Below are 72,089 nucleotides of genomic sequence, written 5' to 3' on the forward strand. Positions count from 1 at the left end.
CCTGCAGCTTTTTCGGTCTTCATTTTAAAATGCCATTACTCAGCTTTTCCTTTCCTGTCTACTAAATGGAAATATGTCCCTTCCATATGACAGTGCTTTTATTAACCATCTTGATTCTGCAAAACACTATTGAAAACTTAACGTGTGTGCATATTTTATGTACACTTAATATGGATGTAGAGGTTGTAAATTTTATAGTTTACTGAAACGCAAAAAAAAGGAGCTTATCTGAGACACGGGTATAGCTTAAGCAACGGATTTAATGAATTGCAAATTTCATTGCCTACAAAATAATTAAAGCATAAGTTTAACTTGCAAAGGAGCACACACAGGAAAAAAACACTTTGAAAGACTTGGCAATAAGAAGTGTACTAAATTAGTATTCTTTTACTACATAGTAAACGATTCAGATTTAACTTTAGAGAGAGTTCTATTCCATGGATAGCAGTTTTGGAAAACAAAAGGACCTTTTTTTTAAAATTGGACTTGAAGATTTATTGACAAGTGGATTTATGCCACCGTATGTGACTATTTCTATCATTGTATTGCCCAATTTTGTCAGATTTTAATATCTGATCACTCACACCAAAGGTTAATTATCCAGTTTGGAGAACAGGAAAGATGAGCCAAAATCTCATCTGCGGTTTCTGAAGTCTTTGCTTCTTTGTGCTTTAGTCAGGAGAAAATGTACCCACAATTTTTTTTTAATATTTAGACTAAGGAGCCCAAGCTCAAGAACAAAGTCTGTAGTCTGGGCAACGCAAAGCATGGAAATATTGGTCAGTTTTAAAATTGGTGATTGAGTACACAAGTTTTTAAAAGCTTCGGTTCAATCAAGGGAAACTTAAACTAAATGTGATGAAGAAGTCACCCGTTCTAAGGTGTTAAGATAAACATCATTTGGCAAAGTGATAATGTTTTGAAACATTCGTATTCTTTAAGTTCATTCATGCCAAGTCTGACTTTTTGGCTCAGATGTCTTAGTAACTACAATCTGTCCAGATTTACCACTCACCAACACACAAACCTTACATTTATCTTTATTAAACAGCAGCAATAATCAAAGCCTTTCTGATCCTTTAAAACTGGCCACATCTTCTATGACATAGTGGAGTCACATCAATCAACTGATGTAAAAATTATGTCTGGCTAAACCGTTCATAGTTAAAAATAAATTCAATCAAATGACACTGACAGATCCATTGTTCCCTCTCCCTTAGCATTTAGAAAGCAATTACTCCCTTCACAACACCCTGGCCTATTTGCCCATCTCCATGGAACTTTCCCATGCGAGCACAAGCACACAATATCTGTCTTTTGTTTACTTGATTTAGTCTTCTGGGTTTGGTGCTCAGAATTCAGTCTTCTCTGCATTGGAGAAACCACACACAGATCTGGTGACCACTCAGTGGTGTATTTGCATTCAGACTTCTGAGCTTCCAGTTAGTTGCTTGTCACGTTAATTCTCCGTCCCACTCCCATTCTGATCTGTCTGTGGTCTCCAGCACTGACTTAACATGGCCCAACATCAGCTTGACAAACAATAACTCATGTATACCTGGGCATGATGTAGCCGTCGAACCTGAATATCAAAGTCAGCAATTTCAGGTAACTAGCTTTTTAGTTTGTGGCAGAACTGCAATATTGTCTCAATATCTCTCTCTCCACTAGAAAAAAATCTGATCTGTGAGGCATTTCTTACAGCATTCTACCCCACACCTTTTACATGTAGCTTTGCATGTGATTTCCTTTTTCTCTAACAGACTCATTAACCTATTAATCACACACAATAAAACAAACTGCTGGTAGAAATTCCTCCAGGGTTTGTTGATTTTTGTTTGTTTTTCACTCCAGATGCCAACGCGTGCATCTACTAGAATGCATCGTCAACAGTTTATCACCATGATGACTTCAACCTCACCCTAAGAGATATTCTGCTGTTTCAAGCTCTCAGTTCTGATAAAATTTCTATAGCCAAAAATCTTAACTCTAAAACTTTCCTGGTTAGTCAAGAAGCTGAGGAGCCAGTTACAGATGACATCAACCCTTATGAATTTTTAGTGATGCACCGTAGAAAATAATCAGACATAAATGCGAGGCGATTCAGCATATCAGACAGCATCGATGCAGGGGAATAAACAGTCAGCTATTTAGTCTGAGACACTTACGCACTCATGAGCCCTGATGAAGGGTTGCAGCCCAAAATGTCGATGACGTATTCCCCCGCATAGATAATGCATGACTTGCTGAGGTCCTCTGGCATTTTCAAAGTGTTGCTCAAGATTTCCAGTACCTGCTGAATTGCTTCTGTTTATGTTCTGGATGCATGACAGTTTGCTACAGCAACTGTTCTGTACGTGACAACAAGAAACGACAGAGAGTTGTAGACACAGGTCAGCACATCCTGGAAACCAGCCTCCCCTCTGTGGATTATGTCTATACTTCCTGCTCCCTCTTAGTAAAACTGCCAGCATAATCAAAGACCCCCTGACCCAGTACGTTCTCTCTTCTCCCCTTTTCCATCAGGTGAAAAATGCACAAACTTAAAGACACATATCACCAGGCTCAAGGACAGCTTCTACCCCACTGTTATAAGACTATTCAATGGTTCTCGAATATAAAAAGGTGGATTCCTGACTTCACAATCTAACTTACTTAGAGCTTATACCTTATTATTTACCTGTGCTGCACTTTCTTTGTAGCTGTTAGCTTGCATCGTAGACTGGGATGCTCTCTTCAGTTACCAGATGAGCTAACGATAGCCTTTGGGAACTAAGGCTCCTGAACCTCATTCTTGAAGGCAGCTGTGAGAACATAATATGACCTGGATGTTGGGATCTTATGCTTTCTTGTGGCAGTGCTCTTTGTAGATGTGCCCAGTGATGGAGAGGGCATTTCCTATGATGAAGTGGCCTGCATCCATCACTTCTTGTAGGTTTTCCATTCTTGGGCACTGATGTTTCCATACCAGGTCATGATACAACCAGGATATTTTCCACTGTGCATCTAGAGAAGTTTGTTACAGATTTAGATGACATACTGAATCCATGTAAGCTTCTAAGAAAGTAGTTTCTATGATTTTGTTCTGTTATTTCCATAGTTTGCATAAGTTCGACTTCCTAACCGGAAGACCACGGTCCGTGTGGATTGGTGATAACATATCCTGTTCGCTGACAATCAACACTGGCGCACCTCAGGGATGTGTGCTTAGCCCACTGCTCTACTCTCTCTATACACATGACTGTGTGGCTCGGCATAGCTCAAATACCACCTACAAATTTGCTGACGATGCAACCATTGTTGGTAGAATCTCAGGTGGTGACGAGAGGGTGTACAGGAGTGAGATATGTCAACTAGTGGAGTGGTGCCGCAGCAACAACCTGGCACTCAATGTCAATAAGACGAAAGAGCTGATTGTGGACTTCAGGAAGGGTAAGACAAAGGAACACATACCAGTCCACATAGAGGGGTCAGAAAGGGAGAGAGTGAGCAGTTTCAAGTTCCTGGGTGTCAATATCTCTGAGGAACTAATCTGGTCCCAACATATTGATGTAGTCATAAAGAAGGCAACACAGCAGTTATACTTTATTAGGAGTTTGAAGAGAGTTGGCATGTCAACAAATACACTCTAAAACTTCTATAGATGTACCGTGGAGAGCATTCTGACAGGCTGCATCACTGTCTGGTATGGAGGGGCTGCTGCACAGGACTGAAAGAAGCTGTAGAAGGTTGTAAATCTAGTCAGCTCTATTTTGGGCACTAGCCTACAAAGTACCTAGGATATCTTTAGGGAGCGGTGTCTCAGAAAGGCAGCGTCCATTATTAAAGACCTCCAGCACCTAGGGCATGTCCTTTTCTCACTGTTACCATCAAGTAGGAGGTACAGGAGCCTGAAGGCACATGCTCAGCGATTCAGGAACAGCTTCTTCCCCTCTGCCATCCAATTCCTAAATGGACATTGAAGCTTTGGACACTACCTCACTTTTTTTAATAAACAGTATTTCAGTTTTTGCACATTTTTAATAATCTAATCAATATATGTAATTGATTTACTTGTTTATTTATTATTATGTTTTATTTTTTTCCCTTTCTCTGCTAGATTATGTATTGCATTGAACTGCTGCTGCTAAGTGAACAAATGTCATGTCACATGCCGGTGATGATAAACCTGATTCTGATTCTGATTCTGATTCTGATTCTGATAATCAATTACTAATGTGAAAATCATGCAGGTGAAGCCCGCATTCAGTACTTTCAGTGTCAATGTTAAATTAATCTGCTTGAAATTACTCTCTATTGTGGAATAAGTCAAGAGTTGTCTATTGAATGTTAAGTAAGTTACCAGTAGATACGAGGGTTTATTATCTATGTTGGTATCAAATTTACATATTGGAAAAGATTTCTATGTGCTCAATGAAAATAGCAATTGTGAGTTTGTAGTCTATACATACATTTACTATTTTATTCGAGGAAATGTTTCCACCCTATCGCAGATGTCATACAACACTCTCCAGAGCATTATGTTATTTTTGGAAATTTTCTCTTTTCAGTTTGATTCACAGCATTTTCTGGAGCTGGACCTTGTCCCCTGACACTATAATCCTGAAGCTAAATATTTATTGAACATCTGGCCTTTGCAGACAGCCAATTATCTTGCATGCAGTAATCTCCTTGCCCGATTATATCTTTTCTACAATTTCACTCTCTTTGGATTGGCAGAATTGAAGAAACAGCAGAAAATCTACTGGCTAAAGCAAGTTAAAATATTTATTTTTAATTATATTTAAAGAAGTTATTACATGCAAAATAATGCACCTGACAAATAGTACATAAAGAATGTAATATAAATGCTTTAGTAGATTAATTAAGTTTTTGAAAAGGTCCTTGGAAAACAACAGAGTGACCTTGGTCTTTAATTTCACTTTTGATTCTGTTGATTCTGCTTTGTTGGGATTTTCACAATGCAAGTCCTATGTTCAATCAAATCTCAAAACTCAAGTGAATTGCTAGATTGAAATACCTTGCAATTCAAAGTACACGTATTTCACCATAACCTGCTGAGGGTCAGATCAGAGGCATTCAAGTCTGGCGGCCAAGAATGTTACAACAGATCCAGGAATAATCATCGAGAAAGCCATCTCACGGACGAAGTGATAATTCCAGACTAAACTTGAATCAATGAAGGATGCTTGACAATTGTGACAGGATTTGAAAGCTATCACCTCTTATAAAGTAAAATCAAGTGACATAGGTGAAAAAAGGGCTCTGCTTCCAAATGAGCTCAATGCATTCTATGCGCGCCTTGACCTTCTAAACATAGAGGAGCCATCAGGAACTCTCACAGCCCCTGATAATCCTGTGATTTCAGTCTCTGAGGCTGACATTCAAGCATCCTTCAGGATGGTGAACCCACGAAAAGCATCTGGTCCAGATGGGGTACATGGCCAAGTACTAAAGCTGATCAACAGGCTGGATCTTTAAACTCTCCCTTCAGCAGCTGAGGTACCCGCCTGCCTCAAGAAGGCTTCAATTATACTGGTAACCTGCCTCAGCGACTTGTGTCCTGTTACACTCACCGTGAGGAAGTGTTTTGAGAGGTTGGTGCTGAAACTCTTGCCTGAAAAGCGACTTGGATCTGCTCAAATTTGCCTACTGGCACGAGAAGTCAAGAGCAGATGCCATCTTATTGGCTCTTCACTCAACCCTGGAACATCTGGACAGGAAAGATGCGTATATCAGGAGACTCTTTATCGACTATAGCTCAGCATTCTATGCCATCAACCCCTCAAAAACTAATCAGTAAGCTTTAAGAAATTGGCCTCAGTTCCTCCTTTGTGCAATTGGATCCTTGATTTCCTCGCCTGCAGGCCCCGTCAGTGTGGATTTGGAACAACGTCTCCTTCACAATCTCCATCAGCACAGGTGCTTCACAAGGTTGTGAGCTTAGCCCACTGCGGCACTTGCTTTACACTTATGATCGTGTGGCTAAACACAGCTCCAATGCCATAGTCACCTTTGCTGATGACACCACTTTGATTGGCTGAATCATCGGAGGGAGATTGAAAATCTGACTGAGTGGTACCATAACAACAACCTCTCACTCAATGTCAGCAAGATGAAGGAGCTGATTATAGAATTCAGGAGGAGGAAATCAGAGTTCCACGAGCCAATCCTCATCAGAGGATCAGCAACTTTACGTTCCTCGGTGTAATCATTTCAGGACATCTGTGCAGAGCCCAGCATGTAAGTACAATTATGAAGGAAGCACTGCAGCCCCTCTACTTCCTTAGGAGCTTGTGACGATTTGGCATGACATCTAAAACTTTGACAAACCTCCACAGATGTCTGGTGGAGAGTATATTGACTGATTGCATCACAACCTGGTATGGAAACACCAATGCCGTTGAATGGAAAATCCTACCAAAAGTAGTGGATACAGTCTGGTCCATCACAGCTAAAGCCATCCCCACCATTGGACACATTTACATGGAGTATTGTCGCAGGAAAGCATCATCCATCATCCGGGCAGCTCACCACCAGGTGATGCTCTTTTCTTACAGCTGCCATCAGGAAGAAGGTACAGGAGCTTCAGGACTCACACCACCAAGTTCAGGAGGAGTTCCTCATCCATCAGGCTCTTGAACCAAAGGGTAAACTTCACTGAACTTCACTTGCCCTGTCACTGAAATGTTCCTTACAACCATTAGACTCACTTTGAAGCTCTCTTCATCTCACATTATTGATTTTATTTATTTATTTGTTTGTTTGTTTGTTTATTTATTTATTTATTTATTATTTCTTTCCTTTTGTATTTGTACAGTTTGTTGCCGTTTGCACGTGGGTTGAACACTCAGTTGATGCAGTCTTTCATTGATTCTATTATGGTTATTATTCTATTGTGGATTTATTGAGCAGGCCTGCTGGAAAATGAATTTCAGGGTTCTGCGTGGTGATATACATGTACTTTGGTAATAGTATGACGTTCTGGGTGGGGACGTGTTCGACAGCCTGCCCCTGCATTTCTAATGACCAGTACTATTTATTGCTCTTGTGTTAAAATGCTTTTGTGGGATCATGGTGGGAAGTTCCAGTTTGTTAATTGTTGCATTTTAGCTTGGGTTATACGGTTATTTGCTTGTATATTTGTAGGTCACCCTAACTGTAACCGGGCTGTGTGATGGTCACCTCCCCCGTCAGTGTGAGACTGGTTGGGTTCACTCTCCGGGTGATGGTGCCTGATCTGTTTGTGTCTATCACAATAAAACTGTTGTTGAGTTAAAGAGCTTCCTCGTCTATCATTATGGACCAAATGCTCACCACAATAGATTAACTTTGAACTTTGAATTCTAATCTATTGAGATCAAAGACCACTCTGTCCAGGAAATCTCTAACATTTTCCTTCTTGTGCAAAAGCAAATAACGATTCATTAACAAACAGAATTTCTTTTGGATCAGTGAATTCACTCTAACTTCCTGCTGGCTTTCAAATAAACAACTCGAAAAGCAATAAATTCTCCAAAGAAAGTAAGATAATCTTATTCCTATCACTGGTATTTTGTGGGTCAGCAAAACATTTGAATATAACCTGCAAAATACTCTGTGTCCATGGTTAGGTATCTATTGTATTTTAAGTTACAATGCGATGCATAATTTTTATTTACGTATTTTCCAGAATCATCCTATCTTTTTCAGGTCCTCTTCGATCTTTCGAACGTGCAAGTTCAAATTCCGCAAATAACTGGTCATTGGATTGGAATTTATAGTTAAATGCGACACCTAAACTGTTTTTGCTTTCAGAAATATTCATGTGTAAATTTCAGGGAATGAAAATAATTGTTAATCAGAATTTGTAGGGAAAACTTCACAATTTATAGATACAAACAATTGCCTGAATTATGGATATAACTGTAATGGCCAGAAACTGGCAAGGTGGTGTGCCCATTCTCTTCTGCCCAATCCTTGCCAACTTGAAGTGAAAAATCTCTTCCACTGTTACAGTCAGAACAGCAAGGAAGATAAATATCAACAATAAGATTGTACTTTTGTTATTCTAGATTTCTCCGGTTGGATCCAGCAACATCTTGAAATTCAAAAGAGGAGGAACTAGCTATGTAAAGAAAAGGTGGATAGTTTGCTCAAACAACAGGAATTCTGCAGATGCTGGAAATTCAAGCAACACACATAAAAATTGCTGGTGAACGCAGCAGGCCAGGCAGCATCTCCAGGAAGAGGTGCAGTCGATGTTTCAGGCCGAGACCCTTCGTCAGGACACCTGACGAAGTCCTGATGAAGGGTCTCGGCCTGAAACGTCGACTGCACCTCTTCCTAGAGATGCTGCCTGGCCTGCTGCGTTCTCCACCAATTTTTATGTGCGTTGCTTGGATAGTTTGCTCACCTGGTCTTTGATTCATTTGGATTTGCTTTGCTTGTTGGCTCTTGCTCCTTCCCCTTCCTTTTTTTGTAGTACTTCCTATCTCCCCTCTATTTTCAGCTCAGGTGGCAGGTGATGATCTGAAACATCCACTGTCCGTTACCCTCAAAACATTTATTTATGAGTATATTTAGAGAAACAGGGTGGACAGGCCCTACTGGCCCAACAATCCACACTGCCCAGCAACCCACCTATTCAACCCTAGCCGAAGCACAGGATAATTTACAATAACCAATTAACCCACTAACCAGTACACCTTTGGAAGGTGGAAGGAGACCTATGCACCTAGAGGAAAGCCACTCGTTCACGGGGAGGATGCACAAACTCCATACAGAAATGAATTCCGAATACCAATTCCCCAAGCTGAAACAACTGCTACACCGCCAAGGTGCCCTCATCTGCTGATTTCCTCCAGTGTTTTGTTTGTATCAGCAAGGTACTGCCTGGATTAGAAAATGCTTGTGATAAGAAGAGATTAGACAAACTTGAATTGTTTTCTATGGAGTGTCAGAGGCTGCGTACTGACCTAATGAAAATATCTAAAATTATGAGAAACGCGGTTAGAGTAGATCGAGCAACCTACAGAAAATGCTAAAGGAACTCAGCATGGAAATGATGGAGTGTTCTGATGAAGGGTCTCAGCCTGAAGTGTCAACTGTTTATTCATTTCATAGATGCTGCCTGTGCTGCTGAGTTCCTCCATCATTTTGTGTGTGTTGCTCTGAATTACCAGATTCTGTAGAATTTCTTTTGTTTACAGGGTAGATTGATTATTTTTATTCTCGGTGAAAATACAAAATACTAGATGACATAGATTTAAGGCAAGATGGAGACAATTTAAAGGAGATTAGTGGGTGCTTGGCGAGATGATGAAAGTAAATGCGATAGAACCACTTAAGAGGCACTTAGGCATGATTATGAACAGACTGGGATTGATGTACACCATGTATAAGCAGATGGGATCAGTTTAACTTGACAACATTTCAGCAGACATCATGGGCCAAAGGCCCTGTTCCTGTACATTATTGCTTTGTTTTATGCTCTAATGGAAATTATACCGTTGTAACACCATTGAAAAATACCACTGATGCTGAAAATGATTGACATGCTCACTAAGTCACCAAGTCAAGTTGCAACTGCGGAGAAAGAAACACAGTTTACATTTTAGGGAGTTGAACTTTCATTAGAAAAGGAAAATGGAGGTAGTGAAACTGGTTTTAAATAAACCCAGAATCAGACAAATGCTTGGTTGGAAAAGTAGGAGTAAGAAGAATCTTTACAACATGTTAGAAGGTTCAAAGATATTTGATGGAGACTCAAAGGAAAATGGGTGGCAACTGCATCAGAAATTTGCTTCTATGGGACCTGTAAATCACCAAACAGAATTATTGCCAGACTTCCAAGGATAGCCGTGGTGATGATGCAAGATTGTTAAAGTCAATTCTGAGCTTGAAAGGCTGTGAAGACAGTAATTTTTCTCAGGTTCCTTCAGTAGATAGGTGTTGTATCACCTCTGGTTTCATGGTAAGGTGTAATGAAATATGCAGCAATATAGCATCCATTATCAAGAACCCTCATCACCATGACCGTGCTCTTTTCTCACTGCTGCCATCAGGAAGGAGGTTCAGGAGCCTCAGGACCCACACCGCCAGCTTCTGAACCCCTCAAGCATCAGGATCTTGAACCAGAGGGGATGACTTTACTGAGTTTCACTTGCCCCATCATTGAACTGTTCCCACAAACCGTGAACTCACTTTTAAGGACTCTTCGTCTCATGTTCTTGGTATTTATTGCTTGTTTATTTATTATTATATTTTTACTTTTGTATTTGCACGGTTAGTTGACTTTTATACCTTGGTTGTTTGTCCATCCTGTTGGGTACGGTCTTTCATTGATTCTATTATGTTTCCTGATTTTCTGAGTATGCCTGAAAGAAAACAAATCTCAGAGTTGTTTATGGTGATATATTTGTAAAGTAAAGGCATCCGTTAGTCTTGCGCGACCATGGAGCTGCGCCTGGAAAGACTTTATTCTCCAGGGTGCAGGCCTGGGCAAGGTTGTATGGAAGACCAGCAGCTGCCCATGCTGCAAGTCTCCCCTCTCCACGACACCAATGTTGTCCAAGGGAAGGGCATTAGGACCTATACAGCTTGGCACCAGTGTCGTCGCAGAGCTCTGTGTGATTAAGTGCCCTGCTCAAGGACACACCTTCCATCGGCTGGGGCTCGAAATCACGACCTTCAGGGACTTTGATAATAAATTTACTTTGAACTTTGAACTTTGGGATGGAGGGTGGTGGGCTGATCAATGCATGAATTGCCCATTGAATTTAGTACTGAAATATAAGTATGATGATCAATGATGAAGGTATTTTTTAATGATGCAATGGTAGTTAATAATTACTAAGAAGTCTCACCCCTTCAAGTAGCAAATACTAGCTGGAGATTTTAAAGATATCAGAGAGGAAGTTTATCTTGAGCATTAATGCATAGTGACCTGTGTTGTGACAGACGTCTTCATCAGTCACTGCCTAATTTCACTGACTGCAATGTAACTGAATCTAACTGCAAGTGAAAATAGAATTTTGGATTTTTTTCTCTGAACTGCTCAGAATGCATTTTGGCTGGACAATTCTTTTATTTTGCTACTTAAATATTTAATTTCCCTTTCAGTCTCATCCCATCTTTGGTCTCACTATTTCTCACTTGTAAGTAATCTACCTCAAACTCACTAAATAACTACGCTACTGTGCATATGACAATAAACTTGATTTTGACTTTGGTATAGTCAAGGATGCTTCCAGATTTAAGCCTACTCTGTTTTGCCAGGTTTTCTCAATCACAGAAACTAGAGAGTCACCATGCACTCAGCTTGGAGAAGAGTAATCTCCTTTCAGTTTCCAACAAGGCAATCCTTCTAACTTTCTGTCTACTAAATGAGGACAAGATTAAATTCACTTGTGATACTTGCCGCTAACTAATCAACTGTGACACTCAGCCTTACAGACTGCCCCTGATTAGCTGCTTGAGGGAGTGCCAGGTTACCAATACAATTTGGACAATAATCAGGATTTTTAGGGACAAAGATAGCAGCAAGCGTATCATAAACTACTGATGATCAGCTTGTCTGAGAAAATCATCAATTTCAATCTTACCTCAATCTAAAAATCACCATTGTCCTCTGTAAGCCATAGATTTTTTTTCAGTACCTTGAATATTTATCAATTCAAAGTAGAATTTGCTTGAGAGAAAGGTGGTTAAAACATGCATCATTTTAAGCTCTATATTTTTGACTGCAGTTACAAGTGTGATCTGATTTTGCAGTGTCAACATCTCCAGCACTCTATAATTAACAGTGCCCATCCAGTTAGCTGTCACTCTCCAAAGGCTACCTGCACCCTTCTTTACTGCCTGTACAGTGTTTCTGTGAGGTGAAGGATGCACAGAATAAATGAAAATGTAAGTGTAGGATCACACTATGTGGTTTAATAGGTGTATGCAGCATCTTTGAAGCACCGTGTCGGTCTGGAAATCCCCAGTTTCGATCCCTTACACGTACTGAATTAACTGAACTCAGAGGCAATTCTGCAATCAGGTTCAGCATCACTGGATTGGTGGGTGAAGGGGAAAACAGGGAAAAGGAAAGGAAATTAGTAGGAATTCTGGCTCAGTCTGAGGTTCGCCCATGCCTTAAATGCAGAAGGCATGCAGCATCTCAGCAGCTGCATCACAACACAAGTTGCAATACTCTGGAGAGGGAAGGGGAGACATCCAGAGGGAGTGTGGGGGGGGGTGGGGGTGGGATGGATAGGGAGGTAAAATGTCCTTAAACATAAGGCAACGGACAGCAGTATTAACCCAGTTGGAGTAAACTGCCCACCATTTCATAGTCCAAGTGACAAAGTCCACCAGCACATAAGTTGCAGCTGGGGCCCACAAAGATGATGAGAGGCATTGATCATGTGGATAGTCAGAGGCTTTTTCCCAGGACTGAGATGGCTAACACAAGAGGGCACAGTTTTAAGGTGCTTGGAAGTAGGTACAGAGGAGATGACAGGGGTAAGTTTTGGCGATAGTGGTGGAGGCGGATACGATAGGGTCTTTTAAGACACTCCTGGATAGGTACACGGAGCTTAGAAAAATAGAGGGCTATGAGTAACCCGAGGTAATTTCTAAAATAAGTACATGTTCAGCACAGCGTTGTGGGCCGAAGGGCCTGTACTGTGCTGTAGGTTTTCTATGTTTCTGTGTTTCACTCTGCTGATCTGTTACTATGTTCATTCCTCAGTTCTTAAACTTTTGGTGAATACATCCATTGACAAGAAACTTAACGGGAGCAGCCCCAAGAATATTGAGGCAACAAGAGCAATTCAGAGGTTGTGTATCCTGTGCCAAATGACACACTTCTTGGAATTAAAAGGTTTTCCCATTATCCACAAGGAATATGTTAGAATATGGCACTTGCTTCAAGGAGGCCAACACTACCCACTCTCAAGAAGGTCAACACATCCAGAAAACGAGACAAAAAAGAGGTGGTAGATGCTGGAAATTTGGATCAACACACCTAAAATGCTGGAGAAACTCAAAAGGTCAGGCAGTATGTATGGGGAAAATAAATGGTTAATGTTTCAGTAAGAGACCCTTCATTAGGACTCATGAATGAAATGTTGACGACTCATTCCCCTCCATAGATGCTGCCTGACCTGCTGAGTTCCTTCTGCAATTTGTGTGTGACCAACCAGGATATCCTATTATAAAAGTACTTGATGACATCCTATTATTAAACTTGTGGACTTTACTTGTCTGTTTTGAAAAGCTTGGGGGCCTTTTGGGACTTGTCTGCAGGGTGGGAGTTCACGGAGAGAGTTGGAGACAGTTCCTTGTAGACTTCTTGTCAGTTTTAAAAGGTGAGTGGGTCGTCTTGGGACTTGTCAGTGGAGTGGGGGATTGCTTGGGTTATTAATAACATACCAAGGACCAATAAAAAGAAGCAAGGTTGAAGTAAAGTGACTATTGTGGGAGCAATCAATGTTTGAGTGGGCCAATGTTAGAGTGGTCTCGCTTTAGCTCAACAGGCTTCAGCATGAACAGGATTGGCACCAATGACATAGGTAGTAAGGGGAAGGAAGTCCTGTGCAGTGAGTATATGGAGTTAAGACCTTTAAGACAGCAATCTCTAGATTACTTCCAGTGTCAGGTGTTAGTCAAGGCAGGAATAGGTTGATAGTACAGGTGAGTGAGTGGCTGAGGAACTGGTGCAGGGGGCAGGGTTCTTGGATAATTAGAAACTTTGCTGAGGCAGGGTGACTTGTAGAAGAGGGATGGTTTGCACCAGAACTGGAGGGGAATGAATACCCTGGCTGGAAGATTCATTGGTGCTACTTAGGAGGGTTTAAACTATTTTGGCAGGGGATATGAACCAGAGCACCTGGTCAGAAAGTGGAGGAATGGAGAGGATGTTAGATTCGAAAGCCAGTAGAAACAGGCAGGAGCAAAACAATAGACATAATGGGATGGATAGTTTGAAGTGTGTGTATTTTAATGCTCATTGTATTATGGTAACAGTGATGAACTGAGAGCATGGATTAATACATGGAATTATGACGTTATGGCCATTACAGAGACTTAGTTGAGAGAGGGACAAGATTGGGTGTTTAATGTCTCAGGAATATGAAGTTTTAAAAGAAGTAGAGTTGGAGATAAAAGAGGTGAGTGAGTTGCACTACAAATCAGGAACAATATCATGGCTGATCTCAGAGGGGACATAATGGAGGGATCATTCACTGAGCCTATATGGGTAGAATTCAAAAATAGAAAGGGATAATTCATCTGTTGTGATTGTACTGCAGACTGGCAAAACACCATCGGGACATTGAGGAACAAATATACAGATAGGTTAAGGAAAAGTGTAAAAACATTAGGGTTGTTATCATGAGAGACTTCAACTTCCCTAATATACAGTAAATGGGAATATTCTTATGCAAGAGGGTTTGATGGGGCAGAATTTGTTAAGTGCATCCAGGAGGACTTCTTAAATCAATACGTCGACAATCCAACAAGAGGAGGGGCTGAACTGAACCTGGCTTCTGGTAATGATCGTGGCTAAGTGACCAAGCTTTCATTTGGTGAACAATTAGGGAACAGTGAGCAACAACTCCTTGAGTTGTAAGGTAGCTATAGATGATGATAAGTATGGATCTTGCAGGAGAGTGTTAAATTGGAGCAGGGCAAATTACAAGATCTTTAGGCAGGAACTAGAGAAAGTTAATCGGAAATGGCTGTAGTTGGGCATTTAAAGACCAACTGCACAGGGTACAAGGTAGGTATGTTCCAGTCAGAAAGAACAGGATGACAAGGTTAGAGAACCTTGGACATCAACAAAGGTAATGAATTTAGTCAAGAGAAAAAAATTAAAAAATGTAAAGCTTAGGAAGGTAGAATCAAATAGAGCCATGGAGAATTATGAAGAAGCCAGAAGAAAGAACTCAAGAAGAGAATTAGGAAAGTCAGGAGGGGCCATGAAAAGTCCTTGGCAAGTAGTGTTAAGGAGGGCCCCAAAGCATTTTATACATGCATGAAAAGCACAAGGATAATTCAGGAGATGGTAAGACCACTTAAGAATAAAGAGGTTTGGATGCTTGGATGTGAAGGATGTGGCTGAGGTCCTTAATGAGTACTTTACATCAGTATTTACCAAGAAAAAGGATGTGAAGGATAGGGAGATCAGTGTTGATCATATTGACATGTTAGGACATATTTGGGGTAAGGAAAGAAATGTGAGGGAATTAAAGGGATATGGACATTGAGTAGGCAAAAGATATTAGTTTAGTTAGCCATTTAATTACTAATTTAATTGGTTCAGCACAACCTTGTGGGCCGAAGAGCCAGTTCCTGTGCTGTACTGTTCTATGTTCTATACTAAACATTCTTCCCTTTCACCAGCAACAGATAGTGATTGTAGTGTGTACCATCTGAACGTTCTTATTCAATTCCATGAACCCCACCACCAAGAAGGACAAGGGAAGTAGAAGCACAGGAACCACTGCTTGCAGTTTACCATCCAAGATACACCTCATCCTGGCTTGAAATGCATTGCGGCTCCTTCGGTATGGCTGTCAGTATTCACTTTCCCATGCCAGAAGAATTTTTGTGCTCCAAAAAGCTGGCAGCTCACTATCACCGACTCAATGGCGATTATCAGTGGGCTACAAAAGCTGGTTTTGTTTGCAGTGTTTGGACGGCAAATTTGAATTAAAAATTATTTAAGATTCCAGATGATCTTTTGGCTTTTACTGCATTGCTATCAGCCCATGGCCTGTTAGCGATCAAATCAATTTTAGGATTTTATGATCGACTTTATTTGTCATAATTTATATTAAAGTATACAGTGAAATACGTCATTTGTATCAACGTCCACCACAGTCCTAGGATATACCGGGAGCAAGTATAATCATGCTTCCCCTGCTAATATGGCATGTCCACAACTTATTAACCTTAACCTGTATGCCTTTGGATTGTGGGAGGAAACCAGAGCACTCATTATTCCTTTTATTTTAGACAATCTACAGTGCTGTGCAAAAGTCTTAGGCACATATACTGTATATAGTTAGAGTGCCAAAGACTTTTACACAGTAGTGTCATAATTTTATGTTTTGCACTTGCCACTGCCACAAAAAGACAAATTTAATGACATACGTGAGTGATGAAAAACCTGATTCTGATATGGGTCTCTATTGTGGACTGAGAGTGGAAAGGGGCAGGAAGAGGGAAATCATGATTGGTAAAAGGGGAAAGGAGAGTGGAGGGAGCAGAAGTACCAGAAAAACTTTCTGTAATGATCAATAAACCAATTATTTGGAATCAAATGGCCTTGCCTGGTGTCTCAGGGTTGTGTGTGTCTGCACCCACACCACCCCCCGCCCCTGACACTCCTTCTCTGCCAACTGTCCCACACCCCTCCCACAGTGCTCCACACTTGCCATTCCCAATATTCTTTGCTTCTGCCAGATTTATAAACACTCACTCCACTCCACCTTGACAAATACACTGCTGTGAAAAAGTCTTAATATATATATACACACCCAAGAATTTTGCACATTACTGTGTTTCTATTTGAAATTAATAGTAATTTTATATCTTTGACCTGTATTGGTGTCAAAAGCAATGCATTTCGCATAATTTAAGTCAATAATAATAAATCTGTTTCTAATTCTTATTCTGGATAAAAATTAGGAAAGGGGTACAACAGAGAGATTTGAAAGCAATGATGAAAGTGTTAATAAAAACTGAAGAAGGTCCTGATGAAGTTTCTTGGCCTGCATTGTCGACTATTCACTTCCTCCATAAATGCTGATGAATTGCTCAAGCACTCTATGTGTGGGATCTGGATTTTGTGCATCTGCAGTCTTCATTATGTTTCTGCTTTTCTATTACATTGCCAAGTTTCTTCCAGGTATGTCAACCCTGTAGAACAGGGGTTCCCAGCCTTGGGTCCACAAACACTTTGGTTAATGGTCAGGTTCCATGGCATAAAAGAGACTGGCTACCCCTGCTGCAGAAGCTGTCTTTCTCTATTCAGGGATTCTGTGAGACCCTCCCTACTGCTCCCCCTCTGTGATTCCTGCTGCTCTCTGTCTGTTAGACCATGTGCTCACCCAGACTTAGTGAGGAGTATCGGCTGAAATATTGAATGTTCATTTTCCTCCATTTTGCTGCCTGTCCTATTGAGTTCTTCCAGCCTTTTATGTGTGTTAGCTAAACAGGTGTTAGCTGCAGTTCATTGCATGTTCCATCATTCTGCTGATAAATCACACTTTTATATATACATGTGATCGAAAGTAACACATAATAACATATCAGAATTGGATTACTAGTTAATTTAAGAATTTTGATACCTTAAAAAGTGTGATTATAGTGTTTGTACGAACTTGCTCAGTGTTGCATCTCGGTGGAATGAGTCTCTGGCTGAATGTACTCCTGTGCCCAACCAGTACATTATGTAGTGGATGGGAGACATTGTCCAAGATGGCATGCAACTTAGACAGCATCCTCTTACAGACACTACCGTCAGAGAGTCCAGTTCCATCCCCACAACATCGCTGGCCTTACGAATGAGTTTGTTGATTCTGTTGGTGTCTGCTACCCTCAGCCTGCTGCCCCAGCACACAACAGCAAACATGACAGCACTGGCCACCACAGACTCGTAGAACATCCTCAGCATCGTCCGGCAGATGTTAAAGGACCTCAGTGTTCTCAGGGAATAGAGACGGCTCTGACCCTTCTTGTAGACAGCCTCAGTGTTCTTTGACCAGTCCAGTTTATTGTCAATTCATATCCCCAGGTATTTGTAATCCTCCACCATGTCCACACTGACCCCCGGATGGAAACAGGGGTCGCCGGTACCTTAGCTCTCGTCAGGTCTACCACCAGCTCCTTAGTCTTTTTCACATTAAGCTGCAGGTAATTCTGCTCACACCATGTGACAAAGTTTCCTACCGTAGCCCTGTACTCAGCCTCATCTCCCTTGCTGATGCATCCAACTATGGCAGAGTCATCAGAAAACTTCTGAAGATGGCAAGACTCTGTGCAGTAGTTGAAGTCCGAGGTGTAGACGGTGAAGAGAAAAGGAGACAAGATAGCACTGAGGCAGTTCCACTCTCTCGACCGCAGAAGTCTGTGTCCAGTGGTATGAACAAGTGTCACAAACTGGGGTCTTCTTTGGTTGCAGTGGATGACTACGATGTCTTCTATGCCTTGTCATGCTCATCACACTGCACAAAGCATTACAGTACCACCTTTCCTAGCCATTGGATCTCACTGTAGGTCTCATCCACCCAGTCTGAGCAGACTCCACACACTAGGACAGGTATGTCCCTATCTCACTGAGGTGTGAAGCTGCCTGCTACCTTCACCTAGTTTAACCTGTCTGTCAGAGCAGTGTACCAGAGAGTGGCTGCTGTCGCATGCAAATAGCTTCTTGGAGCCATAGGCGAGAGCTAAGTGTTCAGTTGGGACCAAAGGTGAGTGAGCTGCCCTGGAAGGAACACAACAAGCCCCTTCACCAGAGGTGCTATCCGTCCCTGACATCCCATACACTCCAAAAAAACTATGCACAACAGTACTGTACAGTCAGACCACAATACAGTAATTCTACGAAAGGTAGTGGACTCAGCCCAATACATCGCAGGTAAAGCCCTCCCAACCGTTGAGCACATCTACATGAAATACTGTCATAGGAAAGCAGCATCCATCGTCAGAGATCCCCACCACCCAGGTCATGCTCTGTTCTCACTGCTGACATCAGGTAGAAGGTACAAGAGCCTTAGGGTTCGCACCACCAGGTTCAAGAACAGTTACTACCCCTCAACCATTCAGGCTCTTGAATAAAAGGGGATAATTTCCCTCACTTGCCCCATCATTGAAATGTTCCTACAAACAATGATCTCCCTTTACGAACTCTTTATCTTGTTAACTCATGTTCTTGTTATTTATTGCTATTTATTTATATCTACACTTGCACAGTTTGTTGTCTTCTGCACTTTGGTTGATCCTGTTATAGTTACTGTTCTGTAGATTTGCTGAGTATTTTGGCAGGAAAAATAATCTCAGGGTTGTATATGGTGACATATATGTACTTTGATAATAAAATTAGCTTGTATTTTGAGTTAAAATGTCCAGAAGTGTTTGGACAGATCAGGCTTTCTGTGCTATATGATATTAGAGCTCCTAAAGGGAGGGACTAGGTAGGAAGATTTGACATTATCCAGTTGTGGAGGGCACTTGTGGACTAATCAGTACACTGATATTATGTTTCAATGGCTGTAATCCTCAGTCTATCACTTCTGTTTAGCCTGCGGCTCCATAAAATTAATGTACGGAAAAAAATAATCTGCCCCAAATGCTGATCACCTTTTATCACTGAAACGGTGGTTCAGAAATTCCTTTAGATTGGCCTTCTACAACCTTCATGTGCCCACAATAATTTCCCGCATCTCCTACGTTAGAATTTTAATTTCCGAGAAGTTTGGATTTCTTAGGACTGTACATTGCTCAAGTTCATTGAAGTTTCTTCTGTTTCAGAAAAAAAAAACAAAAGGCAATGGATTTCAGATAAGATTTGTTTGTACACAGCACCTTTTAGCAAACCACATTGCATTCTTCTGTATCTTTCATGAGAAACCGGATTTGGCATTTGTCAATCGCAAAACCATTGGACTGCTTTAATATGTTGTTTAAATGTACAATTGTTATCCATAGCTTAATAATAAACAATTGCTTCTCCCTGCCTCCTTCTGCAGCCTGGCTCTCAACCTCACATTATATTTAAGATCTGTTTATAGATGACATTCGTCAGTGACAAGGGAAGTGGTTTTGATTTTCAATTGAAGAATAAAATGCTAATTTGCCACATTCAAGGTTAATTAATCATTTGTCAAGTTGAGTGATCAGATCGTTGCAATTGAGCAAATATATCTGAAGACATATGGTGTGGATGCAGCCAGGACAGGAGTTTGAACAGATGACTGAATGATTTGTGATACATTTACAATCCCCACCTGAACAATCCCCACCTGCAAGAATCCCAGGAATGGATCAATTACTTTCAGAAATTAAATAGGATTAGTTTTTTCTGAGTTAGATTCCACAAACTTACTGTCCCAATCAATGTCTCCATCAGCAAGCACATTTAAGCACTATTTAAATTCAGTCAGGGAAGGCACCATTTAATCACACCACTGTCAACTCACTTGGACGATTATTTTGCACTCTAAGTAGCAGATGCATGGAAAAAGATGTAAATCCAGTGAATTGGCGATCACCATCAACTGCAGTGCTGAGCTGTGAAACAATAATAAGCCACCATTGGTGAGATAGATTCTATAGAGAGAGAGAGTAACACAAATGCCCCAACTCATGGCTAACTCACCTCATAGAATAATCGAGACAAATGATTGCTTCTTCTGCAATCTGCTCTAAGGTGTTCATTACCAATGCAGGTTGTTCAAGTCAAGGATGTACAGGCTTTAGAACAGTGCAGTACAGTACTATGTAAAGGAGTGGCACAATATTACAGCACCAGCAACTGGGTTCAATTCTGCTTCTTTCTGTAAGGAGTTTGTACGTTCTCTCTGTAATTGTGTGAGTTTCCTCCCATAGTCCAAACACGTACAGGTTAATAGGTTAATTGATCACTTGGGAGTAATTGGGTGGTGTGGGCTCATTAGGTTAGATACAGCCTATTACCATGCTGTATTGTAAATAAAAAGTATGGGTCCTCCGGCCCATGAAGTGGTGTTGATCGTTATACCTACTCCATCCCTCAAATATAACCCATAACCCTCCAATTTTCTTTCATCCAAGTGTTTCTTAAATGACCTTAATGTATCAGACTCTCACACACCTCAGGCGGTGCAACCAAGACATTTACCACTCTCTGTGTAAGAACAAACTTACCTCTCACACATCCCCTAAACATTCCTGCACTCCTATGCAAGAACTTAGGTTTGACCACTTTTACAGATGTGTCTTAAACTGAAGCATATTGGATGAACATAAAGATGTATGCTCTTTAAGTGCTTTACAATTATAGTTCAATGTTCAAAGTAAACTTATTATCAGAGTATTTATATGTCACCATATACTATCCTGAGATTCATTTTCTTGTGTACATTCACAGTAGAACAAAGGAATACAATGAAAAAAAACAAATAAAAACTGACAGGCAACCAAAGTGCAAAAGAAAACAAATTTGAGAAATAATAACAATCTGTCAATCAATCATACTGATAACCTAAGTTATAGAGTCCTTGACAGTGAGTCCATAGGTTCTGAAATCTGTTCAGAGTTGAGCTGAGTGAAGTTACCAATGCTTGTTCAGGAGATTGATGGTTGAAAGGTAATAAGAATGAAGGAGCTTAAGAATGAAATTAGGAGAGCCAGAAGGGGCCATGAGAAGGCCTTGGCGGACAGGATTAAGGAAAACCCCAAGGCATTCGCCAAGTATGTGAAGATCAAGAGGATAGGATGTGAGAGAATCGGACCAATCATGTGTGACAGTGGAAAGGTGTGTACGGAACCAGAGGAGATAGCAGAGGTACTTAATGAATACTTTGCTTCAGTATTCACTATGGAAAAGTATCTTGGCGATTGCAGGGATAAAAAGCTTGAGAATTTAGATATTAAGAAAGAGGAGCTTTTGGAAACCATCAAGTTGGATAAGTCACCGGGACTGGACGAGATGTACCCCAGGCCACTGTGGGAAGCGAGGGAGGAGATTGTTGAGCCTCTGGCAATGATCTTTGCATCATCAATGGGCAGGAGAGGTTCTGGAGGATTGGAGGGTTGTGGATGTTGTTCCCTTATTCAAGAAAGGGAGTAGAGATAGCCCAGAAAATTATAGACCAGTGAGCCTTACTTCAGTGCTTGATGGAAAAGATCCTGAGAGGCAGGATTTATGAACATTTGGAGAGGCATAATATGATTAGGGATAGAAATGGAAGGACATCGCAAGCAATCGCTTTCACTGGAGGCTGGAACTACGCAGAGGTCTAAAAAGAGAAGAGAAGCTGAGGCTTGCTGCTGAAGAAAAGCACACTCGTTGGAAAAACAGCACCAAGATAACACTGGAGGACAGCACCTTCAAGTGCAATTGATGCAGGCGAGACTGTCACTCCTGTGTGGGCCTCTACAGCCACAACAGGCGCTGCTCTAACACAGAATGAAGCAAGACCTTCCAGGCGCAGATCCATGGTCTCACGAGACTAATGGATGCCACCAGTCAGCACGGCTTTGTCAAAGGCAGGTCATGCCTTACAAGCCTGATTGAATTTTTTGAGGATGTGACTAAACACATTAATGAAGGTAAAGCAGTAGATGTAGTGTATATAGATTTCAGCAAGGCATTGGATAGGTACCCCATGCAAGGGTTATTGAGAAAGTAAGGAGACGTGGGATCTAAGGGGACATTGCTTTGTGGATCCAGAACTGGCTTGCCCACAGAAGGGAAAGAGTGGTTGTAGTTGGGTCATATTCTGCATGGAGGTCGGTGACCAGTAGTATGCCTCAAGGATCTGTTCTGAGACTCCTACTCTTTGTGATTTTCATAAATGATCTGGATGAGGAAGTGGAGGAATGGGTTAGTAAATTTACTGTTGACACAAATGTTCGGGGTATTGTGGATAGTGTGGAGGGCTGTCAGAGGTTACAGTGGGACATTGATAGGATGCAAAACTGAGCTGAGAAGTGGCAGATGGAGTTCGACCCAGATAAGTGTGAGGTGGTTCAGTTTGATAGGTCAAATATGATGGCAGAATATACTATTAATGGTAAGACTCTTGACAGTGTGGAGGATCAGAGTGATCTTGGGGTTCGAGTCCATAGGGCACTCAAAGCTGCTGCGCAGGTTGACTCTATGGTTAAGAAGGCATATGGTGCATTGGCCTTCATCAATCGTGGGATTGAGTTTAGGAGCTGAGAGGTAATGATGCAGCTATATAGGACCCTGGTCAAACCCCACTTGGAGTTCTGTGCTCAGTTCTGGTCGCCTTACTGCAGGAATGATGTGGAAGCCATAGGAAGGGTGCAGAGGAGATTTACAAGGATGTTACTTGGATTGGGGAGCATGCCTTACCAGAATAGGTTGAATGAACTTGGGCTTTTCTCCTTGGAGCAATGGAGGTTGAGAGGTGACCTGGTAGAGGTGTATAAGATGATGAGAGGCATTGATTATGTGGATAGTCAGAGGCTTTTTCCCAGGGCTGAAATGGTTAGCATAAGAGGGCACAGTTTTAAGGTGCTTGGAAGTAGATACAGAGGAGATGTCAGGGGTAAGTTTTTTATGCAGAGAGTGGTGAGTGCATGGAATGGGCTGCCGGTGGCGGTGGTGGAGACAGATACGATTGGGACTTTTAAGAGACTCCTGGATAGGTTCAAGGAGCTTAGAAAAATAGTGGACTATGCGTAACCCCAGGTAATTTCTCAGATAGGGACATGTTTGGTGCAGCTTTGTGGGCCAAAGGGCCTGTATTGTGCTGTAGGTTTTCTATAATTTCTAATAAGACCATAAGACCATAAGATATAGGAAAAGAATTAGGGCATTTGGCCCATCAAATCTGTACTGCCATTTCATCATGACTGATCCAATATTCCTCTCAGCTCCAATCTCCTGCCTTCCCCTCAAATTCCTTCATGCCCTGACCAGTCAGGACTCAATCAATCTTTGCCTTAAATATACATAAAGACTTGGCCTCCACAGCTGCCTGTGGCAAAGAATTCCACAGATTCACCACTCTGGGAGTGGTGTGTGGATATAGAAGATGGCTGCTGGAAGGAGATAAGCAGGAACACAATGTATTACCTGTGCTTGTTTCTGATAAGTAAATGAGGTCAGAATGGCAACCATTAGGGGAGAGGTGAGTGGTAGTTGGTACCAGATAGAGATGGAGGAGTGGGATCTTTGTGTAAAGCCAGTGGATGGAACCATGAGAGAGAGTGGGACAAAGATGTGTGATGGGGAGCTGGGGTTTGCATGAGAAGGGGACAGAAATGGGAGGAATAGAATAAGGAGGAGAGAAGGGGAAAAGGTGGGGGAGGGATATTGAGAGGGAAAGCTAAAGAGGTCACTTAAAATTGAAAAACTCAGTCTTCATGCCATTGGCCTGTAGAATAGCCAGGCACATAGAACACTACAACACAGTACAGGCCCATCAGGTGTTCTTCTCCCTGTTTGCACTGGGCTTCATCCTGCCGGTAAAGAATGCCAAAAATGGACAAGTCAGTGTGGGAGTGAGTCACAATGAAGGCCAACACACTGATTGTTTCCTTAAGTAGCTGTCTGCTAACATTTTGTGATTCAAGCACTGGAACGTTAGATCCCTCTGAAAATCTGCCAGTACTGGAAATCCAAGCAACACACAGAAATTGTTGGAGGAACTTGGTAGGCCAGGCAGCATCCATGGAAAAGAGTAAGCAGTCAATGCTCTGGGCCAAGACCTTTCATCAGGACTCTGAACATTACTCATTTGCAGTCTCCATCATTTGCAGTCCCTATTCATATAGATAATAATTCACTTTCTGATTCCCCTCACCAAATTATATGGCCTCAAACTGAACTTCCCCAATTACATTTCATTTGCCAGGTTTTCACTCACTTACTCACTCTATCTGTATCCTATTGCAGAATTACAATGTCTTTATCACAAATTTTCCTTCCACCTAATTCTGTGTAACTCTTTGTAAGTTGAAAGAAGCTGGGATCATCACCGAGTCCCGAAGCCCTTATGCGTCCCCAATAGTAGTGGCCAGAAAGAAGAATGGGAAGGTACGGATATGTGTATAGGACTCTGATCAGGTGTACCGTCCCTGACCAGTATACGATCCTGAGGGTCGAAGATGCTCTGGCCTGTCTGAGTGGTGTGAAGTGGTTCAGTGTGCTGGAGAAGAGGAGTGGATATTACCAGATCCCCATGAATGAGGCTGACAAAGAGAAGACAGTATTTATATGTCCCCTGGGATTCTTCCTAGCCAGCTGGTGGCGTAGTGGTATCAGCGCCGGACTTCGGAGCAGAGGCTCCCGAGTTCGAATCCAGCCGGCTCCCTTGCACGCTTTCCATTCGTGCTGGGTTGAGCGTTGAGCTAGCAATTCGGCCTCGTAAAAATAAGAAAGCCTGCTAAAAAAATGTCGTCATGACGGCATCCCAAAGACTCCACTCGGAGTTAAGGGCTTTCTTTTTGGGATTCTTCCAGTTAGAAAGGATGCCCCAGGGGCATATCGGGAGCCCCTTCAACCTTCCAATGGGTCATGGAGAAGATGGTGGGAGATATGATCTTGCTTGAGGTATTGGTGTATCTGGAGACCTCATAGTGTTTGGATCCATGTTGAAAGAACATGAAGCGAGGCTACTCAAGGTGCTGGACTGCCTGAAAGCTGAAGTGTTAAAATTTATCCTGGACAAATGCCAGTTCTGCAAGACATCTGTTAGCTATTTTGGGCATGTAGTCTCATGTAATTGGAGTAGCTACTGATCCGAATAAGATAGAGGCTGTGACCACCTGGCCAAGACCCCAGACTGTGAGCAGGTTCTGTGATTACTCTCGGAGGTCCGTGAAGGGTTACATGAAAGTGAGTCACCCGTTGAATCAGCTTCTGTGTGGCTACCCTCCCTTGGGGAGGAAAGAGAGGGGGAAAAAAGGAGTGGAGGGTCGAGAGTATCTTAGCCTATTGGAGCCCTTTGGACTGAGGTGGGATGCGAAATGTGAAGAGGCTTTTCAGTTGCTGAAGGAGCTTCTGACTCAGGCGCCTGTGCTGGCTTTTGCGGACCACCTCTTACCATATCTACTACATATGGATGCCGGACGAGAGGGCTTAGGGGGCATCCTGTACCAGGATCAGGGCACCAGGTTGAGACCTGTTGCATTTGTCAACGAACCTGAGGGTTACATCTGTATCATCAGCAGTTTAGAAATCTAATATTTCACTCCTTCCTCAAGGTCATTAACATAAACAGCAAATAAATGAAGACCACAAACTGATTCCAGGGTATTCTAGCCTGAAATGGATCTATTTATTCCAATTCTTTGTTTTCCACGTGTTTGCCAATTTTGAACCCATGTTAACACACTTCCTTAAGTACATATATGGCATTCTTAATTCATGGACCAGTCTCTTATGTGACGCCTTATCGAGTGCCTTTTGGAAATCTAACTACATTACACAAATAGGTCCCCTTCTATCAATTCTTCCTGTCACATCCTCAAAGGATATGAACAAATCTGTCGAATATGATTTACCTTTTGTAAAAATTATGTTGACTTGATCAAACATATTAAACTCATTCAGGGGAATTTAAATAACTTAAGAAAAGCCCTGGTCACCGTGCAACCATGTGTCTGTAATAATTACCAAATCACACTCATACTGTGCTGACAACTCATTGTTGCAAATAAGTACATTCAAATAGAAGCAATTAAGCTTTGAATTTTTAGTGGTTACATCACTCTGGATTTGATTTTTACTTTTGTTTACTATTTCAGCCCGATCCTATCAGTTTGCTCGTCAATACCTCCAGCACTGTCCTGGGCCACTGCTCTCTCATTTCCTCCTGATTTATGAAACATTTTGTTCTTGGAGCCCACCCACTTCCTATTTAGTTTAAAGCACTGCGTACAACCCCAGTTGCACAATTCACTGGAGTACTGGTCCCAGCGTGATTCAAATGAAGCACTTACTCAACAGAACCGTATTATCCTCACCTTTTCAAAAACAGCATGCTTTAATTTACATCTAATCTTATTTATCGATTGTGGCACAGATAATAACCTGGATGATATAATGTTTGTGGCACTACTTTTGAATTTTACCCTGAACTCCTCATAATCCTTCAGCAGAACTTTTTCTTAGTCTGGTCCAGTGTCATTAGTGTCTACATGAATCATGACAGCTGGATCCTCTCCATCCCATTCCAAGTTCTTCTCCAACTCTGAGGATAATGATTTGTGCATTTAAATCATGCCATCTTTGTTTTTTAACATTACTGTAAAACAATGGGAACTCATTTCTACACTCACTGTGAAATACATTGAGCAAAATCTGCCTGCAGGTGATTACTATCCACAAACACATCTAAAGTTTGTTTGGGTGTATTGTTCTAGATCTAGTCTGATATAGGCTCAAACTGCCTATGCCATATTTAACTCTTACATACAGTTCATATTCTATACCTTCACAGTATGGTCCGGGTCAAATCCCCTCACAGCAAGTGTCTATACCAAATTTTGAACCACAGATCCATTTAGGATGTATAAATAGCCTATCTGACATTAATAAATGGCTGATTAATCCTTAATTAATGTTTCAGAGATGTAAAATTCATTTCAATAGATACGGGTCAAATTTGACCCGGAACAGCCTCAATGTACAAAAGTTTGTAGCACCTGGACAAAAGTATATAATTTTTAAATATTTTCAGTTTTGCACATTTTGGGTCACTTTAGGAAAAGTCATCAAATTTTGGCTAAAAAATAGCACTTAGCGTGTTTTTACTGCTGTCAAATGTCAAAACGGGTCAAATTTGACCCAAACAGTATGCAAGGGTTAACTTACCTACTCCAATGTCCTCTAAACTTCAATGCCATAGCTATTTTGTGATAGGAATTGTCTATAAGTCTCAACCAGGCTTCAAATAGCAGATACTGAAGTAATCTCTCTGCTTTCAAAGCCCTTTCAAAGGAATTTAAAAAAAAAACAAAATGTGGTAAAAGTGATTAATACAGAGTAGTAACTTTGCTTGAACAACACATTTATGATAGTAGTAGACTTAGGCCAATATATCATGGCCACATTTCTCCCCACAATTGTAAGTACTCAGAATCAGAATTAGCTTTATTATCACTGACAAATATCATGAAATTTGTTATTTTGTGACAGCAGTACAGTGCAATATATAAAAATATTGCTATGCTGCAAGACTGTTTATTTCCCTCCACGGATGCTACAGTACCTGATCTTCCAGCATTTAGGTTCGTCCAGCCCCCTTCAGCAGATAAGTTCTTCTAGCATTTTCTGTGCTTTTCAATGTGATTAGCTTTGAAATCCGTTAGAATTTCCATAAGCAAATGTGTTGATTGTAAGCAAGATGATTAAACAATTTCAAGTGGAAAGCAATGAAAAACCTGAAGAATTTAAGCTAAGATTTAAAAGAAGCACAAAAACTCCCAATTGCAATTTAGTTAATTTTAATATGAGCTAACCAAATACATCCAGCTGCTTGAAGAGGGAGACAATACTGAAAATCTAGTTTGTTAATGATTCAACAATGCTGTATTTTGCAAAAAGGACAAAAAGTTTGAAAGCGTTGAATATTGCATTAATCTTAATGAATTTGCTAATCACAGCCTGTAAAGCAATTAATTAACATGAATAAAGCCATGTGTCACTATTTATCATCTGCTTTTGAACTGCATAAATTATCTTGTGCCTCACTGGCATTCACAACACTCCTAAGGCCAAATCTATTAATGGAACAACGTCCTTCATGTCTCCATAAATAAGTTATCCATACTGAGTATTGCTGCAAATATCCCTGAGGTTAGAGACATTTTCTGTGGAGGACAATAACATGACATAGGTGAATGCTAATTCCTCGGATGAGATGGAACCAAGAGGAGACATCAAAGATGAGCTTTTCACATCCTACCAAGTAATCAGGGAGACATTTGGATCTTCTCAAGGTATTTATGGAACCACCTACAGAGTACATCTCAAAATGTACAGTAAATAGAGAAGGAAATTAATACTGCTAATGTCAGTAAGTCATCTTCATTACTTCCCGTGACAGTTCAAAACATGATAGAATCATAAAATTTCAGAATCTTCCAGTACAGAGGAAAAGCATAGCATGCCATTACTGTATCAATTCTTTGTTCAGTTTTGTCTTATACTCCAACATTTACTCCAATAATCTTGTAGATTCTCCTTTTCAATCATGTTTGGAAAATTTCTGTGGACACGTATCCACCATCATTAGAAATCAGTACTCTAAAACTTAACAATCTTCCATGTGAAAAAATCCTCATTCTGTCTTGTGGCTCTTTTGTCCCATGTACCCTTTCTAACTGGGTGGTGGGATGAACATACATCTTTACCAAAGGAGGTGTAAAGAGCTCCTTCCTTCCACTAGCCTGCAGGTCACCCTTGGGCAAGGTGTAGCACCTGCCTAGTCCCTCAGTCAGGGTCATGTGAAGCCATAGGTGGTGGATGGTCTATGAGCAGCTGTTGCATATCACATGTCCAGGTTATGTGACCACTGACTCCAGGCAGACAATCTCTGAAGGGTATTGATAATGGCTGTGTTCGCCTGGCTTGTAAAGACACAGCCCAGAAGAAGGCAATTGCAAACCACTTTGGTAGAAATATAGCTAACAACAATCGTGGTCATGAGACCATGATTGTCTCCGTCATAGATAATGATGATCCCTTTCTAAGGCTTTAACATCTTCCCTGAAATCTGTAATAGAGATATGTACACAATGGCCCAGGGTTTGCCATCATTAACAAAATGGCATTGGGCCATGAAAAGATGTGAACAGTGGAAAATGACAGAAGAGAAGCCAGATTACAGCGCAGAAGACAACTAAGTTCTAGGGAAAACAACTGGGGAAATAGGTATTGTAAGCTTGGGAGGATATAAAAGAACATACACCCACGTGTTTCTGGAGATGGCTGGTCAGGTTTTTAAATCAGTTAATAAGTCACATGGACGAATTAGCTTTGTAAACCAAGGAACCACAATTGCTCTTATTCATCAATGATAAGACTCAACTGCATCATTGGCAATGCTAGAATGGAGAAATTCAGAACTTTCTCCAAGGTGTGGCATGTTAGTGTAACAGTTAGTATATTGCTATTATCGCACTTGTCACCCGGGTTCAGTTTCGCCACTCTCTGTAAGGAGTTCATATTTTTTCTCTGTGACCGTATGGGTGTCCTTTGGGTATTACAATTTCCTCTCACATTCCAAAGACATAGGATCATAAGACATTGGAGTAGAATTTGACCATTCAGCCCATTGAGTCTGCTCTGCCATTCCATTGTGGCTGATTTATTATCCTTCTCAATCCCAGTCTCCTGCACTCTCCCCATCACCTTTGACATGGTTAGTAGGTTAATTGGTCATATGAGTGCAATTGGTTGACGTGGGTTGATGTCGCTTTGGTTGGTGTCTCTTTGAACCAGAAGGTTCTGTCACCATGCAGTATCTGTAAATAAAAGTAAAAATAAGGAAATCAGTGCATTTTTCACAAATGTATTTTGATGTTATGCTCTGAATGGGGTCCAGTAAAGGAGAATAAAGTTGCAACAATTACCATATTCTTTCAGCAGGAAACATGTATAAACAACTTGCGCTGGTTTGGACTTGTAGCTTTATGAGATAGATTAGTTTACAATATGAAGATTCACTGGAGCTGACCAGTGGCTACAGTGCATTATGTGCTTTGAGAAATGTTGGCTCGGGTGCCTTACTGTGATTGGTGGGGTACCACAGGGTTCCACAGTCACAGCTATTCACAATAAATATGAATTATCTCAATTAAAGAATTAAAAGATCTTCAAGCCTGTGGATGACTCAAAGCTGTGTGTGTGTACACCTTGTACTGTGCTATCTGATTGAGCATATCCATGATGCAGGGTAGAGGGTACGCGTCGAGCTGCGTGAACCTATTGATGGTCCGGCTTTAGTCCACGACCATCCTATTCTTCTCCCCGTTCCGAACAACCACCACCTGCGCCCTCCAAGGACTTATGCTTGCCTCAATGACCCCCTCCCTGAGCAGCCGCTGCACCTCCGACTAAATGAAGGCTCTGTCCCCCGCGCTGTACCTCCTGCTTTTAGTTGTCACAGGATTACAGTTGGGGGTCAGGTTGGCGAACAGCGGTGGGGGAGGGATCTTGAGGGTGGAGAGGCCGCAAGTGGCGTCAGTAGTGCGGCAGTTGGCATGGTGTTGGTTGGGATGTGCGGGTCGGTGTGTGTGTGTGGTCAGTAGCGGGGTATGTGACATATCTCTACAAAACTGGAGATTTACGACAGTAATTGGTGGGAGGGTCCCATCATACTTCATTGTTACGCTTTTCAGGTGGCTCTGGAAGCCGAGCCTCAATAGCACAAGGGCACACAGTTGAGGCATGATCAGTAACGTAAAGTCTCGATATTCTGTGGCCTGCACCACTAGCATCACTACACAACCCCACTGGATGTCTGTTGTATGTGACCCGGAAGCCATGGTGACCCTCTGACTTACCGGCCGTATCACAAGTCCACAATGCTGCACCATGTCTGGGTGGATAAAACTCTCCGTGCTGCCTGTGTCAAACAGGCAGCTTGTCCTGTGCTCCTCCACCAGGATGTCCATCATTGACCTTGTGAGCTGGTGGGGAGCGCTTTGGTCAAGGGTCACGGAAGCCAGGGTCGAGTTGCTGTCTTAGTCCAGCGCGGTGGAGTGCCCCGTGAGCACCCGTTGGTCGTTGGCGGTGGGAGGGGGCGCCGACCAAGATGGCCACCCCATGTCTCACACGTGGTGGCGGCATGCAGGGGAGATGGCGGCAGGCAAGATGGAGACCCCCCCATGTCTCGCATGCGGCGCTGCTCGATCCCGCTCGCGGTTTGGACTTACAGACCTTGGAGAAGTGGCCCTTCTTTCTGCAGCTGGAGCAGGTAGCTTGTCGAGCCGGGCAGCATTTCCGGGGGTGCTTCTCCAGTCCGCAGAAGTAGCACTTTGCCGTCTCGTGACTGGTGACAGCCAAGGTCTATTCGCTGGTGGGTTGCGGGGTCTGCGGCGCCCACGAGGTCATCAGGGGGTCGCGTGCCTGGAGAGACTCGGAGTTATGCAGAGCGGCCTCCAGCATGTCAGCCAGCTTGATTGCCGAACTTAAGGTAAGATCGGCATTTTCCAACAGCCACTGGCGCACGTACACTGACCTGGTCCCCGTAACGAAGGCGTCTCTCACTAGGAGTTCTGCATGCTGCACTGCCGTCAGCTCCTGGCAATTGCAGGCTCACACGAGTGTCTGTAGGGCCTGGACGAACTCAGAACTTGATTCCCCGGGCCGTTGTTGCTGTGTCGCTAAGCCTTGCCGTGCGTAGATGCTGCGTAGAGGTCTAACTTGTTGGGTCTCAGAGATGTTCCATGCTTTAAAATGTACAGCGAATAAAATTGAAGCACCTTCAATAACTCCAAAAGATTGAAGTTGGGTAAAATACTGAAAGGCTTTTATTCACTGTACAATACGACTTCCATGCTGAGTGTCAGGGGGAGGGGCAAGACGAAATCACCTTTATTCAGGAATCTGTGGGAGGAGCCACAGGGGCAGTCGGCAGAGGGGCGTGTCCAGACAGGTAACCCAGTTACAACATATATACGGTTTACCACATCTGCCATTTCTTTGTCCCCCATTACTACCTCACCAGCATCATTTCCAGTGGTTCAATATTAATTCTTACCTTCCTTTTACTCTGTATATCACAAAAAAAAACTTTTAGTATCCTGGTTTATATTATTGACCAGTATAGCTTTTTTTTTAGTTGCCTTTTGTTGGATTTTAAAAGTGTCCCAATAATCCAACTTCCACTCACTTTTGCTACCTTATATGTCCTTTTCCTGACTTTTATGATGTCCTGAACTTCCCTTGTCAGCCACAGTTGCCTACCCCTGCCATTTGAGAACAACTTCTTCTGTGGGACATATCTATCCTGCACCTTGTGAGGTATTCCCAGAAATTTCAGCCATCCCCACCAATCACTTAGAAACATCCAAATTTTTCCAGCTATAATCAAGGTCAAATTATTAATTGCTAAATAAAATGATGCCTGGAGTACTCTCTTGTCAACAAAGTATCTGTTTAGCTTTAACCTCTGACTTTCATTCTACAGTTATTGTCAGAAAGAAAGGGAATAATTACAAGGAGTATTTGATGGCTCTGGGCTGGTACTCACTGGAATTTGAAAGAATCAGGGGGTATCTCAATTAAACCTATTGATTATTGAAAGGCCTAGATAGAGAGGATTTGAGAGGATGTTTTCAATAGTGGGGGAGTCTAGGATTAGTGGGCACAGCTTCAGAATTCAGGGACATCCCATTAGAACAGAGATGAAGCGGAATTTCTTTAACTAAAGGTGGTGAGCCTATGTAATTCATTGCCACAGATGGCTGTGGAGACCAAGTCATTTGGTATATTTAAAGCAGAGGTTGGTAGGTTCTTGATTAGCAAAGACAACAAAGATTATGTAGTCAAGGCAGGGGAATGGGATTGAGAGGGATAGTAAATGAGCTATGCCAGATTGGTGGAGCAGACACAATAGGCCGAGTGACCTGATTCTTCTTCTATCTCTTTTGGTCATACTGAATGTTCATATTGAAACAGGCTGCTCAGCCTTATAAGTTCTCCTGAACATCAAGCACCCTGTTAGTCATCAATAATGCCATCATTGCTTTAAAGTTATTGCTGCCACTTCCTACCTAAACATTTTATGTGGTCTGCTAAAAGTTCAAGTTTTCATTCACCTTCATCAGACTGAGATAAGGAGTCTGCCTTAATAGGGGGTCATTAATGAGAAGATTAAAAGCAAATCTTTTTATTTGGAATGAAGTTGTCTACTAACAGTACTCATAATGAACAAACTTGTTAATTAAGTAGATAAGGCAGACATTATTCCCAGGATCTATGAGGCCTTGAATCATGCAGATGTAAGGTATTAAGGAAAATGGCAGCTTGTTTTCTTTTGTTATGTACAGAACTCTTTCAGTTGAGAAAATTGTGATTGATAAGATCTTCAAAAATAAGAGAGATCAGTTCAGTGGAAAATATAAGATCCTCCTTACACATCTATTATTCAGAAATAGTTTTAGGATTGTAGCTGACTGGTATGCATAGATTGGAAATGAATCACAGGCTTTCTTGATGATATAAGTGTGAGCAGTGACTAAGCTCATCGGACCTCTGTCATCAGACCAGCACGTGATCGGTGCCAAGGACCTCAAAGAGGCTCCCAGCCAGTCATCATAAATTGGGGCCCTTGATCAGAATGGCATAAGAATGGCTATCATTTCCATCATTCTTTACTTTGTTTTAGAAATGTTGTATTGTTAATTGTTTGCATCACTTAATAGAAGGTGTGGAGTTTGTTTATCAATTATTTTACACATTGTTCTGGACTTCATTTTTTGGATATCTTTGTATGTTTTTCTTCTCACTTATTATACCCTAATAAAATATCCTAAAGCAACCTGAGTGTGTTGGCTTACCCTCACTGATCCAAATTCTTAAAACTTGTTTATCTTTACAATCAGGTATTTAACAAATACCTAATGAATCTTTTGAGTGAGAATGAGTTTTGCCATTGACATGCTGGAATATGTTCATAATATGACATAAAATACGATGTGTTTGAAAATATATGGCCCCATTGCAATCCCTCTGGAGTAGCACTCTGGAAAGCTACTTAGAATGATGGAATTATACTGCTTGGAAGCTGGTACTTTGGCTCTTCAGGTCCACGCCAAACAAGGTTCCCATCTGAGCTCATCCCATTTGCCAACGTTTACCTATATCCCTCTAAACCGGGTGTTTCCAAAGTTCCTGTGCCATGGGCCAATACCAGTAAGTAGGGGTCCATTGACCCCAGGTTGGGAACTCCTGCTCTAAACCTTTTCTATCGATTCACCTGGCCAAGTGTGTTTTAAATGCTGTTAATGTACCTGCCTCAACCACTCCTCTGGCAGTTCATTCCGTATTTGAACTACCCTCAGGCTGCAAAAATTGTCCCTCTCACTTTAAGCATCTGCTGCAAGGAACTACTGTGTATTTCCATTTGGAGACCATTATCAGTCAGAATGTGCTGAAAACCAACATAGCGGAACAATACTGCTCATAATTTTCAACTATCCAATTCTTATAATTAACTTCAAATTACAGTGAGCAGATGTTCACCTGCTTTGAATAAATTAATAACACATTTCTGTATTATTGGTGCAGGTGTTTATGGGAATGTGATCTCAGAATGAAGGTTTGTTTTTAGTTTACAACTGAAAACTGGGAACTCTCTTGGGAGAAAATGTAAAAGGACTGATTAATAAATTTTAGGATGACACAAAAATTGTGAATAGTGAATGAAACTGTCAAAGGATACAGCAGGATATAGATCAGCTGCAGATGGGGACAGAGTAATGGCAGATGGAGTTTAATCCAGGTAAGAGTGGGATGCGGTGCATTGGGAGATCAAATCTAAAGAAGTGTCAGGAGGAGCATTGAAGTACAGTGGAATCTTAGGATCCAGGTCCATAGCTCCATGAAAATGGCAGCATAAGCTAATAGGTGGTGAAGAAGGTATATGGCATGCTTGCTTTCAGCTGTTGGGCATTGAGTGTAAGATTATTGAGGTTATATTGCAGCTATAGTAATCTTTTGTCAGGCTGCTTTTGGAGTATTGTGTGCAGTTCTGGGCAGCCCATTACAGGAAGGGCACAGGATGTTTGGAGAGGCTCACTAGCTTAGTGCGTAGATTAGTTTTTTAGCTATAAGAGAAGGTTGGTCAGACCTGGTTTGTTCTCTCCGATGTGTCAGAGGCTGAGGATTACAAAATTATTAGAGGCATAGATAGGGGAGGTTTGCAGTCTCTTTTCCCAGAAATGAAAAGTCAAATATTAGAGGACATGAGGGTGAGGCGGGAAAGTTTAAAGATGTATGGGGTAAGGTTTTTACACAAAATCTGCATAGTAGATGCCTGGAATGTGCTGCCGGGGTGGTGGTGAAAGCAAGTATGTTAGCAATATTTAAGAGACATCTAGAGAGTCACATAAATGTATAGGGGATGGAGGGATACGAATCCATTGCAGTCCACCAGGTTTAATTTAATTTGGTGTCATGGTCAGCAGAGATGTCATGGGCCGAATGACCTGTTACTCAGCCCGTGTTCACAGTCTCAGGTTGAAAACCACATTTTTTTTGGAAGTAGAATTCCTTGAAGTTGGTGTTCCTGAAAGGGAAGCGGTATGGAATTTCACAGCAGGTGGAAGTGTGCTGGTATGATAGACTGACAACCTCGCAATCAGGAAAGTCCAGGGCGGAAGACAGAGGACAGAATCAGAATCAGGTTTAAAATCACTGGCAAATTTCATGAAATTTGTTATATTTGTGGCAGCAGTGCAATGCAATACATAGTAATGGAGAAAAACCCTGCAAATTGCGTTAAGTATATATATTAAATAAAAAACATAGAAAACCTACAGCACAATACAGGCCCTATGGCCCACAATGCTGTGTTACAATGGTACTTACTTTAGAAATTACCTAGGGTTACCCATAGCCCTCTATTTTTCTAAGCTCCATGTACCTATCCAAGAGTCTCTTAAAAGACCCTATCGTATCCGTCTCCACCACTGTCGCCGGCAGCCCATTCCACGCACTCACCACTCTCTGTATAAAAAACTTACCTCTGACATCTCCTCTGTACCTACTTCCAAGCACCTTAAAACTATGTCCTCTCATGTTAGCCATTTCAGCCCTGGGGAAAAAATCTTCTGACTATCCACATGATCAATGCCTTATATCTTATACACCTCTATCAGGTCACCTCTCATCCTCTGTCGCTCCAAGGAGAAAAGCCCAAGTTCCCTCAACCTATTCTCATAAGGCATGCTCCCCAATACAGGCAACATCCGTGTAAATCTCCTCTGCACCCTTTCTATGGCTTCCACATCCTTCCTGTAGTGAGGTGACCAGAATTGAGCACAGAACTCCAAGTGGGATCTGACCAGGTCCTATATAGCTGTAACATTACCCCCCCAGCTCTTGAACTCAATCCCATGGTTGTTGAAGGCCAATACACCATAAGCCTTCTTAGCCACATAGTCAACCTGTGCAGCAGTTTTGAGTGTCCTATGGACTCGGACCCCCAAGATCCCTCTGATCCTCCACACTGACAAGAGTCTCCTCATTAATATTATATTCTTCCATCATATTTGAACCACCTTACATTTATCTGGGTTGAACTCCATCTGTCACTTCTCAGCCCAGTTTTGCATCCTATCGATGTCTTGCTGTAGCCCCTAACAGCCCTCCACACTATCAACAACAGCCCCAACCTTTGCGTCATCAGCAAATTTACTGACCCATCCCTCCACTTCCTCATCCAGGTTATTTATAAACATTATAAGAGAAGGGGTCCCAGAACAGATTCCTGAGGCACACCACTGGTCACCGACCTCCATGCAGAATATGACCCGTCTACAACCACTCTTTGCCTTCAGTGGGCAAGCCAGTTCTGGATCCACAAAGCAAGATCCCCTTGCATCCCATGCCTCCTTACTTCTTCAATAAGCCTTGCAAGGAATGCCTTGCTGAAATCCATACACACTACATCTACTGCTCTACCTTCATTAATGTGTTTAGTCACATCCTCAAAAAATTCAGTCAGCCTCATAAGGAACGACCTGCCTTTGACAAAGCCATGCTGATTATTTCTAGTCATATTATGGCTCTCCAAATGTTCATAAATCCTGTCTCTCAGAATTTTCTGCATCAACTTACCAACCACTGAAGTAACATTCACTGGTCTATAATTTCTTGCGCTATCTCTACTTCCTTTCCTGAATAAGGGAACAACATCCACAACCCTCCAATCCTCCGGAACTTCTTCCATCCCCATTGATGATGCAAAGATCATCGCCAGAGTTTCAGCAAATTTTCTCCCACAGTAGCCTGGGGTATATCTCATCCAGTCCCGGCTCTAGCGCATCATCTTTCTTAATGCCAATATGGTCAAGCTTTTCAATCCACTGTAAGTCATCCCTATAATCACCAAGGTCATTTTCTGTAGTGAACACTGAAGCAAAGTATTCATTAAGTACCACCACTACTTCCTCCGGTTCCATACATACTTTTCTCCTGTCACTCTTGATTGGTCCTTTTCTCTCATGTCTTATCCTCTTGCTCTTCACATACTTCTAGAATACCTTGAGGTTTTCCTTAATCCTGCATGCCAAGGCCCTCTCATGGCCCCTTCTGGCTCTTCTAATTTCATTCTTAAGCTCCTTCCTGCAACCCTTATAATTTTCTAGATCTCTATCATTACCTAGTTTTTTGAACTTTTCAAAATAGTTAAATTACTTAAGTGGCACAAAAATAAAAATAAAAAAAAATAGTGAGTTACTGTTCATGGGTTCAATGTCCATTCAGAAATTGGATGGCAGAGTGGAGGAAGCTGTTCCTTAATTGCTGAGTGTCTGCCTTCAGGCTTTTGTACCTCCTTCCTGATGGCAGCAATATGAACAGTGTTATGTCCTGAGTGATGGAGTCCTTAACGATGGGTGCCACCTTTTTGAGGCATCACTCCTTGACGATGTCCTGGACACTATGGAGGCTAGAGTCCATAATGGAGCTGACTAAGGTTGTAAGTTTCTGCAGCTTACATTGATCCTGTGTAGTAGTTTCCCTCCCCGCACCCCCCCTCCACACCGATACCAAATGGTGATGCAGCAAGTTAGAATACTCCTTATGGTACATCTGTAAAATTTGCCAGTGTCTTTGGTGACATACCAAGTCTCCTTAAACTCCTAACGAAATATAGCCGCTGTTATGCCTTCTTTGTAGCTGCATTGATATGCTGGGCCCAGGATAGATCAAGGAGCTTGAAATTACTTACTTTTCAACTTCTGATCCCTCTATTAGGTCTGGTGTGTGCTTTCTAGCCTTACCCTTTCTGAACTCCACAATCAGTTCTTTGGTCTTACCGACATTGAGTGCAAGGCTATTGCTGTGACATTACTCAACTAACTGATATATCTCACTCTTGTACCCCCTCTCATCACCATCTGAAATTCTGCCAATAATAGTTGTGTCATTAGCAAATTTAAAGATGGCATTTGAGCTGCGCCTAGCCACACAGTCATGGGTATAGAGAGAGTATAGCAATGGGCTAAGCTCACATCCCTGAGGTGAGCCAGTGTTGATTGGAGGTGGAAGCAGAACTGAAGGAAATATGCAACTCGAGATGGAAAAGGACACATAATACAAGGAAGCAAGAGGGAAGATAGATAGATAGATAGATAGAAACTTTATTGGTCCCAAAGGAAATTACAGTGTCACAGTAACATTTCAAGCACACAGATATACAAATATTAGAAGAGAAGTAAGAAAGAATAAAAATGTTTCCTTAAAAATACAATGTACAAGACTTACAAGTCAAGGATTACAAGATCACTTCCCTGGCTATTGGTTGACTCATTATAGTCCCTGATGGCTGAGGGTAAAAATGACCTCATATAGTGCTGTTTGGAGTAGCAAAGTTGTCTTAGTCTATTACTGAAAGTGCTCTCTGTTCAGCCAATGTGGCAAGGGGGGGTGGGGGTGGTGAGAAATATTGTCCAGAATTGCCAGGATTTTCTGGAGGGTCCTTTGTTCTATCACAATCTCCAGAGTGTCCAGTTTGACTCCTATAACAGAGCCAGCCTTTCAAATCAATTTATTGAGCCTGTTGATGCCATTGCCCCAGCAGACCATCACATAGAAGATTGTATTGGCAACAACAGACTGGTAGAACATGTGGAGGAGAAGCCTGCATACTCCAAAAGGCCTCAGACTCCACAGGAAGTAGAGCTGACTCTGGCCTTTACTGTACACAGTCTCTGTGTTGGTGCTCCACTCAAATCTCTCAACCAAATGCACCCTCTGGTACTTGTAGGTCCTCACCACATCCATGTTTTCATCATCAATAGTAACAGGGAGCAGTGCAGGCTAAGCCTTCCTAAAATCCATTACCATCTTTGTCTTACTGAAGTTGAGCTGCAGACGATTCAGCTTGCACCATTCGACAAAGTCGTCCACCAGGGCCCTACATTCATCCTCCTGTCCTCCCTTTAGACACTCAGCTATTGCTGAGTCAACAGAGAATTTCTGCAGATGACATGACTCAGTATTGTATCTAAAGTCCTAGGTATACAGGGTAAACACAAAGGGAGCCAATACAATCCCCTGTGGGGACCCAGTGCTGTTTATAGCCATGTCTGACACACAAACTGTGGTCTGCCAGTCTGGTAGTCCATTATCCAGGATACAATGGAAGTGCCAACCTGCATTGAACAGAGCATTGGAGGGGATGTCTTCAAGATAGGAAATATTTTGGATGAAACTGAAAAATATAGATGTATATAAATGCCATTTTTAAGTTTGCTAATTACACACACCACTGCTGTTGGCTGAATCAAAGATAATGACAAATCGGTATATAGGAGGGAGATTGAAAATCTGGTTGAATGGTGCCACAACAACAAACTCTCACTCAATGTAAGCAAAACCAATGAGCTCATTATTGACTCCAGGAGGAGGAAATCAGGGTCTACGAGCCAATCTTTATCAGGAGTTTGGAGGTGAAGAGGGTCAGTAACAAAGTTATTTGTCTTTATCATATCAAAGGATCTGCTCTGTGACCAGAACATACTATTACAAAGAAGACATGACAATGCCTCTACCCTCTCAGAAGCTTGTGCAGATTTAGCATGCCCTCTAAATCACCGGAACCTGATGAAGTGCATACATATCTTCATTCACCTTAACACTGATCACAACTCGTGGACTCACCTGTAAGTACTGTACAACCAATGCTCTCATAGCCCCGCACTAGGACCACCAGACTCAAAAACAGTTACTTTTCCCAAACAGTAAGGCTGATCAACTCCTCCACACACCCCCAAATTATTTCATAATTTCCTATCAAAGTCACTTTATATGCATGTCATGGTCCGGATCAGGGTCCCTTTAAATTTACCTTGTTTATGTTACGATCTGGACTGTTGGTTCCCTGTTTTCTCGTGTCCCTCGGCTTTGGTGATTAGAAGCAATTAACGCTCGGCTGAACTGGTAGTTTATAGCCTCCGGCTTTCAGCTGTTCGGCGCGGGAGCGTCTGCAAAGTCACCAAAGGTACGGCGTGCCAATGTCATCTGGCCAGAGCAAGCCTTGTCTCCGCCCGAAGCGAGTGCCGGTAATTCACCTTTCCTCACCGGAGCAACCCTGTCAAGTTACCTCGCCAAAGCGAACCTGCAAAATTTCCTCACCGAGGTGGGTCCATCAGTTATCCCGCCGGAGGGAATGAAGAACCGCTGTCTACTATTCCCGGGCCGAGTCGAGAGCTCGCCACTACCGGGAGGCTCCAAGTCAAGTCCCGGCCCTGGCGGCATCCAAGTTCCAAGTCAAGTCCTGGCCCTGGCGGCATTCAAGTACCAAGTCAAGTCCTGGCCCTGGCGGCTTCCCAGTTCCGAGTCAAGTCCTGGCCCTGGCGGGCTGTGATTCCTGTCCTACCCCTCTGTCTGAATCCCTTCTCTGCCCCTCTCGCCTCTAGCCCTCGTCTGCAGTCCTTGCCTGCACTTTGGTCTAGTTCTATTGCCCGAGCTAGATAGGTACTGCCTGGTGTTCTTTTGTGTTGGTCTTGTCTTGTCTTGTCCTTGCCTCTGTGGGGTAAGTCTGGCCATCTTGCCGTTGCCCCGCAGGGGGTCATGTCTTGTCTTGTCCTCGCCTCCGTGGGGTAAGTCAGGCCGTCTTGCCATTGCCCCGCAAAGGAGTCATGTCTTGTCGTGTCTTGTCCTCGCCTCCGTGGGGTAAGTCAGGCCGTCTTACTGTTGCCCTGCGGAGGGTCATGAGTCCCGGCCCTATGTCCTGTACCCAAGGAGGGGTCCCGGCTCTCTGTTCTGTGTGTGAGTCCCGGCCCTATGTCCTGTACCCAAGGAGGGCTCCCGACTCTGTGTTCTGTGTATGTGTCCATGGTTCCATGTACCTGCTCTCCCGAGACCAAGGCTCTGTTTTCCATGTTCCTCCTCTCCCTAGCCCATGTCATGTCCATGCCTGGTTCTGGGGTCGGAGCCCAAGGCAAGACCCAGGTACTGGGTCCTTGCCCAGCCTCGGGCTCGGAGTCCATACCCTAGCCTCTTCATGTCTCCTCTAGTTCTGGGAGCCGATTCCGAGTCCTAGCCCAGACCCTGGGTCCCAGCCCAGTCGTAGTCCTCGGTCCACTATTCCTACTCCTGCCTTGCTCTCCTGGTTTCAAACAATAAACTAAATTTAATTAACCTCACAAGATGTGTCTTGCATTTGGGTCCACCCGTGCTCCCAATGCCCCCATCAGTGTGACAATACAGACACTCCTGTGCCTAACATCACTTTATAGATCTATAATCTATCTAAGTATATAAGCTATTGTATTTATTTATATTTATTGTGTCTTTTTATTGTTATATTCTTTATCTTCTTGTCTTTTTGTGCAGCTTTCATTCTCCTTTACATTGAGTACTGCAAATGACATTAAACAATTTTGAATTTCAAATCTTGAATTCTTTATTCTATTATGATTCTATTGTATTTCTTTATTCTACTATGAATGCCTGAAAAAAATTCTCAAGTTAGGATATGGGACATTAATTTACCTTGAACTTTGAATTTAAATAGAAGCACATAGCTCTTTTTGTCTCATTATTAGAGGGTACGTTGGTTGCCATCTTATCTAGCTTCCAATAAAACTGGGAGCAGACATTTTGTGATTGGGTTTCAAGGTTACAATTGCACTGATTATTTCTGCTTTAGAAAACAACACATGTTGTAGATAAATTCTCAGTGCTTTCCTTGCTTCCTCCGATTCTGCCTTTCCGTGAGAAGTCACGTGTGTTTGAAAACATTTCACTTTCTTGAGTACAAAGGTAATGGCTTCTGGAATGTTTGCACACCTGGGAGAACCTTCCTCATGTGGTTCCTGCTGTCAATAAATGCAGTAAAATGGTAACTGAAGGCTAATATTGACTGCCAGCTCAAGGTAACAAAGCAGTTTCAGAGCTCTATAAGTAGGTGGGAGAGGCAACGGGGAATTAGAAGGTGATAATCAATACCACTGTAGAAAAATGGGCTCTCAGGGTCAATAAGAGGGGAGGGGAAGGGGAAAATACCATTGGTTGCAAGCAAACCAGGAGAAAATTCTTAATAAGTCGCTGGAACCAGGTTACTTGAAATTGGCAGGTGCCTGAATTAATTTATAATTTGAGATTGAAGGAGTGATGACTGTCTAATCATAAGTGAAGAGTTGGATTTGGCATTAAATATAGATTAAAAAAAAGTCATAGGCTTCTAGGAAGGATTAAACAGCCAGAGGAACTAAAGAAAACAACAGAAGAAAAACATGATTATCTTGAGAAGAAGGATTATGGAAGGAGAAGTATTCCACATTAGAAGAAAATAAAAAGGAAAGAATTCATTAATTAAATTACAGATAATTGTTGGAGTTCATGATAATTTGGTTCTATTCCATGGGAGAAGATTCTTCATCTTGGCTCTGCTCGGAATCTCCAATGACACTTACATTGACATTGACAATCACAATGACAGCTCTACTTTGTTTCTGTAGACATTTGTGAATTTGTAACAGTGTCAGAATTAATAGCTATTTACCAAACCACAGACTTGCCTGTAAAGGTCATTTATATACATTAGCCAGAAAACTTTTCAATACTATTCTACTCCATTGACATCCATGAATTACTGACCCCTGTTCTATGGATTGTATCTTGAAATTCAGCTGGATGCTTTGGGAAAATTAGGATGATGGCACGCAGTAGGAGTCCATAGAATACCGGTTGTTCCCAGTTCAATTCCTGATCTAAAACCGCAACTCAAGCCCTTCACTTCTTTGCCTCTGATTCTCAGTTCTCTGGTGCCAAATGCATTTGCTTATAACTTCTATCTTCCCCAATCATCTCCTCTCCCTGCACCCATCCCTTCCCACTCTAAAATTCAACCTTTAACCCAAATGCTTTTCTCTGACATTCAGTCTTTGGTAATGATTCAGTCCCAATTGTCTCTCTATGTTCCTTTATTCCCTGGTTTGCACATTCCTTAGCTGCATCTCCAACTTTCATGGTTTCTTGAATCCTGGCTAAATCCTGAACCCGTCTCTCGAGGGCCACGTCCATAACTAGTTTTTCATTGTAGATCACCATCTGTCTCTGAATCTCAGTAATGAGGGTCTGACCCTAATATCTAAGGAATCTAGAGAAAATAACAAAAATAGTAGCAGTGATATTACTTGTGTTAAATTGGGCTTTCAGGGCACTTACAATACCAGAGGAAACAGCACACTGGACCACCACCTTCAAGAATGCCTGCCATGCTATTCCACGCCCTCACTTCAGAAAGTCTGATCACCTGGCTGTACTTCTACTCCCTGAGTATAGGCAGAGACTGAAGTCTGCAGCACCAAGGAGTGAGGACCAAGAAGGTATGGACAAGGGAAGCACAGGAGTGCCTACAGGACTGCTCTGAATTGGTGGACTGGACTGGATTCAGGGATTCATCATCGAACCTGGATGAGTATGCTGCAGTTGTTACCAACTTCATTAAAACCTGTGTGGATGAGTGTGTGCATACAAAGACTTACTGTACATTCCCAAACCAAAAGCCGTGGATGAACCAGGAGGTACAATGTCTGCTGAAGGCTAGATCTGTGGCATTCAAGTTTGGTGATCCAGGTCCGTACCAAAAAACCAGGTATGACTTGTGGAGGGGTATTTCAAGGGTGAAGAGACAATTTCAAGGTTGGAGGCAACACTGGATATACGACAACTCTGGCAAGGTTTGCAAGACATTACTTCCTACAAAGTGAAACCCAATAGCATGAATGGCAGTCATGCTTCACTACCAGATGAACTCAATGCCCTCTGTTCCCACTTTGAAAGAGAGATTATAGCTACAGCTGTGAGGATCCCTGCTGCACCTGATGACCCTGTGATCTCTGTCTCAGAGGCCGATGTTAGACTGTCTTTAAAGAGAGTGAACCCTCGCAAGGCGGAAGGTCCCGACAGAGTACCTGGTAAGGCTCTGAAAACCTGTGCCAACCAACTGGTGGGAATATTCAAGGACATTTTCAACCTCTCACGGTTAAGGCGCAAGTTCCCACTTGCTTCAAAAAGCCAACAATTATACTAGTGCCTAAGAAGAATAACGTGACCTGCCTAAATGACTATCACCTATTAGCATTCACATCCACAGTGATGAAATGCTTTGAGAGGTTGGTCATAACTAGACTGAACTCTTGCCTCAGCAAGGACCTGTACCCACTGCAATTTGCCTATCGCCACAATAGGTCAATGGCAGACATAATCTCAATGGCTCTTCACACAGCCTTAGACCACTTGGCCAACACAAACACCTATGTCAGGATGCTGTTCATCAAAGATAGCTCAGCTTTTAACACCATCATTTTCACAATCCTGATTGCTAAGTTACAGAACCTGGGCCTCTGTACCTCCCTCTGCAATTGGATCCTCAACTTCCTAACCAGATGACCACAATCTATGTTTTTTTTTATCTGTGCGGATTGACGATAATATCTTCTCCTCATTGACAATCAACGCTGGTGCACCTTGGTGGGGGGGGGGGTGTGCTTAGCCCATTCCTGTACTCTCTCTATACTCTATACCCATGACTGTGTGGCTAGGCATAGCTCAAATACCATCTATAAATTTGCTGATGATACAACCATTGTTGGTAGAACCTCAGATGGAGATAAGAGGGTGTACAGGAGCGAGATATACCAACTAGTGGAGTGGTGTCGCAGCAATAACCTTGCCCTTAATGTCAGTAAGACAAAAAAGTTGATTGTGGATGTCAGGAAGGATAAGACAAAGGAACACATACCAATCCTCACAGAGGAATCAGAAGTGGAGAGAGTGAGCAATTTCAAGTTCCTGGGTGTCAAGATCTCTGAGAACCTAACCTGGTCCCAACATATTGATGCAGATATAAGGACAGTGACTATACTTCATTAGGAATTTGAAGAGATTAGGTATGTCAACAAAAACTCAAAAACATCTAAAGACACACTGTTGAAAGCATTCCGACAGGCAGCATCACTGTCTGGTATGGGGGGGGGGGGTTGCTACTGCACAGGACTGAAAGAAGCTGCAGGGGGGTAGCACGATGCTATTACAATTCCGGATGTTCTGGGATTTGGAATTCAATTCCAGCATCGTCTGCAAGGGGATTGCACATTCTCCTTGTGAAATGCATGTGTTTCCACCAGGCATTCTGGGTTCCTCCCACAGTACAAAGACATAGTAGGCTACTTGTCCGCTATAAATTGTCCTGTGATTAGTCAAGGATTAAATAGGTGGGTTGTCTGCTGTTAAATAGTGTCGCTCGTTTGGCAGAATAGCCTGTTCTAAGCGGTATTGCTAAATAAATAAATAATAAGTAACATAGCCTTATTTCAGATGCAACATTAAACTGAGGCTCTGCCTGCTACTCAAATCTGTATTGAAGCAATTGTCCTTGTGACCCAGTTAATATTTATCATTCAACCAATATCACCAAAAATAGAGTAATTGACCATTCATTTCATTGCTCTTTATGGGACCTTTCTACATGGAACAAGGCACACTGACTACACTTCAAAAGTAACACATTGGCTGTAAAGCACTTTCAGACATCTTGAGGACATCAAAAATGTTATATAAATGCAAATTTCCTTTTTTACTATATGACAGTTAGAATTGAATGCTCCATTATGATTGATATCGTTTGATGCAGTCGTTTCTTTTGCTTGACCACTTATTTTTACGTCAGATAATGCCAAACTGCGTATGCATAAATCATAAAAATACATCAAGTTTTCCAGTTATATATCATGATTATTTTACCATTGAATTCTAATATCATTTAACAATGAATATTCATATTCCCATCATATGAATCTGACGTCTCCACCTTACTTTTGCTCTGCTAGACAGGAACATATTAAACAGTTACAGGAAGTGACTACCATGCAAATTTCAGAATACTTTGTGTGTCTAGGTTTAACACTTTCCCTTAAAAATAAGTGTGTGTTTGTGTGTGCATGCATATGTGCATGTGTTTATGTGTGTGTATATATGTGTGTGTGGCTGTGTGCATTTGATAATTCATACTAACCTTGCCAAATGTGAGTAAAGCTGCTAACTGACCACAACAGCAAGCTGAAGGCAGAAAAAGTCAACATGATCTCATGCTGGAGGAAGCATAAATATAAAGAAGCTTGCATAAATAACCTTGGCTAAGATGTTACTTTCTCTCTTCCAATGATTTCTTTTGACAAATCTGATTTCTGTCATTCATAACAAAATGTACCAAAGAATTCGCATGGAAAACCCGGGCACTTAGATTTGCAAGCAAAATGTGAGAGATCCGGAATGGAAAGCAGAGATAAAGTGATGTAATGAAAACGGTATTTCATTCCTGCTGAGTTCCCTGCACGAATGATATTCCATGTAGTTTCACAGTGATGTAGTCAAAGAACATTATAGAAAGGTACAGGTTTACACGTTCTATGCGAAATGATTGGCATGTTTTCTCAAAGTTTTTCAGAAAATGGTCAAAAAAACTTTTTGCTTCTTATTTAATTCACTGTTAATCACTTGCACTGGCTCAGAATCTAAGATGGGAAACAATATTTGGCCTTTTTGCTACAGAGAGGTTAATTTTCATTCTATTTTACAATGTACCAAAAAAGATTCAATCATTATGTTGGTCGAACTTGGCCATTCTTTTACATTTTATATTAGTGTTTGGCAAATTTAGTTAACTTCAGTTTTAATGAAAAAATCAAAAGAGATGCCCCAACACCAGCCTCATCTGTTCAGAGAGAAGGAATTGTCTCTTTGCACAATTTCTATGTCAGTCATTCACAGAATCTGAATCATCAGCATATGTCATGAAATGTGCTGTCTTTGCAGCAGTTGTACAATGCAATACATAATAATAGAGAAAAAAATCTCTGAATTACAGTAAGCACAGTATATATATTAAATAAGCAGTGCAAAAGTAACAATTCTAAAAAGTACTGAGGTTGCCATGGGTTCAATGTCCATTCAGAAATGAGATGGCAGAGGGGAAGAAGCTGGTCTTGAATCATTGAGTATATGCCTTCAGGCTCCTGTACCTGCTCCCTGATGGTAGCAATGAAATCAGAGCATGTCCTGGGTGATGGGGCATCTTCCTATTTTGGCTCTCATTACAGAATGTAGCATGATATTTATTCTTAGATTGCCATGTATTGCAGAGATTTCATCAATTAGAATAGCTATTCTTTTATTACTTGCAAGTATCCGATACACTGCAAATCACTTTGAAAAAAGTAGTTGTGTGAACCTTGGATGGCAGAGTTCTTACTGCAGGAACTCATTTTAAGTTTTATGTGCTGCGCATTGTTGATTTGAAATCCAATAGATTTGTTTTTACCAGGTATCTCTCACATGATATCTCTGGACTAGTTACAGGCTGGTCCGAGTTTCCCCTCATTTCTTTTGCAAAATCTTTTTTTAAACTTAATTCAGGGTTCATCTTTTACTTCTGGACAAAGCATGCAGCTTTTTGGAAGCAAAATATGAAATCATCATGATAAATGTTAGAGTGGATTGTAGACTTTTTTTGGTGGTAAAATAAAGTTTTTTTTTCCAAGTAGGTCTTAAGTCGTTTTTACCTGGTCTTTAAAATGGTCCCAACTTAACTCCACCTTTGTATCAAAATGTTTGAGGAACTCCACAGGTCAAGAATCATCTATGAAAAGGAATATAGAGCTAATGTTTGAAGGGTCTAAGCCCAAAACATTGTCTTTATTCTTCTCTGTAGGTGCTGCCTGACCTGCTGAGTACCTCCAGCATTTTGTGTGTGTTACTCTGAATTTCCAGCATCTGCAGAAACGCTCTGAAAGACAAAGACTTAGGGAAGATTCTGAATCAGGAAGTATGCCTAAAGATCCATCATCTAATCATAATAATCTACAATACAGTAGAGGTAAATCCTGCTTGGGTAAAAGACAATCCTTCATTCTGCAGATTAAAATAAAACAAATCTTGCTTTACAGGGATAACTTAATTAATTCAAATAAAATTGCCAGAGATAAAAGTGTATTTTTAAAATACTACCAGGAACTGTGGGACTTGAACATCTAATTTGGAAGAAAAGATGCTGCCATTAATTCGAGGTGAGATATGGAGTTAATTTTACTTTTATTGCACCTTGCAGGGTGCAAAGAGCTAAGTTAATGGAGCCTATAGATGCCATTTTTGAATTGGATGGAAAATTTCATGATGAACACATGAATCTCTCTACTATGTGCAGCAAATCATTTATTCCTGCATAAAATAAGAATGTCTTCACTTTATATTCAAATATACTTAACCTTAGAAATATGTTTACAGGCTGAAAAAACATCTCAGAGAACAGGGATAAGTATTGATCTTAGCTGAGGTCAGTAAAAACTGATATCAGAACAGCCCAAAGGAAGATTTGGAAAGATCATGTGTGTGATAGCACTCGAGAGGTTTTTTTTAATATATGTATATGTAAGGATCAAGAGCATTAAAAATATTTCAAATGACCAGAGATTCTGCGGATGTTGGAAATCCAAGGCAACACACACAGAATGCTGGAGAAACTCCACAGGTCAGGCAGCGTCTTTGGAGGATAATAAACAGTCAACATTTCTGGCCAAGACCCTTCATCAGGAGTGGTGATAAAAAAATCATTCTTATCTCAGTCGAAGGAGCCATCAGCAGGTTTGCATGGAGTGCCACCAGCAGATCTGTGCAGAGTTTTTGATGAATATTAGAAACATAGAAAACCTACAGCACAATACAGGCCCTTCGGCCCACAATGTCATGCCAGACATGTACTTATTTTAGAAATTACCGAGGGTTACCCATAGCCCTCTACCTTCCTAAGCTCCATTTTTTAAGCTCTATTTTGCACAATTTTTCATGATTGAGTGTATTTTGGGTTGCTAGTAATAATGATGGTGCTTAATATGACAAAGCAGATATGGATATAGTCCTGAATAAGATCAGTGATTCTTAAAATAAATTAGACTGTTAGCCCCAAAGTCACAGATACAACTTGCTTAGAGAATAGGAGCTGACTATTTAAACCATTTACTGAAGATGTGAAAAAGATTTCTAGGCGCTGAAATTTGGCAACTGATAACCTTTTTTAAAGTTCAAAGTAAATTTACTATCAAAGTACGTATATGTCACCATATACAACCTTGAGATTCATCTTCCTGCCAGCATTCACAGTAAATACAAAGAAACACAATGGATTCAATGAAAGACGGCACACAAGACAGATAAACAATGTACAAAAAACAACAAACTATGCATATGCAAATAGAAAGAACAAACAATAAGAAACAAACAAGTAAACAAACCAAACAAATAAATAAATACACAATAAATATTGAGAACATAAGATGAAGAGTCTCACACAGTGTTACAATAAGGGAAAAGTAAAAGAGCAATAAGTCAACTTTTGGAATTTCATTCGACTGCCATTTAATAAAGAGGAATTAATAAAGAAAAGGTATGGAGATTAGAAACACAAGAAAATCTGCAGATACTGGAAATCCAAGCAACACACGCTGAAAAGTGGAGGAACTCAGTAGGTCAGGCAGCATCTATAGAAAAGAGTAAACAGTCTTGGCCCGAAACGTCGATTGTTTACTCTTTTCCATAGATGCTGCCTGGCTTGCTGCGTTCCTCCAACATTTTGTGTGTGTTAGATCTTGTTGCACTTATTTTACAGGGAAAAGACAAGACCCTGTTGAGATTAAGTTTCTGTGCCATTATAATGCCTAAAGGCTCTCTGAAGGAAACCTGGTATAATTCAATTTTCATGTGCCTGGGGCAGCATCGAAAGTATATATTTGTACTAATGAGGGATCTTACAAGAGTTTTGGCCTTCTCCAAGAAATGAGGTCATCCCAAGCAAAGCACAAAAGGTTTCAGACTTTTCTAGATAATTCCTAGCAAAGCAGGCACAAACGTAACTATAATTCAGGGTAGGTTTGATGGACTCTTCAGAACAGTTGCTGACCTGTTATAAACACTCATTACCACCCATTCATCCCAAAGAGTCTACTTTGCCATTCAGTGCAAAGATGCTTAATCTCCTACTTCAGCATCATTTTCCTGCTTTCTTTTTCTTATAACCAATGATGCTTTGCTTCTAAATACTACCTCCTTCTTAAAAATATCCAGTAATTTGACCTCAACAGCTTGCAGAGTTAATCTATTCCACAAGTTCATCCTCCTCCAAGTGCAGATAATTCTCCTCATATCTCTTGCCCTGTAACCTGAGACTGTGATTACCCCAGCCAAGATAAACATCTTTCCAGCATTCAGTCTATCTGCCTCTGTCTAAATATTAAATTGATCTTTTTTCTTTCTTCTAACGTCTAGTGAGTGCCTACCTAGTCAACCTAATCACTTCTTATTGCAGCATTCCTCCCTTTCGGAAATCAGTCTTGTGAATCTTTTCTGCACTTTGTTCAGGCAAAATGATCCTTTACTTCAAGAAGGATCTGCACACAATACTTCAAATGTGTTTTCACCAAGCTCCTACATAAGTTTAGCAAAAAGCCTTTGCTCCTATCTTCACACCACCTTATGATGAAGGTCAACTTACCACTTGGCTCTTAAACTGCTTGCTGACCTCTATGTTTGATTTTGGCAACTCTTGCACTTCACATTGCACCTCAACACTTACTAATATAGCAGCAGTCAAATAATATGCTATATTTATTTTGCTCTTACCAAAGTGGATAACTCCTTATTTATCCCTGTACACCACTTCAGCCAATATTATTGTTTACTTGTTAAATCATTCTAAATTGCCTTGAAACTTCTTTGTGACCTCTTCTGAATCATCAATATACACATTGAACAAACCCTATGGTACTTCACCAGCCACTGCCTGAGACTCTAAAAGAGACTCAATTATTCCCACTCCGTTTCGTGCAATTCCAAAGAGTCAAAGTATATTTATTATCAATGTACTTGCAATCATGTTAGTTCATTACTTCTACACCATTTATTTACATTTGCACATATGGTGTTTGCAAAGATCAAAGTAAATTTCTTCTCAAAATACGTATATGTCACCATATACTATTCTGAGATTCATTTTCTTGTGGGCATTCAAGAGAGTGTCAGTAGAAAAACTTTCTGAACTACAAGTACACCCCATGTACGCCTGGTGGTGGGGATCGCTGTATTAAGGGATTGGATACGCTAGAGGCAGAAAACATGTTTCCGATGTTGGGGGAATCCAGAACCAGAGGTCACAATTTGAGAATAAGGGGTAGGCCATTTTTTTTTAGATTATGAAGACACGCAGTCCTCTTTTATTGTCATTTAGTAATGCATGCATTAGAAATGATACAATATTTTCTCCGGTGTGATATCACAAAACACAGAACAAACCAAGGCTGAAAAAACTAACAAAACCACATAAATATAACATATAGTTACAACAGTACAACAATACCATAACTTGATGAAGAACAGTCCATGGCGCAGTAAAAAGTTCAAAGTCTCTCAAATGTCCCACATCTCACGCAGACGGGAGAAGGAAGAAAACTCTCCCTGCCATGCCCGACCACAGTCCGACTCTGAGTCATCCGAAAACTTCGAGCCTCCGATCAGCCCTCCAACACCGAGTACTGAGCACCAACTCTATCCAAATGATTCGACCTCAATCTCGGTCACCAGCAGCAGGCAAAGCCGGGGATTTTGAGGCCTTCCCTCCAGAAGATTTCTCGATCGCGCAGTAACAACGGCAGCGAACTGGCGTTTCAGAGATTTCTCTGGATGTTCCTCTGACGTCTGTCTCCATCAAATCAGAATTGTCCACGGCCCCTATTTAACGGATACAATATCATTTTTACTGGAGGGCTGTGCGCGCATGGCGCGCTGCTATCTCCTCCTCCTGCCTGGTAGGAAATTTAGAATGGAGTTGAGGAAAAATTTTTTCACCCAGAGAATTGTGGATCTGTGAAATGCTCTGCCTCAGAAGGCAGTGGAGGCCAATTCTCTGGATGCTTTCGAGAAAGAGTTAGATAGAGGTCTTAATAATAGCGGAGTCAAGGGATGTGGGGAGAAGGCAGGAACGGAGTACTGATTGTGGATGGTCAGCCATGATCACAGTGAATGGTAGTGATGGCTCAAAGGGCCGAATGGCCTACTCCTGCACCTATTGCCTATTGTCTATTGTCCTATTGTCTATTAGGTCTCCCTTTGCCTATTCTACAGTTACTCCTGTCAATTTTCAAACACTAGTCTCTGTGGATAACCCACACTGACTTTGTTGAATCTCTTTGACAATTTCTAATTGTCCAGCAATCTCATGCTTTATAAAAGCCTCCCTATTAAACATCTGCAGATACAGTGTTCTGTCTCTACTTTTAAATATCAAGCTCACATTTTCCACTCTCTAATTTGCCAAAATCATTCTATCATTTATAGAACTCTGGAAAATGAAATCCACTATTTCCATGGCTACCTCTACTAGTATCCTGGGATGCAAATTATCAAGCTCTGGAGAATTATTGACTCTTAGTGCCATTAATTTCTCCAGCAATATTTTCTTGCAATAGCCCATTTCTTTTAGTTCTCAATCATTGATCTTCCACAATTTGCTTACTTAAGCAGTGAGACAAATAGAGACAAAGCTGTTTCATGCTAAGGTACACGATTCTGATGGATTGATAAGAAAAGTGGGCCATCTGCTCCATCAGAGTATCCCATAGGCTGTGAAGATTAAAATTCACCTTGACATGTTGAAGGGAAAGGTCAGGCTTCTATCATCCTTGACCTTTTCTATTGTCCCTAAGTGGCCAGACTTATGAACAAATCTGTTAATATTCAATTTATTATGCACTCTCATCACTTACCCTACCTGTTATACTTTGGTTTACTTTGACCAAATACTGAACATACAGGAAAATCTCAGAATTCTAAAAAAAAAATTGTGTTTGTTTAGTTGGCCCTGAAACTTGCTTGGACACTTGGACTGAGACATAATGTGTATGTTAGGAACTGGCAACCTGTACATTTATATTTACTGGTAGCGATTTGGAAGAACACACGGCATCTCACAAATAAACATAAATAACATGTGGATTGTTCAGTTTTGATGAAAGATCATCAACCTGCATTCCACAGACGCTAATGACCTATTAAGTATCAGCAGGATATAACATTATCAATTTATTTATATCTTTAGTGATACCATGTGGAACAGTCCCTTTCAGCCCAAAGAGCCCCAATGACCAGCAGGCCACCTACTTAACCCTAGCCTGATCATAGGTCAATTGACAATGACTAATTAACCTACTAACCAGTAGGTGTTTGGACTGTGGGACGAAACCGGAGCACCAAATGGAAATCCACACTTACAGATGGCACTGGATTTGAACTCTGAGCTCCGATGCCCCGAGCTGTAATAGTGTTGTGCTAACCACCACACTGTTGTGCACCCCTAGTTGTTGTTTATTTCTGAAATCCTACATCTCCCTTCCTTTACTCCTACGAGTTTTTGTACCAACTCTGACTCCTTGGTCTAAGTACACCACTGTGCAACTTGGTATTGGTTTTCCCTAATGAACAGACCTTGTACGGTCAGGATATATAACTGCTCCTCCATCCTCATGATTGTCAACACGAGTGCCCTCCAGGGCTGTGTGCTGAGCCCACTGCTGTACACTCTGCTCACACAGGGCTGCAGAGCCAAACACCTGAGCGGGGATCATCACCAACAATGATGAGATGGCCTGCAGAGAGAAAGCTGAAGAGTTTGAGACCTGGTACCAGGCAAATCACCTCTTCCTCAGTATCAACAAGATAAGGGAGATGGTTATCAACTTTGGGAGAATTCGCACTGCTCACACACTCCTTTACATCAGGAGCACAGCGGTGGAAACTGCAAGCAGTTTCAATCTCCTGGGAGTCCGTATCTCACACAACCACTCATGGTCCCAGAGCACATCCTACACAGTCAAGAAAGCTCACCAATACATCTACTTTCAGGGGAGGCTGAAGAGAGCTGGACTTTGCACATCCATACGCACTCATTCTACAGATGTGTAGGAGAGAACATCCCGACAAACTGCATCACTGCATGGTGTGGAAAATGCACTGCGATGGACAGAAAGGCTCTACAAAAGACAGTCAAAACCGCCCAATGCATCACTGGCACCAGCCTACCCATAATCAAGAAGGTTGCCAGAAAAGAGCCAGTAACATCATGAATGATCCTGCTTATGGACTGTTGTCCCACTCCCATCAGGGAGGAAGCTACTTACCATCCAAGCCAGAACTACTAGATTGGAAAGCAGTTACTTTCTCTAAGCAGTAAGGCTGATCAACACCTCCAGCACTAAGTTTATTTATTTATGTATTTAGTGATACATGTAGAATTAGCCACTCAGGCCCTTGAGCCATGCCACCCCAGCAATCACCAACAAACCTGATTGTCACGAGACAATTCACAATGACCGATTATCCTATCTGGTAGTCTTTTGACCACAGAAAGAAACTGGAGGACCCAGAGAAAACACAGACATTCCATGGAGACTCCTTAGAGAAAGGTTCAGGATTTGAACTCTGAACTCTGGACAGCCGCAAAATGAAATAGCACTCGCATGAACCACTCTGCTACTGTGGCGTCAGAACTTTATGTATGGTCTAGCAAAACTTTATGGACATATAATCAATCTGTTTACAGAATTGTGCAAAAGTCTTAAACACATATATATATACAGCTATGATGCCTAAGACTTTTGCACAGTACTGTACATGTCAATGTGGAATGAAGAATGAATTTGTAAATCTGGTGGGAGTAAAAGATGTTAAGAATGGTGAGGGTGCAGCACTGTGGGAGGGGAGTGGGACAGGTGGCAGCAAAGGAGTGCCAGGGGTGGGAGTTGGCAGCAGTGCACACACACCCAGCCCTGAGACACCAGACAGGGTTATTCGATTCCAAACAATTGGTTATGGATCATTACAAAATGTCTCTCTGGTGCTTCCCACTCCCTCCCCTCTCCCTTCTCATTTTCCCAACCATGATTTCCCTCTTCCTGCTCCCTTCCCACAAAAGAGACCCATATCAGAGTCGGGTTTATCATTGCTTACATATGCTATGAAAGTTTTTATTTTGCAGCAGGACAGTGAATACAGTGATGAAGAATATGCACAGTACTGTATATAAACAATCTTACATATTTATATTTAGAGTGTGTCTATTATTATTATGCTCTTTATCTTTTGTGGTTTTTTTTAGCTGTATCTGATCTGGAGCAACAAATTATTTCATTCTCCTTCATACTTGTGTACGGGAAATGACATTAAACAATCTTGAATCATATGTTATGAAAATTAATCTCACTGCCCTCATAAAGGGGCTGTAGATTACTTCTGTAATTTCACTTTAGTTCCCATCTGCAGTAGCTTGCATCAGGCTTGAACTATGCACACCAAAAAATCTAATTCCCTATTACTTTTGTTCTAATGTGTGGTTTATGAAAATGGAAAGGATTGAACAATTTTGTTGAAACAGGCTAATTTCTGATTACATAAAAGCAGAATGATAATTATTTGGGCTTGGTGAAATGAACATTATCTACTAATGGTCCACGGCAGTCCTATCCAAAAACTAGTAATTATAAAACACTAATGCCATGTCATCAGCTGTAAATAGTTTGCTAAAGGAAAGCTGACTGTAATGTTTGCCAAATGCATTAATTAAACGTATAAATGATCTTCTGAAATAAAGGTTGAATTTTAATTCCAAAAGTGTTGGTTGGGGTCATCTAAGGTATTAAAATAAAAAAAAACTTTAAACTTTCCACTAGTATCTAGATTTAAAGAGAGAGAACAGCTAATCCACTCTCAGGAGCTGGGCTGAAATTACAAAAGAATTACATTTAATTGCTGCAAAACAAAAGAGATTCTGCAGTTGCTGGAAATCCAGAGTAACACACGCAAAATGCAGGAGAATATCAGCAGATTAGGCAGCATCTATGGAGAAGAATAAAGAGCCAGCCAATGTTTTGGGCCAAAACCTTGTATCAGGATCAAATTAGCTTTATCATTATTTTTATCAGGTGCTGATGAAGGGTCTTAGCCCGAAATGTTGGCTCTTTAAAAACACTTGATAGATGCAGTTGTCAATTATATCAATGACCTGGATGATAATGTGGTTAACTGGATCAGCAAATTTGCGGGTGTAGTGGACAGCCTGGAAAGCTATCATGGCTGATAGAGAGATCTGCATCAGCTGGAAAAATGGCAGATGGAATTTACTGCAGGAAAGTGTGAGGTGTTGCACTTTAGGACCAACAAGAGTAGGTCTTACACAGCGAATGGTAAGGCACTGAGGAGAGTGGTAGCATAAAAGGATCAGGGAATGCAGATCACTAATTTGTTTAAAAAAAAGCATCACAGGTAGAGAGGGTTGTAAAGCAAGCTTTTGGCAAATTGACCCTCTTAAATCAAGTTCGATTTCAATGTTTAAGAGAAGTTTGGATGGATGGTAGGTGTATGGAGGGCAATGGTTCTGGTGCAGGTTGATAGGAGAAGGCAGTTTAAATGTTTTTGGCATAGACTAGAAGGACAAAAGGGCCTGTTTTTGTGCTGTATTTCTCTATGACTCTATGCTGCCTGATCTGCTGTGATCCTCCAGCATTTTGTGTGAGTTATATTGGTGGTGGGGTGGAGATGCATCTCTACCGAAGGAGGAGTAAGGTGCTCCTTTCCTCTTCTAGCCTGAGGTCAACCTTGGACAGGGTGTAACGCCTGCTTATCTCCCCAGTCAAGGTCACGTAAAGCCATGGGAGCAGCTGGTGCATATCACAAGTCCAGGCAGACAATCTCTTTAGAGTTTTGATCATGGCTGGGTCACATGTTTTGTAAAACCACTATGTAGAAGAAGGAAATGACAAGCCACTTCTGTAGAAACATTTTCCAAGAACAATCATGGTCTTGAGACCACGATCACAAACATGGCACATGATGATGATGACGTTTACTTGCTGTTTCACAGAATCCTTGGGAAACATGAAAGTTGAAGGAAAGTAGGGACAGCTTTGAAAAAAAGCTAAGTACTTTTCTGAAGTATATGGGCCAGAGGATTGGCAATACCACTTTGCAAACATTCAATATCCTGCAGGAAGAACACTACTCTACCTTAGAAAGATTCCAGAGTCAGGGATTGGTCACCACTTGGACTACCACGTCTCAATATCACTAATATCAGACAAGGGTTCTGGAAGAAACCATTTGCCTATGTGGTTAAAGTCTGCTTCTGTTTCATTACTGTAATTGAAGAGGCTTATTAAAACATATTGGAGATAAGATTAAGAGCAATATACCAGGGATCATATTTCCAATTCAATTATATTGCAGAATGGATCAGTTCATCAAGCAGATAAATGGTCAGTAAACATTTAAAACTATTGAGGATAAGGAGCTCCACATCACTTCTCTACAGTCTCCCAACCATCGTCCACATCTTCAATAAGTAATGCCTCAAGAAGGCGACTGGTCCTTAATGATGGATGTTGCCCTATTGGTACCATCACCAAGGGGATACAGGACCCTGATGACAGATCCTTCACCTCTGCATTGCATCAGATGTGGGGATGTTCATTGATGCTTCCACACTTGTTTTAAACCTCATGGGTAGATCCTCAGCTGATGAAGCTTAATGATATCTGATTCATGCTGCCATGTGTGGTTGAGCTGGTGGAGATAGTGGTCAGGTCTGCACAGGTCACAGTATCCGCACCATAAAATGCCAGGCAATAGCACTGGAAAGCCTGACTACCTAACCCTGCTATTCAATGGCATGACGACTCTGAGTCCCACACCATCAACCTAAGACCATAAGACACAGGAATCAGAATCAGAATCTGATTTAATATCACTGGCGTATGTTGTGAAATTTGTTGTTATGCAGCAGCAGTACATTGCAATACATAATAATAAAAACTTTAAATTACAGTAAGAAGTGTGTGTGTGTATATATATATATATATATATATATATAAAATAAGCTAAGCAAAAAGAGAAAAAAAATAGTGAGATAGTGTTCATGGAGTCAATGTCTATTCGGAAATCTGTTGGTAGAGGGACAGAAATTGTTTCTGAATCATTGAGTGCGCAGGAGAGGAATTAGGACATTTGGCCCATTGAGTCTGCTTCACCTTTCAATCATTTTTGTCTTAATTTCCCTCTCAACCCCATTCTCATGCCTCCTCCCTTTAACCTTTGATGCCCTTATTAATCAAGAACCTATTAACATCCATCTCATCACTGTCTGGTATGGAGGGGCTACTGCATGGGACAGAAAGAAGCTGCAGCAGGTTGTAAATCTAGTCAGCCCCATCTTGGGTATTAGCCTACAAAGTACCCAGGACATCTTCCAAGGGGTGGTGTCTCAGAAAGGTAGCGTCCATTATTAAGGACCTTCAGCACCCAGGGCATCCCTTTTCACACTGTTACCATCAGGTAGGAGGTACAGAAGCCTGAAGGCACACATTCGGCGATTCAGGAACAGCTTCTTCCCCTCTGCCATCCGATTCCTAAATGGAGATTGAATCTTTGGACACTAGCTCACTTTTTTTTTAATATACAGTATTTCTGTTTTTGCACATTAAAAAAAAATATTCAATATACGTATACTGTTATTGATTTACATGTTTATTTATTATTAATATTATTTTTACTTTTTTTTTCTGTGCTAGATTATGTATTGCATTGAACTGCTGCTCCTAAGTTCACAAATTTCATGTCACATGCTGGTGATAATAAACCTGATTCAGATTCTGATTATGATTGATATCCAATGATTTGGCCTCCATTTCTGTCTGTGACAATGAATTGCATAAATTCACCACCCTCTGGTGTAATGAAATTCCTCCGCCTCTCTCTGTTAAAGGGACATTCTTTTATTCTGGGACTGTGCCATGTGGTTTTACACTCTCCCGCTATTGGAAACATCGTCTCCACATCCACTCTATCTAGGCCTTTCAATCTAAGTGGACCATTCGACATTACTGTGTACACCACTGACCAGAGATACAATTGGTCCAGCCACATAAATACAATAGATATAAGAGTAGGTCAGAGGCTGGACATCCAAGGTTAGGTACTCGCTTTCTGCCACTGTAACTGTTTAAAGACAAAGTGCAAATCAGCTACTCCCTATTTGCTTAGATGAGAACTGCTCTCTAAGACTTAGGAAGCTTGAGTTTATCCAGGGCATTGATTAGTCCTGAACTATTCCCTAAACTTTCATTCCCTCCACCAATGGCACATGAAATGACTGCAGTATATTCCATCCTCAAAATGCATTGTAAATATTCACCCAAGTTACTCTGGCAATCTCTCCCAAACCCTTGACCTCTTCCTAGCAAGAAGCACAAGTGTGGCAGGCGTACAGGGACACCAACACGTGCAGTTTCCCTGCTTAACTGCACACCATCCGGATGTGGAAAGACATCACTGATCATTCTCTGTCATTGGAAATGAGAATCAGGTTTAATAACACTGGCATATGTTATGAGATTTGTTGATTATGTGGCTGCAATACATAATAATAGAGATAAAAACTGTGAATTAGAGTATGTATATATATTAAGTAGTTAAATTAAATGAATAGTGCGCAAAATAGAAATTTAAGAAGTAGTGAGTTAATGTTCATGGGTTCAATTCCATTCAGTAATCAGATGGCAAAGGGGAAGATGCTTTTTCTGAATTGCTGAGTGTGTGCCTTCATGCTTCTGTACTTCTTTCCTGATTAGCAATGAGAAGAGGGCATGATCTGGGTGTTAGGGGTCTTGAATGATGGACTTCAGCTCCCTGAGGCATCACTCCTCGAAGATGTCCTGGATGTTATGGACGCTAGTGCCTATGAGGGAGCTGACTAAGTTTTCAACACTCTGCAGCTTACTTCAATCTTGTACAGTAGCCACACCCTCATACCAGAATGTTCTTAGCCTGTAAGAACGCTCTCTACTCCCCATTCCCCCATCCCCACCCCCAAACAGCATTGTGAGTAGCAAGTTTCAGAAGGGTAACAGCAATTTAATAAAGAGGCTCACCATCACTTCCACAGCAACAAGGGGGAATGTTCAATAAATATTACCATTACAAAACTGAATTTAATAAAACCAAATACAGCATATGCACAATTATTCTATAATGAATACTTCTGAATAAATCCTTTATAATAATAACTAACATAGAGTCACAGAGTCACACAGCACAGAAAAAGACCATCCAGCCCAGTAGGTCTGTTGTATGTCAACCTTTATTCCTATCTACACTAATCCCATTATCCTTCTAACCCCTTGCTTGTTTCAGTATCTGGCTAAATGCCCCTTAAATGTTTGAATTGCATCTGTTTTCACCATTTCCTATGGCAACATGAGCTAGAGAGCAACCAATCCCAGTGTAAAAATATCACCCCTCATAAACTGTTTAAAACTCTTTCCCTTCACAAACATCTTTGATTTTCTGAAAGATAATAATGATCGTAATAGCTTTCTGTTATACAGTGCCTCAAGTATTTTGAATCTCCCTAAGGCTCTTCATTTAAGAGAAGATGCTGGAACATAATAGTTTTAATGCTTGCTGAATATGTTAAACCAATATGCTGCTTGATGATCTGATCGACTTTGCAAAAAAACAAAATTGCATATAGTCGATCACGTACGCACTCATGATAGTTCTTCATCTGCAATTTAGTAGCTTGTCATCAGAATGCGATCTTACCTTTCTTTGTTGTTTTTAATAAATTGAGTAGGATTTTGAATATGATAGAACAACACAATCAATTTCAGGTTCAATTTCAAGTTTATTGTTATTGAACTGTATATATGTACCGTATACCACCAAATGAAACAATGTTCCTCCAGTCCAAGGTGCACGACACGGTACATATAACTCACACACAACAAAAAAAATATTATTACCACAAATAAATTAGCAAATAATAAAATATATTCCTGACGACTGACATTTAGTATAAAGTGCATTTGTGACACAAGTTAAAATTAAACAGTATAACACTATTGCTGCTTCATATATGATGAGACCTGGGTGGTAGCAGAAAATTCTGTAGTCTCATGACCTAGGCAAAGAAGCTGTATCCCTCCCTCACAGTCCTTGATCTAATGCTACTAGACCTCCTGTGTAATGGTAGGAAAGATCAAGAGATTATGCGATGAATGGGAGGGATCCTTGACAATGCTAAGGACCCTGCATACACAACATTCCCAATAAATATCTAGGATGGGTGGAAGAGAAACCCCAATTATCCTCTCAGCAGCTCTCTCAATCCTTTTTAGGGTCTTCCATTCAGATGCTTTGCAATTTAATGGTGATGCAGCTGGCCCAGACACTCTCAATGGTGCTTCTATAAAAAAATTGGATAGAATGGTGGGGGGGGGGGGGCACTCACATTTTGATTTCCTCAGGACGTGGAAACACTGCTGTGCTTTTTAGACAAGAGGTGTTGCTGAGCAACCTGGTGAGATCATTCATTATGTGCGTTCTCAGAAAAGTGGTGCTCCTAACTCTCTCCACGGAGGATCTGTTTATGTGCAGTGAAGAGTGGTCGGCCTGGATCTTCCTAATGTCCACCATCATTTCTTTAGTCTTTTTCACATTGAGGCTCAAGTTGTTGTGCTCTCACCATTCCACAAGCCGTTCTACCTGCTCTCTGTATGGCATCATTATTGGTGAGATCAACTACTGGTGTGTCATCAGCAAACTGATGATTTGGTTTGAGCTGGATCTAGCAGTACAATCATGCATCAACATCGTTAACGTCAGCAGACTGGGCATGTAGCTCTGGAGTGCGCCAGTACTCAAAACTGCCAACTTAGACTGATTGTGGTCTTTGTGTCAAGAAATCCAAGAACGAGTTAGAGAAAGGTGTTGAGACCCTTCGAGGACCCAATGGCACTGGCATCCACAGTGATGAAGTGTTTTGAGAGGCTAGTGTTGAAGCGTATCAGCTCCTGTCTGAATGGTGACGTAGATCCTCTTCAATTCGCCTACCAAAGCACAGGTCTACAGCAGATGCTATCTCATTAGCTCTTCACACAACCTTGTAACCCCTAGACAGCAAAGATGCATACATCAGAATGTTCTTTGTTGATTACAGCTTGGCATTTAACACCATTATCCCCTCAAAACTAATCAGTAAATTCTAAGACCTAGGCCTCAATATTCCCTTGCGAAATTGGATCCGGTCTGTGTGGATTGGCAAAAGCATCTCCACAATCTCCATCAGAACAGGAACACCACAGGAATGTGTACATAGCTCCCTGCTCTACTTGCTTTACACCTATGACTGTGTGGCTAACTACAGCTCCAACATCATATACAAGTTTGGTGAAAACAAGACTTTGTGGGCTGTATCAAATGGGATAATGAATCAACTTACTGGCGGGAGATTGAAAATTTGGCTGAATGGTGTAATAACAACAACCTCTCACTCATTGTCAATAAGACCAAGGAACTGACGGTACACTTCAGGAGAGGCAAACCAGAGGTCCAGGAGCCAGTAATCATCAGAGGATCAGAGGTGGAGAGGGTCAGTAACTTTAAATTCTTGTGTGTCACTATCTCAGAGGACCTGTCCTGGACCCATTATATAAATATTATTGCAAAGAAAGCACGACAGTGCCTCTACTTCCTCAGGAGTCAGCAGAGGTTCAGCATGTAATCAAAAAAAAATTGGCAAACTTCTATAGATGTGTGGTGGAAAGTGTGCTGACTGGCTGCACTATAGCCTGGTATGGGAACATGAATGCCTTTGAGCAGAAAATCCTACAAAAGGTAGTGGATTCAGCCTAGTACACCACGGGTAAAACCCTCCCAATCATTGAGCACATCTACGTGAAATGTTGCTGTGGAAAATTAGCATCCATCATCAAAGATCCTCACCACCGAGGCCATGCTGTTTTCTCGCTGCTGCCAGCAGGTAGAAGGTACAAGTGCCTCAGGACTCACACCACCAGTTTCAAGAGCAGTTACTACCCCTCAACCATCAGGCTCTTAAACAAAAAGGGATAATGACACTCATTTAAGGACTCTGTTTTATTGTTATTTCATGTTTGTTATTTATTATTATTTATTTATATCTGCATTTACACAGTTTGTTTACAGTTACTGTTCTATACATTTGCTAAGTATGCCCACAGAAAAAGAATCTCAAGGCTGTATGTGCTGACATGTATGTACTCTGATAATAAATTTTACTTTGAAGTTTGAACTTTTGGCAGTTTACCCACCAGCTTCTGAGGAGTGAACATATTGGGGTGACCATATTAAATGCTGAGCTAAGTTGATAAGCAGCATCCAGGTGTATGAGATATAATTTTATGGAACTGACAGGATGAAGTAGAGCCAGTTGAATGCGTTAACCATGCGCAGAGCAAGAACAACAGTGGTGTTGTATGATCAGACGTTCTTACTGAGTCATGTTAGTAATGGTACATGCTGGACAACCTACAGTGCAGGAGCTACTGTCCAGGACCTCCAAGACAAAAAAAATGTGAGCCCTCGAAAGCCTGTGCCGAAAGTTTAGGCCTCGTGCGCATTGGAGGTCTAATAAATTCATTGTGCGATCGATCAGCCATATACACACATGTCACATTCTCGCAATCGATCTGTACAAATCAAAGTGTAAAAAAAATTAAAGAATGAAAACTGAAAGACTTTACATTCACATATGCAGATTGATAACATTTTATATTTAAATAGAGGTACAGTGTGGAACAGACCCTTTAACCCAAGCCTAATCACTGGCCAATTTACAATGATCAATTAACCTACTAACCAATATGTCTTTGGAGGAAACCAGAGCACCTGGAGGAAACCCAAGTGCACACAGGAAGAATGTACAGAGGGCATTGCAATTGAACTCCGACCTCCAACGCCCCGAGTTGTAATAACATAGAGCTAACTGCTATGCTATATTAAGGCAGCCTGGGAAATTGAGTGCATAGGGAGTGATGATAAGGTAACATAAAATATTGCTAAACCAAATATGAGTTCATGGGCTTGTGGTCAGTATATATGCATAGAAAGAACATTGCTTTAAAGGATGGGAAACAGAATAAGAGTAAAAATATTGTTTTGAAGCTATCAGGGGAGACTAATTGAGTGCAAAAGGGATCATTTCTCAGGGTCTAAGCTTTTCAGCTTTTCATGTTTTGTATCAATAGTTCAAGTGTGTGTCCTATCAAAATCTATTTATAAAACAAAAACTAACTCAAAAGTTAGTTCAGCAGAAAACACAAACAGATTGGTTGTGGACAGATTAAGTAAATGGGCAAGAAAATGGCAAATGAATTATAATGTGTGACACTAAAGCTTACTAATTTTAGTCAGAATAATAGAGAAGAAGAATTTTTTTTAAATGGTAAAATATGACTGCATGTTGCTGTACAGACGGATCTTAGTATGTTCGTCCACAGGGCAGAGGAAATTAACATCAGGCTGAACAAGCAATTTAAAATAAAAACAAATAGAATGTTGGAATTAATTGCAAGGAATGTGGAATACAAGAGCTGGGAAGCCTTGTCACACTTCGGAGACCTCAATCAGTGTACTGTGTGTTGTTTTGTTCTCCATGCTGAAGGAAATATATACCTGGAGGCATTCAAATGCTGATTCACTGAATTGATTCCTGTTGATTGCTGGGACAAAGCAGTTGCTCTAAGAGGAGAGACTGGGTAGGATTAGCCTACATTTACTAGAATTTAGAAGATTGAAAGGTTGATCTTTTTGCAGTTTATAATATTCTGAGGTGGATTGACAGGACAACTACCAAAAAGCTATTTTCTTTACTTTGAATGCCCATAAGCAGAAGGCATAGACACAGGATAAGTGGTCAGCAATTTAGGATGGAGATTAGGAGCAGTGTCTTACTTAGAAGGTTGTAAATCATTGGAATTCTTGATCCCAGGGGGTTGTAGGTGCTCAGTCACTGAACATTTCAAGACAGAGATCAATAGTTTCATGGGCACTAAATGAATCAAAGGACATGAGGATCGAGCAGTAAAGTGGATTTGAGGTCGTGAATCAGCCTTAGTGTTATTGAATTGTGGAGCAGACTCAAGGGATTAAATGATCTATTCCCACCTTTGTGTCTTCTTGGCATATTAGATTGCTGTCAATCCTGACAGATGCAGAAAGAAAGCTTACCACTAATTCTTATCCCTCCCTAGTTACCATCTCCTGATTAAAACAACTGTCCATGATAGTACTTAATTCTTCATCAAGTTGATCACCTTTGCACATTAGAATATCATGGACATCTATAACTTCCATTCAGTGAGAAATTTATTAAGTATCTCCTATTTCCCTGATGTATGACAGCTACTGACAATAATGGGTGAAATTGGAACCAATCCAAATTATTCAAGAACAAGGAATGGCTGATGCTGCTGGACATTACAAAACCATAAGCCAACCATTTTCCAGGATCATTGTTATCTCCAGACTCTGCTAAGACAGCATTTTAGTAACCTGTTCAATCCTATTCCTGAATTCTGACATGATATTTCCTCAATTATGAAGACAGCTTAATTTCATTCCTATAAAAATATGCTTCCTTTCTGTTTGTCAGCACATCTTTTCTGTTCATCCATTGCATTCTTAGGGATTACAATGTTTCTCCTCTTCCATCCTCTACACTCCATAACCTTCGATTAAGCCAAGCTCATGTTGTCAGTATTTGATCCTATCATAAATCTTAGTAAATTATTGTCCATCTCCTTGCTGCCCCATTTTGGTTCATGATATTGTAGTACTCTATTTCTAGTTTATTATTTTCTGCCTGGACTTAGTACTCTTTATAGCCTTGCCCTTATTTATACTGCCTCCAAATGTCTTCAATATATCTGTCTGTCCATCTGTCTCTCTTTTTTTCTTTCTTTCAATTTTTATCCATCTGTCTATTAGTCTATCTATCTATCCATCTGTCTATCTATCTCCTTATATCTATCTTTCCATCTATCTATCGATCTATCTATATATCTATCTGTCCATGTATCAATCTATGAATCTATCTATTTATCTCTCTCTCTGTCTCTCCATTTATCTATCTACCTACCTATTTACCTACTGTATCACCCTTCTTTTTCCATGTTTGCAGCCTTTTGTCAGTTTATCCTCAGGTTGCTTTCAGCTTCCTGGCCTGAATTTGTTTTAATTCCTTGTCTGAGGCCCATGCTCTACACGTCTCCTGTTTTTCCTGAGGCACTCCTATGACCCAACTATTGGTCGCCCATCTAAGTAGCCCAAATTTTGCAGTTGGAATGAGAGCAGAATGGTTTTGATTTGTTCGTCATTAAAACATGAAGGTGAGATGAACTATTGAATGATGAAGTTAAAATGGAGATCTAAATATTCCTGTCCATGGTGCCCTACTAGTTCACAGGCTAGATTTATTAGCATAATCTTCATAAATCTGTGAATTTATGAAAACTTCAGATACCTATTGAAAAAATGAAAATGTAATGCTTTCTTGCTTGAGGTATAATTGTTTTCAATGGCATATTAAACCATTATTACTCTTTCATAATGTCTTTGATGATCAAAAATAATTTTATTTGTGTGGTTTGTCGTTCCCTGTGGTAATTATTTTAAAATGTCATGCTTTCCAAAACAGTAAAAAGCTTTTTGTTAACTTTGATAATGATATCTTAGATTCTACCTAAATTACACACACACACACACTCACACACACACACACACACACACACACACACACACATACAGTTTCTGAACTTTTTTGTGGAATGGACAAATGTGAGGTTAAACATACACTTTTTAATTCTTTACTGCTGCCAACAAAAGCATGTTCCAATATGATTGACGGTGCACCCTGATTGATGACATGCAGCTACTAAGAAGTGGCGATTCTTTAGAACGAATGTCTGCCAGCTACAAATGTCAGGAAATATAAAATTCATGACACAGAAGCCTCTGGATTTTTATGGGCAGCTTTCTTCAAAGTCACCAGCAGGTATTGCTGCTGATCTCAAAATACAAGTCAAAATCTCTTTCTTCAGATCTCCATCCCCCTGTTTCTGAACACAGAGCATTTAATGGTGTTGGGATTTAGAAAAATGAGTTCGTATCTCATTGAAACCAACTGTATATTCAAAGGCCTAGAGACAGTGGATGTGCTGACGATGTTTCCAATAGTGCGACAGGGCAGAACCAGAGATCTGTGGAGGCCAAGTTGTTGGGCATATTTAAAGCAGAGGTTGATTGGTTCTTCATTCGTAAGACTATCAAAGGTTGTGGGGATAAGGTAGGAGAATGGGGTTGAGAGGGATAATAAATAAGCCATGAGCAAGTGGCAGAATAGGTGTATGTTATTCTCCCCACATTACCATCAATGAAACTCTAGCAAAAATAAAAATACAAACTACAGATTGAACTGGTCAAGCAGTGTCTCTGGAGGCAAAGGCATTTTGTGTTGAGACTTCAGTACTGGGAGTGTAGACAGAAGTTAGCCTGCATAAAGAGCAGAGAGGAAGGTATGAGGCAGAAAATGGAATACATCCGGGGGACAGGATAAAGTGGGTGATAATAGGCTGGATTGCAGAGGGTCATGGGAGAGTTTAGAGACAGAAGCTGGTGGGTGATAAGTGGTGTGATGGGCAGATGGAATTGCATGGGGATTTGGTAGGAAGGATAAGCCAAAGGAGAAGAGAGACAAGTACAATATGAAAGTGCATAGTTTATCAGCGACTGGAATCAAGTGGGGTAGGTGACAAATCTAGGTTTAGAGAAGAGCTTGGTGAGTGACAGGTAGAAAAAGGCAAAGAAAAATAGACCAATAGAACCAGATGGGGTTCCAGCGGGAGACAGGGTGGTTGGAGGGGTGGGGTTGGTGATGGAAAAGCTGAACACAGGGAGAGACAACTCAACTGGGATGGTAGGATTCTACAGCTTCTCTGTGCACAAATGGCTATTTTCTATGGATAACAAGACATCTCTGCCTAATGGTAGACATGATTTCACAAAGAAAACAAATTTACTATTTCTTTATTCTCTTCTAATGAGATCTTCAATTTTTATTGGTTAAATAAAGAATAAAAGACTTACATTTCTGTTGTATCCTTCATGACCTGAGGTTCTTTACAATCATTAAAGTGTAATCATTGTGATAATGTTGTATATCTGTGCTTATCAATGTCTCACAGAATTCAGTTGGTCTGTTACAAATATTAGCTGATGGATAAATATTATCCAGGAGTTTAGATGGAAATCTCCTGCTCTTCTTCATTACAGTGACAGTATATTTTTATATGTCAACTTAAAAGGACAGAAAAAGCTCAGCTTCATTCAAAAGGAAACACTTTGCTCTGAATGGTTCTCTGGTTGAGATACTGGAGCCTGCTGACTGCTGGATTCCACGCTGAGTTGGGACTGGCCACTCCCATTGGTGCTGCCCTCCAGTGTTCACTCCGGGGAAGGCAAGTTGGATTTCCCTGGACTGTGGCTCTGCATGTGCAAAAGAAGCAACTGCTGCAGCTTGTTCTTGCAGAATCATGGCTCCAGGATAACATCCATATACCATCAATTTACAGGCCATGACACTCAGGAACTTGGGCTATATTATTATTCTTTTAATATATATTTTTGTAACTAGCCTCTAAGTTTTTCTACTACTATTATTATATGTGTATATGTGCTGCGTATGACTATTGGTTCCGTGTTTTGCACCTTGGCCCCAGAGGAACACACTGTGTGGTTGAATGGCAATTAAACTTGAACTTCAGTTCTACACTGGATTGGCACTGGTGTGCTTAAGTCTCAAACTTTTTATTTCGGGATGAATATGCTACTACGTTTTAGTTGTAACAGCCTGTGTATAAACTCTGTTGATTTGACAATAGGATAAATCTCTACAGTAAGGAAAATGAATGTTAATATTTGTGCAGTTTGAATTTGAGATGTCTGTGCATTGGATATATGTGTATTCAAAAAGTAACAAGTTGCATGACTCAGTATAGCAGCAAGGCTGAAATGTATGAGTTAAATCCAAATGCTCGGGCTGCCTCAGCAGCTGAGAAACAACTTGAGTGGTGTTAATGATGCAAATACTAGTATTGCGCCACAACACAAAGCTGTCGAAGTAACAGAGCATCGAATGTGGAACAGTAACAGCACAGAACCGACCGTTTGACCCAAAATGTTATGGCAAACATATAAATGTACACCACAACCAATCTAACACTTCTCTCCCACACAGCCAATAACCGAAATCTTTCTAACATCCATGTGCCTCAGAGTGTCACAAATGTAATGGACAAGGGAAAAGAATCTGTGAGACATTTGGAGAAATATTGTATTCCATAACATTGTCCTGAATTGAGAAACAGGAGCATCAGACTCTTGAACGAAAGGGGATAACTTCAATCATCTTCACTCATCCCAATATTGAAATGCTCTCATAACCTATGGACTCACTCTCAAGGACTCTTCATCTCATGGTCTTGATGTTATTTGTTAACTTATTTATTTTTGTATTTGCATGGTTTGTTGCCTTTGGCAGATTGGTTGATCGCCCACATTGGAGAATCATTCGTTAACTCTGTTATGGATTTATTGATTATGCCAGCAAGAAGATGAAAATGAATCTCAGGGATGTATGTAGTGACATACATTTACTTCGAGATTGAAACACAATTAAGTATGCAATGTGAGTAGAAAGAAAGGTTATAATGGGAGGCTAGCATCTCTGTATATCAGTTAAAAGCAGTTTCTGAAAGAGAAATGCAACTGCTGCTTTGACCTTCCTTTTATTGCCATTGAGTAATTCAAAATAGAATTTCAGAGCAGATAAGAATACTCCAGGACTTTATAGAAAAAAAATATTTATTCATTTATGGGATGTGGGCATCGCCAGCTAAGCCAGCATTTATTGCCCATCCCTAGTTGCCTTTGAGAAGGTGGTGACGAGCTACAGTCCCTGAGGTGTAGGTACACCCACAGAGCTGTTAAGGAGGGAATTCCATGATTTTGACCAGCGACAATGAAGGAATGGTGATATGGTCTGTTCTTTATCATATCACGGTATTGCTTTGCACTGTTGTAACTATAGGTTATAAGTATCTGGTTTTTGTCAGTTTTTCAGTCTTGATTTGTCTTGTGTTTCTGTGATATCATTCTGGAGGAACATTGTATCATTTCTTAATGCATGCATTACTAAATGACAATAAACAAGGACTGTGTGTCCTCATAATCTAATCTAATCAAATCGAATATGTTTCCAAGTCCGGATGGTGAGTGACTTGGAGGGGGATTTCCAAGTAGTGGTATTCCCAGGTATCTGCTGCTCTCATCCTTCTAGATAGTAGAGTTCGTGGGTCTGGAAAGTGCTGTCTTAGGAACTTTGGTGTGCACCTTATAGATGGTACACACTACTGCAACTGCTCGTTGATGGTGGAGGGATTGGATGCTTGTGGAAGGGGTACCAATCAAGTGAGGTAACTTGTACTGGATGATAGAAACCATAGAAACCATAGAAACTACAGCACAGAAACAGGCCTTTTGGCCCTTCTTGGCTGTGCTGAACCATTTTCTGCCTAGTCCCACTGACCTGCACACGGACCATATCCCTCCATACACCTCCCATCCATGTATCTGTCCAATTTATTCTTAAATGTTAAAAAAGAACCCGCATTTACCACCTCGTCTGGCAGCTCATTCCATACTCCCACCACTCCCTGTGTGAAGAAGCCCCCCCCAATGTTCCCTTTAAACTTCCCCCCCCTCACCCTTAACCCATGTCCTCTGGTTTTTTTCTCCCCTTGCCCCAGTGGAAAAAGCCTGCTTGCATTCACTCTATCTATACTCATCATAATTTTATATACCTCTATCAAATCTCCCCTCATTCTTCTACGCTCCAGGGAATAAAGTCCTAACCTATTCAACCTTTCTCTGTAACTGAGTTTCTCAAGTCCCGGCAACATCCTTGTAAACCTTCTCTGCACTCTTTCAACCTTATTTATATCCTTCCTGTAATTTGGTGACCAAAACTGAACACAATACTCCAGATTCGGCCTCACCAATGCCTTATACAACCTCATCATAACATTCCAGCTGTTATATTCAATACTTTGATTAATAAAGGCCAATGTACCAAAAGCTCTCTTTACGACCCTATCTACCTCTGACGCCACTTTTAGGGAATTTTGTATCTGTATTCCCAGATCCCTCTGTTCTACTGCAC

Source organism: Mobula birostris, chromosome 3 (genome assembly GCF_030028105.1).
Source record: "Mobula birostris isolate sMobBir1 chromosome 3, sMobBir1.hap1, whole genome shotgun sequence".
Taxonomy (NCBI): Eukaryota; Metazoa; Chordata; class Chondrichthyes; order Myliobatiformes; family Myliobatidae; genus Mobula; species Mobula birostris.